Here is a 66,963-nt window from a genome sequence, read left to right as displayed (position 1 = left end):
GGATGCCGATCCGTTGCTTCAACCGGACCGGTTATATGACCGATTTATCAGTTTCTGGGTCGACCCGACGAGGTCGATCTGAGTTTAATAACAATGATATTACCTATTAATGTAAACGTCTACACACAAATTTTGCTCCTAATATAATCCGTATAATTCTTATTATGAATTATTAATTACAGAAAAAAGTAAATAATATAATATAAAGTAATATTTTATTTCACTTAACCACCTAAACTTTTGAATAGAATGGTTTGTTTACATAATATAAATAAGGGCAATGATTCTTAAAAAAATAGAGAAATCAAAACCAAGTCAAGATGATACGGATCAATCCCTCTTTTCTCATGCTACATGAGATAGTATTATCTTATGTAGAAACATAATTGGGTGGATCCCACGGTTAAAAGAAAAGAAAAAAGTAAAAGAAATGCTAGCTCAGATTACGATGTGTATGACATGAGATAAATTTTTTTATGTAACTTAAGAAAAACATTTCTCTATAAATAAAGGGCTCTTAGTGAGATTGCAATAATTAAATTGCCCATTTTTCAAACTTAAAATATATTAAGAAATAATATAATATAAAATAATAAATGTTATTGAAATAAATAATTTAGCTTAATTGTATCTTTACACAACTCGAACAATTTGACTGATTTCTTTATTATTTTCTAATTATTTATGGAATAAATAGAAACTCCACACTAAATTATATTATTATTGTGGCATGATGATAGGGGACGGATCAACCATGGAAGCATTGGTTTGACTTTGTTGGGTCCAAGAACTAACTCATTATCGTCCAATTTGCGATCTCGGCAACCGAGGTTCATCCAATGCAAGACCCATGCTGTTATGTTCTAAAATTGTATAAGCAAAATTAATTCTATCGAAAAGTTTAAAGTTTATGTTGTTGAACAAATGTCATATTAATGATTTCATTTATTATATTATATCACAATTCACAAGCATAGTTCCTCACTCTAACTGCATAAGCTTTTGGTTGAAAATTGAAATTCACGCACTCTCTAACAATTACGTCACAGCACTCAGCAGAAAGAATCAATTGTGAATCCACTCAGCTTAGGTTCAATGTACCTGGTCATATACCCAACCCCACATGAGAGTTAGACTCCATTTCACATTCTCAAGCTTTTCCAAAGGTACCTGTAACCTGTTCATTGCCCACTGTTCCGGTTCCACCCCAAATTTAATTTCTCATCTCTTTGTTGCCGCCATGTCCACCGTTTCCGCTGACAAGGACCCCGGTTTTGGTCAGAACCAGATGACGCAGCAGCAACCTCTGCAGGTTCACCCTTTTGAGATCTCTGCACATATAATTTGCTATTGCTTCCACTTTCTCAGATCTTTTTGTTATTATTATTAGTTTGGATGCCAGAGGGTTTTATAAAGTTTATTTCTTTTTTGCATGTAAATTACGATAGTTTGTAGCTTTTCTTAGCTTTTATTTTTTAAATTTAATGCATTTTTGCTGAAAATCTTGCTTTTTATTGCCAAATCAAATGTGTTTCTATCGGATACATAGTATCTGTTTTCTGAGATTGTATCCTATTAAAATTCACTATTTCTTTTGTAGTCTTATCTTGGTTCAGTGTGTCTTCATACGTGGGAAGGGACACATTCACACACAATCGATTACCCTTGTTTTCTTTTGTTTTATTGCTATTATTATTTCCTTCTGAATTAATTATTAGCTTGCTGAAGGGGGAGTATTAGTTATAATTCTTCGGAGATGCTAGTCTGTTTAACTTTGTAGAGTTTTTTCCATAGCTGGGGGAAGCACCTAAGATAAAATCTTTCATTAGAAACAGGGAAGACTTTTGGATAGAGAAGAGTTAGGTTCCATTGTGTATATCCTATAGATGGACCAAAAAAATTCCATAAGAGGGGAAAATAAGAAATGAACTTCATTGTCATCATTTGTTTACATTGCTTCTTGTTGATTATCATACGTTTGTTAGGTTGCAAAGCGCTTAGAGATGTTCAAAACAACAATCTTCACCCAAATGAGTATGCTTGCTGCTCAATATGGAGCCATAAACCTTGGTCAAGGCTTTCCTAACTTTGATGGTCCAGAATTTGTAAAGGAAGCAGCAATTCAGGCCATTAGGGATGGAAAAAATCAGTATGCTCGGGGTTATGGAGTTCCAGACCTGAACTCTGCCATTGCTGATAGATTTAAGAAAGATACTGGGCTTGTGGTAGACCCTGAAAAGGAAATTACTGTTACATCTGGATGCACTGAAGCAATTGCTGCAACTATGTTAGGATTAATAAATCCTGGTGAGGAGGTCATCCTGTTTGCTCCTTATTATGATTCTTATCCAGCCACTCTATCTATGGCTGGTGCAAAAGTAAAAAGCATCACTTTGCACCCTCCAAAATTTTCTGTCCCCATTGAAGAATTGAAGTCCACCGTCTCAAAGAATACTCGTGCCATTCTTATAAATACTCCTCACAACCCTACGGGAAAGATTTTCACTCTAGAAGAACTGAATTCAATTGCTTCTATTTGCATTGAGAATGATGTTCTGGTTTTCTCTGATGAGGTTTATGACAAGTTGGCTTATGATATGGATCACGTTTCAATAGCTTCTCTGCCTGGAATGTTTGAAAGGACAGTTACAATGAACTCTCTAGGGAAGACATTCTCCTTAACAGGATGGAAGATTGGATGGGCCATAGCGCCTTCGCACTTAACATGGGGAGTGAGACAGGCACATGCTTTCCTCACCTTTTCTTCCACCACTCCTATGCAATGTGCAGCTGCAGCAGCTCTAAGAGCACCGGATTCTTACTTTGTGGAGCTAAAGAGGGATTATATGGAAAAGAGGGCTATTTTGGTGGAAGGATTGAAGGCTGTTGGCTTCAAGGTATTCCCACCCAGTGGAACCTACTTTGTGATTGTAGATCACACACCTTTTGGACTTGAAAATGATGTTGCATTTTGTGAATATCTAATTAAGGAGGTGGGAGTGGCGGCAATCCCTACTAGTGTATTTTATTTGAATCCAGATGAGGGAAAGAATCTAGTTAGATTTACTTTCTGTAAGGATGAGGAAACTCTAAGGGCTGCAGTTGAAAGGATGAATGAGAAGCTTAAAAGAAAATGATCTGATGAGGTTTGTAACCTGATCAAGTAATTGGATTATCTATTTATATTATAGTATATAAAATATTGCATTGAGGACATTTTCCTTTCTAGAAACCCAATAGTAGGATGGTAACTCCTGCATGATTGAAATGGAGAGCAATGGATGACCAGCATATAGTCATTACCATGTGTGTATCGTAAGCACTCAAATCTTGTTCACAGAGACTATTATTTTTCTTTGCGATTTTCCAATTTTTTATGGTTTTTGATTTCTGATTACCTGAAATCCTGATTATGAGTTAGTCACTCATGGTTTTCAGATTTCAGGATTTCATTGACTTTTTTAGTTGTGGATGTACGTTGTTTACATTATCATGTTTTTGTTGATTCTCATCCCCTGCTCCCCGAGCCTGTCTTTCCCCTTCGTTTTAGATGTATGGAATAAACCTCTCAGGAGTGTTGTAAGAGTAAGTTATTTCTCTGGGCATAGACCTCTTATGGATCCCAATTGTAAAGCAGCATTTATATGACTTTATCTCTCAGGAGTAGGAATCTAGAATAAACACCTATTCAGAAGGTTTTCTTAACTTATTCAATTGTTCAGTACAATAAATAAAGGGTTTTATAAGAGTTATGTTGTAGGAAAAGTGATTGTGTAATGTTATAGAGATTCGTTTTGCGTGCTGTGATTTCTTTTTTTTCTTTTGTCTTCAAAAAGTGTAGACCCCACAAAATGTTGTGTGTGTAGGAAAATTTATTGTGTCATGTTAAATGACAAATATAAATCCCATAAATAAATCAACATAGAGGAGATGAGGTCAATGGCAAGTAGTACTAATGCCATCACACATTTGCATTTGAGCTATTGATCTGTGCGTTAGCATAATTACTAGCGTTCATCAAGCAGTAATTTTTATGTGTTTCAGGTGTATTATACCAATGATTCTTATTATAATCAGTGTATGATGCAATTGATATGTATCTGAAACACTTCCTCAATAAAGAGGTGTGTGTCATTTTTGGCGACCATGGATGTGCATAGCTAAGACTACTCCAGACATGAATAATTACTCAATATTTAATGAGCTAACTGGACTATATAATCTTGTCAATAGTGTTCCTATTACAAGACCTTAGTAGTAGTTTTTGTTGACATCGAACATTTAGTAAGGCTAAATGATCATTTTTTAGACTGGTGCAAAATCAAATTCGTGCATCTATCATATTTACCTTCTGAGATATTAGTCTGTAGAATTATTTTTCCCTTCGTTTATGGACCCTAAAGAAAATTTTTCTCTTTTGTTGCTTAAAATAGTTGTCAAGAAGTTGTTCAATCGTTGTCTTTTTTGTGTTCTCGAACGTTAAATGTTATTTACCACATGATTTGTGCAGCAAACTCAACACACAGGTTTGTCTAGTTGTCTACAATTCATGTATTTAACTTTGTTAAAATTAAATTTTTAAATTAAATTTGTTAAACAATTTAGGGTTGAGTAAGTTTAGGGTTGAGTGTACACTTGATCATGGGAAGTGCTTCAAATTTTGTTTTACATAAACTTTATTGGTTTCGAGATCATAATTCATAGCCTTTTTTTTTTTATAACAATAATTCATAGCCTTTAAAAATCGACAAAGTATGACTGACATAGCGAAGTGTGTTCGATTATACACTTATCTTGGTGGGTTCGAATTGTAGGAGGATGCGAATGTGGCTAAAAATGTTAATTTTAGTCTCTTGAAAGAATGAATGGCAGCGTTGAATTTTCATTTTGTTCTGAAAAAAATCATCGAACTTCCATTTTATTTTTTGGGAAAAAATGTTTGGGAGAGGTTATAGTTATTACCTCTTTTTTGATTTCCGCTAATCTAACCGTTATAATTTATTGGAAATTAATAATTAATTAATGAGTATGATCCAATAAATTACAACCGTTAAATTGACGGAAATCAATAGTTAAAATTTACTGGGAACAGGTAGCACGAAGAAGAGGCAGTAAGTATAACCTCCCAAAAATATTTTCCGCGAGAGAAGCCTAAAGCCCTAAACTAATTTCAAGACCAAACAAGCCTAAACTTCCATTTTTTTCCTCAAAATATCGTGTTGTTTAATCAATATTAGGCTTTAGGCCCACAAATATAAATCTCATCATGAGGTATATCCATTTGCGGCCTGGAGATGGCCTACTGTTACGTTCTGTAAAGAACTTTGAGATATACCACCTCAAAAGCTAGCTCAAAGGGTAGAAGTGCCAAGACCTTATAAAGGCTATATTAGTTGCCCATCTAATCAATGTGGGACTTTTTATCTCAACACGCCCCCTCACGCAAGAGCCCTTTGGGCTAGAAGCGTGGAATTGCACAGACCCATTTTTGGTTTACCTTTTTGTGTTTTTTTTTTTTTTAATTCCACTTTTTAAAGCGAGGGACGGTGAGACTCTGATACCATGTAAAGAACTTTGAGATACACGTTCGGTTTACGCTTTTCAAATTAAGATTTTAGAGAAGAGTTTGTGTTTTTCATTGGTTTGGGAGGAGTTTAGTATGATGATAATCATCGTGAGTTTTAACCATTGTTGATAGTTGGTAAGATATTTTGAAATCATTTTCCTAATATAGTTGCCGACATGATTTATTTGTTTTAGTTTGGGTTGACAAAGTGATACACTTGATACTCACCGAAAATTAGGATATGGAATATTTATTTGTTAGTTTCGAATTCATCGTGTAAATAAATGAGTTGTAAGGAATTCACAAAAAAAAAATGATAGGAAAAAAAAAACATGTTTGCTAAAGAACTAAATCGCCCCATGCTCGACATTAATTAAAAAAAAAAAAATTTGCATGCCAAAAACTATTTGAAATATTATAGATAAGTCTAAAGTTCTTAAATCTTGGAAGGGTTTGGTTAATGGAGGAGACAAGCATACAAAAAATGGGTGCTTTAGTTGAAGAGAATGTTATAAGTGAATAATTTTGGAGAAAGGTGAAAAATATACTTAAATCACAATTCTCATTTATTTGTTGATCCTCTGAATTATCAATTTCAGTTAGGAGCGTTTGGTACAAAGTATTTTGTAGGATTTTTAAGAAATTAATTTTTTTTAAATTTTTAATTTTTAGATATTATTGTAAACAGAATATTTTTATCATATTTTTAAAAATCAAAATTTTCAGATAATTTTTTTTTTCCCCTACCAAATGTCCCGTTAAAATTTATTCCATTCCGGGTGATCCGCATAGACTTCAAAATTAGAGTCCAGAGAGATTGCAATCACTAGTCCCTGGTCCCTAGTCCCTACAACAAAATCGGAATTTCAAGGCAGCTTTTTATGTTTTTTTTAGGACATGGGCAGCTTTTTATGTTTGACGGTGGTTTAAACCGCAACTTTAAAAAGTCAACGGCGATTTTCACACTGCCCGAAAAAATAGTGCCGCTAAAACCTTCGCAATGATTTTGGAGGAATAATCATCAGCAAGATTTTTCTATTTTTATTTTCAAATATAGAGGAGGTTATAAATGCCGTATTTTTTAAAAATGAAATAATTTAGCTGCTAAAAAAATTAAATTTCATTTAAAATGTTAATTGCTGCCAAAAGAGTTTTGAAAAAATAGTAAATTCAAAATATTTCTTTTAAAATAAATGTTGAGCTCCATTATGCAACACAGATAAATAAATATTTCATTTTTCAATTTTGCAAAGAAAACAAAGTTCTTTAACAATCATGCAAAAATTTGTAGACTACTACTGCATTGTATAACAGAAGTAAACAATTGTTACGGGTTGATGATATGTTAAAATAAACACTCGTGCATTTTTCTAACCGAAAGAGAAGAAAATATCTTGAATGTGATCTATAATTTATGCATTTTTTTTTCTGACAACCTGAAAAGGATTATGTCCTAGCATTCTCCAGTTAGACTAATCAATTATTAAAACATCTCAATGACCAAATATGTTTAAAAAAATGTCTTAAATAGGACCTACTTATCAATCACAATACTTGAACCTTGGCCCATAAATTTGTGTTTTACTCGATGAGCATCTAGCCTGAACCTGAACATCACATATGATAATATGAATAATAATATACCCAGTTGTGAAAAGGGGTGGGTTTTATCAACAATAATAAAGTAATACTAATATGTCAGTAGCCTAAATTAATAAAGATGGAGTTATTTACCTTATTGTTTCCTGTTATTTAGTATATTAATATAGAAAATTGTACAATCGTTCTATAGCTTGATAGCAAAAGTCACTCTAGATGCAATTTTAAATACAATCTTCAATTCATCTGAAGTTATATCACTGTCGTATTTTCACCTCTTTCGTTCATTGCCGTTCCAAGATTTGTACATAATGAGGCATGATCTTGAGATAATGTATTATGTATAGGCAATCGTTGAGTGGTGACCCAGTTTTAAGTAGGGTAATATCTGAATGCCAGGCAACAAGGAGGATTCTAATAAATAATTGAGAAGAAGGCAGGATGGGTGATATATGTAAGTGAAAATATTTTTTAGTTTGAGTATATATATGAGAATATGTAATTGTGTTATATTTTGGCAAGGAGTTTTGTCGCTTCATGGTTCTACCCGAGTTGAATTGGACTAGTTGAATAATTAATGAATCGATGGATATTATAAAAATAATAATTTAATTTATTTATTTTTGGTACATTTTCCCTATCTATTAATAAGTTTTTTTTTTAATTTTATTTTCATTCTCAAGAGGGTTGAGACGGAAGTTTAAATCTTCGTGACAATAAATAAAATTTTAATTTAATTTAAAAATATATTTTTAATTTAATTTAAAAAGATATCATAGTTTTAGCCTATTAAATTTATAAATAAATATTTTTAACTATTAATTTTAAAAAAAATTATTTAAAAAATTATTTGAGAAAAAGGACATTTACTAATCTTGCTTTTCAAATTTGGTTGCTGCTTAAGGAGATTACTTTCTATATGAAATTATTATGACATTCACAACGTAAGTATTGTTATAAATATAATTAATAGATAATAAATCATCGTTAATTTACCGTACGAATTAATATTCTTTAAAAAAAAAAAAAAACAAGTAATTTTCATCCTTTCGTGATTCACGTGCAAAACCTTTTTGTTCAATCATAAAAACTGTCACGTAAGAACAAATTCACTTCCTCACAAGCTAGCATTTGATTTCCTACCTTTAGTTTCAAACGTTCGTAGCATGCACTTGCTATCTATAATGTACGGACACCGATACGAGATACGACACGACACGTCGACACGTTAATTCTAAAAAATGGTATATTTTGACATGTTGGAACATGTTTTGATATTAAATAATATTTTTAATATATATAATATAATTTATATTTAATAGATATAACAGTCCATAATAAGTCATATAATCAATCAAATATTCAAATTTTATAACATAAATATAAACATAAGTAATTTTTCGTACCTTGTTAATTTTTCATGTCAAATTTCATAACAGAAAAAAATAGATTTATAAATATTTTTTTTATTTTTAGTTAATAAAATAAAATTAAGACTAAAAAAAAAAGTGTCTGAGCATTGACCACGTGTCAAAAAAAATTGACTGCGTATCAAAAATATGTGTCAGAGCGTGTCAGAAAATTGACCACATATCCTAAAATATTAACCGCGTGTCAAAACGTGTTTAAAACGTGCACACTTCAGAAAAAATGACGAGTGCGTGTTTGAGAGCTTGCTATCGCTATCACATAAAAGTTAAGAGGCAGAAGATCATTCACTTTATAAAAACTTTTCCAACTAATTTTTTTTTTCAGCCAACTTTCTTTGTGTTCGTCATATACAATATTGGCCGGCATCATCAAATGTCAAAATCCTCCTCACCGGTCCAAAGGAAATTATGTACCATGTATTGCTTCAATGCTCCATTTTGTGTATCATACGCTACTATTGTAACCTAATATATATTTTATTTTTTTTCGGTAAATGGGGAGGGCAAAAAGCCCAAGAAAACCTAATAATTTTTATTTCATAATAGATTCGGATTTATTCATAAACATGATATAAATGAATAAATTAATTCAGAGGATAGTCCCATATAAGATTTTATGATAATATACAATGCCAATAATCGTTTCTTATAAAATTTATAAAAAAATGTACAAATTTTTAAATTTTAATGAAAAACTCCTTTCCTATTCGAGAAGATAATTCCATGTTATTTGTTAATGGTTGCAGCAAAAAGATAACCCAATTTCCCGTATTCAACATCATGCCAATTGAAGAAAACTCCAACATTCAACTTGTTTACTTGACGTGAATTGATTAACACTGATTTAATTAATTAAATAATAGATAGTAACTTCACCATCTCAGATGTCGGAGACTACAATAGACAAGAGGGATCAAATTAACAAGCCAACAGCTGATTAAAAATAATTAGGCATGTTCAATGTACACATCCATGCTGCTGGGGTTCAGCTATAGCTTTCTGCCATTACCTTTGTTGAATACTACAGTAGCAAAAAGAAATTAGTGGCAACAAACAAATTTCAAAATAGATGACCATGACCAATTGTATAAATATATTAAATAAATAAATACAGGTAATTTGGTATCTGTCTTATATTTCCTTGTGTTTCATAATATTATTTATGTACTAGATATGCTAATTTTTCGTGCAAAGTTGTTATAATTATTTTTTGTATTAGAAAAAAAAAATGCTTGATGATAACATCATAAAGATCCAGAGAATAAACTCCAACCAAGGAAAGCGACTTGCTCCTTCCTCCTCACTTTCGAAGAATATGAGAAAGAAGAAAATTAAATCAGCCACACAATATTAAGCATTAAACACGCCCAATATCTTGTACCAAAAAAAAAAAAAACGCCCAATATACTTACAAGTTACACCTATGCGCCTACGTTCACGCGAAACTACTTCTTATTTAAAAATATATAATCTTATCCAAGTTTAAAATAAAAGGAGAAAATGAATAGGCCACACGAGTTATACACATATTTAGGAGATAAATGTTACATATACGATAAAATAAGATCATTTCTCCGGCCGCTTGATGTCCAGCAATGACAGGTGTATAATTATGATTCTCCATATTTAATGATGTCACCTATATATATGGTAAATAATTGACTGGACGCCAAGCGGCCGGAGAAATGTAAACTCATATATAGGAGGAAGATATTTTTACATCGGTGTAAGAATAAGAAGTCTTACATCAAATCTTGATCATTGATTTGCTTTCATCTAACGGCTCAAATATCTAATCAATCAAAACCTTAGATATAAATAGGATCAACAATCAAAATTGAGAGTATAACTTGTACTGGTGTAAAATGTATATTCTTTGAATGTACTAATAATTGTATGAATTTAGTTTTAACTTATTATTAACAATTTTTAAAATACTATTTAATCCTGAAATATTATATTATTAAAATACTTTAAATATGATAATGAGACTAAAATATTTTAATGATGTAATTATACTTAATTCGATGAAAGTATATTTTTTATCAAAAATAAATTAAAATTAAACTTGATTGGCCCAAATGATATTGGGCTGACATTTGAGATTGAAGGATGTTGATGAAGAGAATGAGAGATGATAAGAAAAATTGTCGAGAAGTTGAGTAGTTTGGCGAGATGGTTGATATGCACTTTGCGTATCTAGGCAGTTTGGATGTGATTAGAGGGTATCTGCAAGACACTCTGATGCTTAAGTCAGTTCAATAGTCAATATTGTTCAATTATTCAAAGAGAGATATCATATCTTGGTTGAATGCCTTTGTAATTATAGTGCATGTATGCCTTGCTTCATACCGCCTTTCATAGAGTGGCGTTCACGTTCAATGGTGGAGAAGGGTGGCCTTTCATAGGCTATTCCTTGGTCCAAAAGCCTAGAGTTAGCCTAGTTTCAATATGTGTGGCGGCAAGCTGATGCTGCCATTCATTCATTGAGTTCATGTGGCGGTCAAGTTGTCTGAGCTACTAATCTCACTATGATGTAACCTTAACCGTTATGTCATTCCTGGCTTGCTAGCCAAATAGTCGAGATGCAGACGTTCTAGACGCGGATATGATTCCTTCATGGTTCAGTATAAGGTTCATTGTGCCTTTATTGGATTGGGACTCCATCTCGCATATGTGAGGTCCGGATCATAATTCCCCTAGCTTGCTGCTTATGCTGCTGGCATGAGGAGCGAGATGTATATTCATTCGAGATATTTGTTCACTTGTGGCGAGATGTTGCCACGTATGCACTGTGTTTCACACTTGCATCGATTTGGTAATCCATCATTTCGCTGCTTAAGAAATAGTTGATGTGACTTTAATCGGCCAGTGGCATTAAATGCCACCTTCATTATGTGTGGGTTATATGTATTAACCCTTGAGTTTCTTGTTGACACGTGCCCCATTATTTTCATTCATTGTTTCACCTTTGGTGTGCTTTGAATATAACTAACTTAAAATTATATAAGCAATTAAATTTTTTTTTTACTGCAATTGAGATTTTATATATGTTGTCATTCTTGGTGTCTATAGGATCTAATTTATAGGAGAGAATTCTTAAGACATATTTGACATAAGAGTTTTTTTACACTGCATGTGATAGGACAACTATATGGCATTTTATTTGCATTAAATATATTAAATGTAATTAAAATGGGGGACATGATATTCTACTTACCTTTTTTTCATGTCTACCTTACCTACCAATTTCCCACACCGTTGAATCATAATCTTAAGAGGAGAGATAAATGATAAATGTTAGTTGAGATTCTGATCTAACAGTGTTGGAGAGTGATAAGCAATGTAGACCCGAAGAGGAGGTAGGTAAAGTAACTATCCCTCGAAATAGATGATAGTAACGAACTTAGTAAACAACGCGACAAACATTCAATTAGACATATAAAAGATATCTTACACTGAGTGAATTTAAGGATTTCTCTTTATATGATGGGAGAGTATGAGTTATTGGTGACATAAAAGACCTGTTTGGCGGACAGGATAAGGAAAATAGGATAGAATATGTTATTATATCCTATTTTTATTCATTGTTTTGTGAACCAATATGATATGATAAACTTATCATGTTGGCTTATTTTATCATGTTCTCAATAGGATAAGCTATCTTAAAGGGGAACTCGGGTTAGAAATGGACAGAACAAGATACCAAATGCTTTATCCCTCTTATCCCAAATATAACCCTATGATCTTTCCCTATGAACATTGTTGGGCACGTGAGGATCACTGTTGCTCTCCGACAAGTATACCGATCGCACAAGTAATATAATGATAAGTCAAGTATCGTCTCCACAGGGATTGTGATCGTATATCAAATAATCGTTCCTTTTAAGATTGAAGAGTTCAAATGGTTGTGACGAAATGTTTTGGATTTAAATAACAATAAGAACTAAAAATAAGAACTTGTTTTTGGCTTTTTGTTTATGAGAAATAAAACAGAAATTGATTTTGTAAAATGAGAAAGCATTGTAGCTAGAGTACACTCACCGAGTGATTCTCACTTCTTACTTTGGATTGATTTACAATACTTATTTATATAATTACTCAGATAAATTATTATCTAAAAATATTTAATAGTTAACCCTCAATTCCTTGCAAGGTTAACCCTTTAACCCCAATTGGAACCCCAATTCCTTGCAATGTTCCTCATGGCATTAAGCAATGAACTCAATAATTTAAGCATCTGCAATTAAATATACATTTATTCCTAGCAAGCATATAAATTGTTATCCTACCTCCTTTTAAGGTCAAAACCCCAATATTCATATCTAGAGTTCTAACCCTCAAATTATCATCAACTATTAGATTGATCAGTTCTAATAAAGAAAATATAAAATATGCACAGGGTAGAGATAAAGATAATTTATATAAACGAGTAAATATAAACCAATCCGTCGTAACAAGGGTTCACATAGGGTTTGTGACCCTAACTACAATAAAAAGAACTAGCCAACCATTATCATGGCTAAATATTCAATATTTATAAACATGGTAAATTAAAAGAAGATGAAATAGAACCCTCTCTGAGCACCGCCGTCGTCTCTCTTCAATAGAATAGGATTTGATCCCTAATTCTGTAAAAGGCATCCTATTTATACGCCTATTTTCTTTCTTCCAAAAATACCCTCGGACAGACGGTGTAATTTTCCTGTGAACCGGCGCAAGTTGGCGCCGTTTTGGCGCCGCTCCGAAGCACCGGTGTGGAATTCGCTAAGTGGCGCGAGTTGGCGCCATAGTGGCGCCACTCTGCGCCACAGAAATGATGCACCTTCACGAACCGACGCCACCTTGCGCCATTTTGGGCGCCACTTTGCACCGCTTTGTGAGTTCCGTTGTAATCCTCGCAACTCGGCGCCGGTTTGTGCCATTTTGGCGCTAGTACGCGCCAACTCTCTGCCATTTGGCCCACGGACTTTTATGCATCATTGAAATTCCATCCGAGTTGACTAGATCATAAGGCTTTCTGTAATTTCCATATTTTCTTCTTCTACCTATATAAACACAACAAAAAGGTGAGAAGTATTATTGACATGGAAAAGTCAATATAATAAACAAATATGTATATAAATTGCTCTTTTATGACTTAATCCTTATCAATTTCATCTTAGAAAACTACCTCTGCCAGAGGCATATCAAACCATTTCCAGATTTAAACGTTGTTGTCCCCAGCAATGTACAAGACTCAATCTATGAAACATTCAATTACTCCCACATAAAAATCCATAGACACTCTCAGACACAATATGCCATGCATGCCTGACCCAATATCATAAACTCCAACAATGTCATAAGCTTCTTAAAGATACAAGTCTACATTGATTACCCCTCACACAGATAATAATGTCCACTCAACACTCAGTGTTTAAGGGTATCATGAGCACTCAATCAATCACAGCTATAACACTACCATAGGCTTGATCATATTCTCAAAAATTCTTAAAAATGAAGAATCAAACACATGCATCAATTGATCAAAAGGACTTAACAGGTTGTAACTTGGTCGGGGTTAAAGGGTAGGAATATATGGACAGTAGCTCAACAACAATGAGATTGAAAAACTGATATTCTTTTACTTTAGCACATTTAACTCAATGGTTTTGCTCCACTAAGATTCCCACAGAATTTCGGGAATTAATTCCTGTCAACCACCTTTTATGCACATTCACCCTTTTTCTTTTTCTTTTTTTTCTCCTTTTGTTTTAAGGGCACAGATGAAATTTACATCCCCTAATTATTTGACCTTTGTGGAGCTTACCTCAATTTCTTTATTTTATTTTCAACACAACAGTAATTCAATCTCAATCAAGGTAAGTCAAATGGATATAGGCTAAGCCATCAATTAGGCAACAGGTCATTCTTCAACAAAATAAGTTCAGGCTCAAGGGGCTAGCAATGGAAAAATTCATACAGGTGGGCTATTTTGGCCATAAGCTAACAAGAATAAAATGCCTTTATCATTTCAAACAATGCATGCATAACAGAGAAACAGATCAAGTTCTAGAGTGTTACAGCAGTGGGGTCTCTCAACAAGAAAATTCAGTGTTTAAGCTTAAACCTCATAGCTATGGTATCAATATAGACTCAAGAAAATTAACCTTAGACATTATTAGAATTTCACAACATTAGTTCAGACAAACGAGCAATCATGTAATCCAATTATACCTATGCAATGTTATGCCAGAGTGTCATACAATATACTTCCAAGAATTCAGTCAAGCACATTAACTAGATAAGCACATTTAAACCTGAGAATTGCTTGAAAAACATATCAATATATTTTTTTTTTAAAATAAAAAGCAACACAAAATAACTAACTAAAGTAACTAAGAAAAATTAAAAGAGTTTAGAATATCTCCCTTGATAAAAGAACTGCAGTTCCAAAATGCTTTCCTAAAGCCTACAATTCCCAGGTTTAAAGAATTGTTGTCCCCAGCAATAATCAAACCAAATGATAAATGATAAACCTGCATCATGGAACAAACTGTGGCCTATAGGATAAACTATAATGCGCACAATAAAGCATAAGAATATTTGGGAAATAAACCAACTTAAAACAACAAAGTACTAAAAAGAAAAATAAACTAATATACACTAAATCTCCGACAGCAAGGAGATTTAATCAATCCTCCATGTCATCCCCCTCAGCAGCATGGGATGACTCAGCAAGTGGAGGATCTGGTGGTACTGGATGCCTTGGTGTATGAGACCACCATTCCCAGATTTGGTTCAAACCATGAAGCCATGTAAGGAACTCTTTGAAGTATTGATTTTTCTGAGAGATAGAGTCTCGGTGTCTCTTGTCAAAGATTCTCCTTTTTGTGGCCTTCAACCTCCGGTGATCCGCATACATCCTCCAACCAGTATAAAAGAGTTTCACCACTTCCTTTCTCATTACCTTCTTCATTGTAAGATGATGCCTCCCTTGAGGTTTCCTCACATTTTTGTCATCATCCTTATTAAGAATTTTGTGGGTACGGGAAGAGGGATCTTTATCTTTTAAATCAGAAATAGACCACCTTATGGCAGTCTCATGTTCCTTCAATACTTCAATCAACGCCTCCTTATTACCCAAGAAGGTATATTGCAGAGTTTCAGGAAGCTCCTTCAACTCTATTTTTGGGGCACCATCTTCTTTGTCAGAATCATTCTTTTCCTCAAGAACTTCAAACACTACATTCTTTCCTTCCTTAACAGGAACACTCTCATGCACCTCAAGTTCTTCATCAATCTCTTGACTAGAATATTTTTCTTCTTCCCCACTTGCTCTAAAACATCAAGTTTAAAACAATCGCCTTTGTCAGAAGATTGTTTCATAGAGTCAAAGACGTTGATGGTAATTGTCTCATCATTCATCCTTAATTTAAGCTTTCCATTTTCAACATCAATCATGGCCCGAGCAGTGGCCAAGAAAGGTCTACCCAGCGAAAGAGGCATCTCAGTTCCCCCTTCCATGTCCAACACTACAAAATCTGCCGGAAAGATGAACTTGTCCACTTTCACAAGAACATCTTCAATTATACCACTAGGTTTCCTTAAGGATTTGTCAGCGAGTTGCAAGGAAACCATAGTAGGTTTAAGCTCAGATATCCCCAACGATTTATACACGGACAAGGGCATCAAATTTATACTTGCCCCAAGATCACACAAGGCTTTGCCGACATCAGTATTACCAATAGCAATTGGGATGTTGAAGCTCCCTGGATCATGACACTTAGGCGGGAACTTCTTTGTAATAATAGCACTACACTCCTCAGTGAGTGTCACTGTTTGGCATTCCTGCAACTTGTGTTTTCTTGACAAAAGGTCCTTCATAAACTTGGCATAATTGGGCATATTAGCCAAGGCTTCCGCAAATGATATATTAATGTGAAGCTTTCTGAATATATCCAGGAACCTTTCATAATGTTGCTTCTGGGCATCTTTCTTGAATCTTTCCAGATAAGGTGCCATGGCTCTCATGTACTCAGGTTTCAACTCATGCTTCTCTTTTGCTTTTTCTTTTTCAGCTGGCTTCACCATTTCAGCAGGTTTCTTAATTTCTTTTTCAGGTTTGCCTGCAGGATCCAGCTTCTCTTCAACTTCCGGAGATGGCAGTACTTTACCACTTCTGGTTGTGATGACCATACAATCTTCCCTCGAATTAGTAATTGTGTTACTAGGGAAGGTACCTGGAGTTCTATCAGCAATTTGCTTAGCCAGTTGGCCAATCTGATTATCCAAATTTCTGATAAATGCATTTGTATTTTTGGTATTGGCCCTTGTCTCCTCCATGAAAGCACTAGAATGTTGAGCCATTTGTCCAACTAACCTCTCCAAATCAGAAGGTTCCATGGTTTGGATTGGTGGAGGTTGCAAGTAGTTGTTTGAATTAAAATCAAGACATGTGCCTTGAATCTTCCGTTGATAATTACTACCTCCAGCAGCAAAATTTTGACCTCTTTGAACATTTTGCTGTTGAGGTCTCTGATCATACCAAATGCCATTCACTTGCATTTGTTGAGGTGAATCAGAAGGCATCAAAGGACATTCATTAGACTCATGATTGTCTTGGCAATATTCACACACAACAGCAGCAGCTTTAGCCTGAACACCAGCAAGCTGCATCTTATCAAGCCTTGAGGTCAAGTTTGCTATCTGCTGATATAACAATTTGTTATCAGCCAGCACCACATCATTACCTTCCAGCTGAAGGATACCTTTCTTAGACTTGGATGACAAGCCTTCATTCTCATTCGCAGCCATCCTTTCGATCAACTCAAGAGTCTCATTTACTCTTAGGGATTTGATTGTGCCACCTGCTGCACCATTCAACACCATCCTCACCTCTGGTTTGCAACCATTGCAAAAGATTCTAACCTGATTACCAGCAGTCAAGTTATAGTGAGGACACCTCCTCAATAAATCCTTGAACCGGTTCCATGCTGCACACATTGATTCACCCTCAGATTGAGTGAAATTAGTGATATCATTCACCATCCGGTTGTACCTCTCCATCAAGAAGAACTCAGCAAAGAACTTCTGAGACAAATCATCCCATGTAGAAATGCTTGCTACAGGCTGCTGTTGCGTAAAATCGCTAAGTGCACCGATCGTACCAAGTAATAAAAAGTGAGTAAGAATATCGTCCCACGAGGATTGAGGCACCAAATTTAATTTAACTATTCTTTTCTTATTGGATTAACAAAAAGAGGTTTTTGAAATAATTGTGTTGTGACAATTGTGAACTATTCAATATTTCGTGAACAATTCAAAAAGAAGTTTGAAAACTTAAAGTAAAAGGTTGAGATTGAGAAAAATATATAAAAAGATATTGCAGTAAAGGACTCCAACACCTTTCTGATCCCCACTTTGTAATATTGATTAATGTTTATATTTAATTACCCAATTGATCAAACAATTCATCATCTAATAATTAATTAGTTAAGCCGTAATCCCTTAGTGATCTTAACTTTATTAACCCTATTAGAATCCTAATCCCTTAGAAATCCTTTTTCAAGTTAATCTTTTTACCCCAGTGAATTTTCCACGTTTGCAGTTCATGTAGTCTATCCCTAGTGCATACATGAACAATTTTTTTACTCTTTGCCAGGAGTTAGAATCCCAATATTCCTATTGAAAACCCTAACCCTCGCAATCCTAATAAAGTGGCCAATTCTAAAAGAATTATAGATGAAGAACAGAGTAAAATAAATTCAATTGAAATAATTAACTAAAAACTTAACCAAAATACAAGGGGTTCACATCAAGGGTTGTGACCCTTACCACAATATAAAAAGACTAGCCAGACATATTCATGTCTGACAAATTAAAGTATTGAAAAGAATGCATAAAACAAATAATAACCGGGAAATTGAGAGAAGAAGAAAGCTTCAATCTTCGCTCCAAACGCTTGCTTCGATCTCTGCCTCCGTGTTCTTCTCTGTGTAAAAATGTCTTTTTCCTTAGGTCTCTAACTCTTTTTATATCCCCAGACTAAATCAGGTCACAATCTCTTCAAAAGATTTGATTTTAATTTCAATTTCCGTCGAAATCTGCCCACTGAAAACGCAGGGCCCATTGCCGCGCGATTAGCGCCAGATCCACGCTAATCGCGCGGTGATGCAGAAGAAAACCTTCTTTCCTGGCGCGGTTAGCGTGGGCACCGCGCCATCAGCGCGGATCACAATGGGTTTTTCCCTTCCTTCCTGGATTGTGGCGCGATTAGCGTGGTCTTCATGCTATCAGCGCGAGTCACTTGTCTGAAACCTGACTTCCTTTCATGCTTTTCTCCTGTAAAAACATATAAATAGCGTGAAAGCTTGTCTGAAGGAAAATTATCAAGGATTCGTTAGAAATACAGCTTTTTATCAATGAATTACTGTTAAATCCTTGTTCTTTTTGCTCTGAAAAACCTATATGCTGAAGGCATATCAGCTGCCTTTCCAACCAACTAAGAGCCTTTCGCTTAAGAGAAAAAGGGAACAACCTCAACCGAATTGTGTCATTAGACACCTGAGGGTGTTCTGTTGAGTCACAGATCCTCAAGAATCTGTCAATAAATCTGTGAGGATCTTCACTTTCCTCTCCTCCAAACTGAGCTCTCTCCACCAATTGAATATGGGAAGACTTGAGCTCCTAATTGTTGTTGGCAACATTAGGCTGAACAATACTCGCATTGGGCCTGTTGAACGATGGAATCAGAATAGTATCTATGAGTGGATTATCTTCTTCATTGTTCCCTACCATGGTGTGTGTTTCTTCAGACAGAATTCTTAACTCGTTGAATGGAAGCTTTTTCCGAGCAAGTTTTCTGTATCTCTTTTTAGTCTATGTAATCTCCAAATCAAGTGGAAATTCTGGCTTTTTATCTCGCACACAACTCAGAAAAGAGATTAGTAACACTGTTCAAATATCACAAAGAAATCAAAAATAAAAATAAAATCCAATATTAAAGATCAAAAGTAATTGATATAAGAAACGCCAATCCCCGGCAACGGCACCAAAAACTTGTTGCTCTCCGGTAAGTATACCGATCGCACAAGTAATATAATGATAAGTCAAGTATCGCCTCCACAGGAATTGTGATCGTATATCAAATAATCGTTCCTTTTAAGATTGAAGAGTTCAAATGGTTATGACGAAATGCTTTGGATTTGAGTAACAATAAAAACTAAAAATAAGAACTTGTTTTTGGCTTTTTGTTTATGAGAAATAAAACAGAAATTGATTTTGTAAAATAAGAAAGCATTTTAGCTAGAGTACACTCACCGAATGATTACCACTTCTTACTTTGGATTGATTTACAATACTTATTTATATAATTACTCAGATAAATTATTATCTAAAAATATTTAATAGTTAACCCTCAATTCCTTGTAAGGTTAACCCTTTAACCCCAATTCCTTGCAATGTTTCTCATGGCATTAAGCAATGAACTCAATAATTTAAGCATCTGCAATTAAATATACATCTATTCCTAGCATGCATATAAATTGTTATCCTTCCCCCTTTCAAGGTCAAAACCTCAATATTCCTATCTAGAGTTCTAACCCTTCAATTATCATCAACTATTAGATTGATCAGTTCTAATAAAGAAAATATAAAATACGCACAGGGTAGAGATAAAGATAATTTATATAAATGAGTAAATGTAAACCAATCTGTCGTAACAAGGGTTCACATAGGGTTTGTGACCCTAACTACAATAAAAAGAACTAGCCAACCATTATCATGGCTAAATATTCAATATTCATAAACCTGGTAAATTAAAAGAAGAAGAAGAAGATGAAATAGAACCCTCTCTGAGCACCGCCGTCGTCTCTCTTCAATAGAATAGGATTCGATCCCTAATTCCGTAAAAGGCATCCTATTTATACGCCTCTTTTCCTTCTTCCAAAAATACACTCGGACAGCACGGTGTAATTTTTCCGCGAACCGGCGCAAGTTGGCGCTGTTTTGGCGCCGCTAGGCGCCGCTCCGAAGCACCGGTGTGGAATTTGCTAAGTGGCGCGAGTTGGCGCCATAGTGGCGCCACTCTGCGCCAAGTCCCTGGAGAAATGATGCACCTTCACGAACCGGCGCCACCTTGCGCCATTTTGGGCGCCATTTCGTGCCATTTTGGGCACTATTTCGCCCCATTTTGGGCGAAACTTTGTGCCGCTTTGTGAGTTCCGTTGTAATCCTCGCAACCCGGCGCCGGTTTGCGGCATTTTGGCGCTAGTACGCCCCAACTCTCTGCCATTAGGCCCACGGACTTTTATGCATCATTGAAATTCCATCCGAGTTGAGTAGATCATAAGGCTTTTCGTAATTTCCATATTTTCTTCTTCTTCTACCTATATAAACACAACAAAAAGGTGAGAAGTATTATTGACATGGAAAAGTCAATATAATAAGCATATATGTATATAAATTGCTCTTTTATGACTTAATCCTTATCAATTTCATCTTAGAAAACTACCTCTGCCAGAGGCATATCAATCACTCATTGCCATTAACTAGATGTCGCCACGACCATTGGCCACCTTTATCACTTACTACCACCACTATCACCATGAGCTACTAGCCACCACCATTGTCACCAACTACAACCACCACTAATCATTAGGCACCAACCACTTGCCACCACTAACCAGCCCCCCACTAACCACCACCACTATCGCTACCACCCTTAACTACCAAGCACCACATCATCGCCACCACCCCTAACCACCAAGCATAAATAATCATCGCAACCACTATCATCATCCACCGTCATCAATCTACCACCATAATTGCCAACAGTGGAGCTGCCGCCACCACCAACTATCCTTACCTACCACCATGCACCAACAATTATCACCATCGTTGTCGTTCCTATGGCTACGGCACCCCTAACCACCAGGCACCAACCATCAATCAATCACCCCTAGTGTCACTGATTATTTATGGCGCCATCATCACCACTATTGCCACTTGCCCCCACAACTAATACCACCACCAATTCAATCAGTCACCCACCCACCACTCTCACTAGGTACCGGCTACTAATATTAACAATCAATTCAAAAATTAATTTTTAAAAATTTATTTGGTGAAGATATAATTTTTAATATTTTAAAAGTTTTTAAAAGTTATTTATGTATTTTAATATATGTTTATTTCAATTTTTTTAATAATTTAAATTAAGAAATAATGCGTAAATAATTAAAAAAAAGTAATTTAAAAGTTAATTTTAAAAATCATATGAAATTCTATTAAAGGGGTATTTCTGTCTATTTATATCATATCATAACATTGTATGGTTCGCCTCAAATACCGATTAGGATAATATTCTCCTATTAGACTTCTTATCTAGTGCACATCAAACACATGATAGGATATGAGTTTATAAGGTGCATATTTTATCCTTCTCTTATCTAGCCCTCCTATCTTATCTATCCTATCTTATTCTATCCACCAAACGAATCCAAAATATTGGTTATTATTGACATAAAAATTAGTAATTATTAAGTGTAAAATAAGTTATTATGAGTTAGGGGCATAAATAGATTATTCTAGTTGGAGTAATTAAAAACAAAGAAATCATTAATCATGAATATAATATAAAATTTTCTTTTTTTAAGAAAAAACTTTCTTGTAATATAAGAGAAATAAAGAAAATAAAACGGGAGAGATAATTTGGTGCGCAAAATTGGGTTTTAGTAGTAGAATAGACTCCAATAAGTTCATTGAATAATAAAATTATATGAATTTGTTGTAACTTACTTTCATTAAACAAGAATGTATATATTAATTACTCAAAAAACATAGATATGGGTGAATAGTCATCCTTGAATAAGAGATGAGTCACTGATAAAGCAGAAATATGCTGGATTAGTCTTTATTAAACTCCATAAATGCATACAAGGTTAAAAGTTATTCAAATTATTTTGTGTTTATTATTTGAGTTTTTTTTATAAAAATTACATTTGCATACAAGGTAATAAATGTATGTGCAATTTAAACAATTAAAAAACTGTAATGAGCGAAATTTATTATCCATTAACTTGGACCGGAAGAAAAAATTATATCCATCGGTACCCAAAAAAAGAAAGACTAAAAGAATTTTACCCAAAAAGAACGTTTGCCGTTTTGCTTGCTATCCCACTTCAATTCAAAATCTAGACAGTTCCAACTCATCCAAAATGATCTCCAAAATAAGAAGCATAATAAATTAAGTAAAATATTACTCTTCTTTTACATAAGAGAACTTTTTTTATGTTTTTTTACTTCGATTTTCGTATCTCACCTTTTTTTTTTCCTTATAATGATGAGACCCACCCATTTTATCTCTATAACATAAGATAACTATCTTATATAGAAGGAGACTAATAAAGCCCATAAATTAAAGCAAAAAGTATGTGTTATTTTTATTTTTTGGGTTAAATAAAAGTATGTGTTATTTTAATTGATATAATTTATGTTATTTCACAAATATAAAGAAGTGTAAATTTTATTTGGGAAAAAAAATATGAGTCTCACATCTTTATATTTACGAAATGAAATAACTTTGTCATTTCAAATGACAAACACTTTTTTTTAAGAGGATGATTGTATTGAGAAATTTTTTTTATCCGAAAACCACGATTTTCAAAAATTTGATAGAAAAATGAGTTTACTGAAAATATTATCAAAAAGTTATTTGATATGTCAAAATATTCCTAAGAATATTGAGTTAATTTTCTTGTTGCTATATTTAGTTGTGTTAAATTTTTTCTTTCTATAGAAATCTTAAAATACAATTCCATGGATGATATTCTTGAAAGATATTTTCAAAAAAACTTACAAATAAAATAAAATCTCAAAAAAATTAAATTTATAGAAAAATTTTAAAATCTCGTACCAAACATAAATAAATAAGATTACCATCTTCAATTTTTCAAAATTTAAATATGGATGGTGGGAAAAGAATTTCTTTTAAAAATTGAATTTTCAAATTTAAATCGAACAATTATATGACCATTTGTGGTGGCAGACATAAAAGAATAATTAATAAATAAATATGGTTTTGAAACTTGAAATTTTATTTGGATAATCAGATGTTTTAATTGCTTTTTATGTTGGAATTGGTCGTCTGATCTGAAATTTGAAATTTGAAATGGTTTAAAATTTTAAATTTAAATATGGATGGTGGGAAAGGTTTTTTAGAGTCAAAGGTTTTTTTATTGTAATTCTGAATTATTCATCTGCCTAAACTATATAATTCCCTTCAATAATTTTTTCTTTTCCAAATATTGTTTATATATTGTTTATGATTCATTTCAAACAGCAGCAAATACCAATAGTGCATGGCGGACGATATTTTACAACTGTTGTGAGTATCTGTTGGGCATATTTCTTATTATATTACTGTCAACATGACATTTATATTTTTTTAATGAAGATTTTGCTGTCAACTATGGAATTTACTGGGTTTAAATTATTATATTCTTTTTCTTGTTCCTACCTTAAAAGTTACACGTTTATGTCATACGAACAAACCGATTTTTTTATTAATTCGTTTACGGGACAAACAAACCGATTTTTTTTTCTCCGTGCTTCGCACGGGTAATCAACTAGTCTTCTATATATATATATAAAGGAGAGTTCACTGCTGGAAAGTTTTGCCAAGTGTCACTCCCTCGTTAATTCTACAATTTGGTTATATACAAACTTTTAAAAATTGAATTTTAATTTTTAAATCGAATAATAGTTGCAGACAAGGCATTGAATGTCCTACTGCCCATCACATTGGTATCCAAAAAAAAATCAGCTGTTTTAATTGCTTTTTATGTTGGAATTGGTCATCTCATCTAAGATTAGAAATTTGAAATAGTTTAAAATTTTGAATTTAAATATGGATGGTGGGAAAAGAATTTCTTTTAAAAATCGAATTTTAATTTTGTAATTGAATAATTAAATGACCGTTTGAGGTGGAAGACATAAAAGAATAATTAATTAATAAATATGGTTTTGAAATTCGAAATTTTAATTGGATAATCAAGTGTTTCAATTGCTTTTTATGTTGGAATTGGTCGTCTGATCTGAAATTCGAAATTTGAAAAGGTTTAATATTTTGAATTTAAATATGGATGGTGGGAAAATAAATTCTTTTAAAAATTAAATTTTAATCTTTAAATCAAATAATTAAATGACCATTTGTGGTGGCAGACAAGACATTGAATGTCCCACTTCCAATCACATTGGTATCCAAAAAGAAATCAGCTGATTTAATTGCTTTTTATGTTGGAATGCGTCATCTGATCTAAAATTCAAAATTTGAATTGGTTTAAAATTTTGAATTTAAATATGGATGGTGGGCAAAAGAATTTCTTTTAAAAATCGAATTTTAATTTTGTAATTGAAGAATTAAATGACCGTTTGTGGCGGCAGACATAAAAGAATAATTAATTAATAAATATGGTTTTGAAATTAAAAATTTTAATTGGATAATCAAGTGTTTTAATTGCTTTTTAAGTTGGAATTGGTCGTCTGATCTGAAATTCAAATTTGAAAATGGTTTAAAATTTTGAATTTAAATATGAATTGTGGGAAAAGATATTCTTTTAAAAATTGAATTTTAATCTTTAAATCGAAAAATTAAATGACCATTTATCGTGGCAGACAAGACATTGAATGTCCCACTGCCCATCACATTAGTATCCAAAAAGAAACCAGCTGATGTAATTGCTTTTTATGTTGGAATGCGTCATCTCATCTAAAATTCGAAATTTGAAATAGTTTAAAATTTTGAATTTAAATATGGATGGTGGGAAAAGAATTTCTTTTAAAAATCGAATTTTAATTTTGTAATTGAATAATTAAATGACCGTTTGTGGTGGAAGACATAAAAGAATAATTAATTAAAAAATATGGTTCTGATTTTCGAAATTTTAATTGGATAATCAAGTGTTTCAATTGCTTTTTATGTTGGAATTGGTCGTCTGATCTGAAATTCGAAATTTGAAAAGGTTTAAAATTTTGAATTTAAATATGGATGGTGGGAAAAGAAATTCTTTTAAAAATCGAATTTTAATCTTTAAATCGAATAATTAAATGACCATTTGTGGTGGCAGACAAGACATTGAATGTCCCACTCCCAATCACATTGGTATCCAAAAAGAAATCAGCTGATTTAATTGCTTTTTATGTTGGAATGCGTCATCTGATCTAAAATTAAAATTTTGAAATGGTTTAAAATTTTGAATTTAAATATGGATGGTGGGAAAAGAATTTCTTTTAAAAATCGAATTTTAATTTTGTAATTGAATAATTAAATGACCGTTTGTGGTAGCAGTAATAAAAGAATAATAAATTAATAAATATGGTTTTGAAATTTGAAATTTTAATTGGATAATCAGATGTTTTAATTGCTTTTTATGTTGGAATTAGTCGTCTGATCTGAAATTCGAAATTTGAAATGGTTTAAAATTTTGAATTTAAATATGGATGGTGGGAAAAGAAATTCTTTTAAAAATCGAATTTTAATCTTTAAATCGAATAATTAAATGACCATTTGTGGTGGCAGACAAGACATTTAATGACTCACTGCCCATCACATATAACATTGGTATCCAAAAAGAAATCAGCTGATTTAATTGCTTTTTATGTTGGAATGCATCATCGGATCTAAAATTCAAAATTTGAGATGGTTTAAAATTTTGAATTTAAATATGGATGGTGGGAAAAAAATTTCTTTTAAAAATCAGATTTTAAATTTGTATTTGAATAATTAAATGACCGTTTATGGTGGCAGACATAAAAGAATAATTAATTAATAAATATGGTTTTGAATTTCCAAATTTTAATTTGATAATCAAGTGTTTTAATTGTTTTGTATGTTGGAATTGGTCGTCTGATCTGAAATTAAAAATTTGAAATGGTTTAAAATTTTGAATTTAAATATGGATGGTGGGAAAAGAATTTCTTTTAAAAATCGAATTTTAATCTTTAAATCGAATAATTAAATGACCATTTGTGGTGGCAGACAAGACATTGAATGTCCCACTGCCCATCACGTTGGTATCCAAAAAGAAATTAGCTGATTTAATTGCTTTTTATGTTGGAATGCGTAATCTGATCTAAAATTCGAAATTGAAATGGTTTAAAATTGTGAATTTAAATATGGATGGTGGGAGAATAATTTCTTTTAAAAATCGAATTTTAATTTTGTAATTGAATAATTAAATAACCGTTTGTGGTGGGAGACATAAAAGAATAATTAATTAATAAATATGGTTTTGAAATTCGAAATTTTAATTGGATAATCAAGTGTTTTAATTGCTTTTTATGTTGGAATTGCTCGTCTGATCTGAAATTCAAAATTTGAAATGGTTTAAAATTTTGAATTTAAATATGGATGGTGGGAAAAGAAATTCTTTTAAAAATCGAATTTTAATTGTTAAATCGAATAATTAAATTACCATTTGTGGTGGCAGACAAGACATTGAATGTCGCACTGTCCATCACATTGGTATCCAAAAAGAAATCAGCTGATTTAATTGCTTTTTATGTTGGAATGCGTCTTCTGATCTAAAATTCGAAATTGAAATGGTTTAAAATTTTGAATTTAAATATGGATGGTGGGAAAAGAATTTCTTTTAAAAATCGAATTTTAATTTTGTAATTGAATAATTAAATGACCGTTTGTGGTGGCAGACATAAAAGAATAATTAATTAATAAATATGGTTTTGAAATTCGAAATTTTAATTGGATAATCAAGTGTTTTAATTGCTTTTTATGTTGAAATTGGTCGTCTGATCTGAAATTCGAAATTCGAAATGTTTTAAATTTTTTAATTTAAATATGGATGGTGGGAAAGAAATTCTTTTAAAAATCGAATTTTAATCGTTAAATCGAAAAATTAAATGACCATTTGTGGTGGCAGACAAGACATTGAACGTCCCACTGCCCATCACATTGGTATCCAAAAAGAAATCAGTTGATTTAATTGGTTTTTATGTTGGAATGCGTCATCTGATCTAAAATTCGAAATTGAAATGGTTTAAAATTTTGAATTTAAATATGGATGGTGGGAAAAGAATTTCTTTTAAAAATCGAATTTTAATTTTGTAATTGAATAATTAAATGACCGTTTGTGGTGGCAGACATAAAAGAATAATTAATTGATAAATATGGTTTAAATTCGAAATTTTAATTGGATAATCAAGTGTTTTAATTGCTTTTTATGTTGGAATTGGTCGTCTGATCTGAAATTCGAAATTTGAAATGGTTTAAAATTTTTAATTTAAATATGGATGGTGGGAAAGAAATTCTTTTAAAAATCGAATTTTAATCGTTAAATCGAATAATTAAATGACCATTTGTGGTGGCAGACAAGACATTGAATGTCCCACTGCCCATCACATTGGTATCCAAAAAGAAACTAGCTGATTTAATTGCTTTTTATGTTGGAATGCGTCATATGATCTAAAATTCGAAATTTGAAATGGTTTAAAATTTTGAATTTAAATATGGATGGTGGGAAAAGAATTTCTTTTAAAAATCGAATTTTAATTTTGTAATTGAATTATTAAATGACCGTTTGTGGTGGCAGACATAAAAGAATAATTAATTAGTAAATATGGCTTGGAAATTCGAAATTTTAATTGGATAATCAAGAGTTTTAATTGCTTTTTATGTTGGAATTGGTCATCTGATCTGAAATTCAAAATTTGAAATGGTTTAAAATTTTGAATTTAAATATGGATGGTGGGAAAAGAAATTCTTTTAAAAATCAAATTTTAATCTTTAAATCGAATAATTAAATGGGCGTTTGTGGTGGCAGACATAAAAGAATAATTAATTAATAAATATGGTTTTCAAATTCGAAATTTTAATTGGATAATCAAGTGTTTTAATTGCTTTTTATGTTGGTTTTGGTCGTTTGATCTGAAATTCAAAATTTGAAATGGTTTAAATTTTTGAATTTAAATATTGATGGTGGAAAAAGAATTTCTTTTAAAAAATGAGTTTTAATTTTTAAATCAAATAACTAAATGACCATTTGTGGTGGCAGACAAGACATTGAATCTCCCCATGCCCATCACATTGGTATCCAAAAAGAAATCAGCTGAATTAATTGCTTTTTATGTTGGAATGCGTCATCTGATCTAAAATTCGAAATTTGAAATGATTTAAAATTTTGAATTTAAATATGGATGGTGGGAAAGAATTTCTTTTAAAAATTGAATTTTAATTTTGTAATTGAATAATTAAATGACCGTTTGTGGTGGCAGAAATAAAAGAAAAATTAATTAATAAATATGGTTTTGAATTTCGAAATTTTAATTGGATATTCAAGTGTTTTACTTGCTTTTTATGTTGGAATTGGTCGTCTTATCTGAAATTCGAAATTTAAAATGGTTTAAAATTTTGAATTTAAATATGGATGGTGGGAAAATAAATTCTTTTAAAAATCGAATTTTAATCTTTAAATCGAATAATTAAATGACCATTTGTGGTTGCAGACAAGACATTGAATGTCCCACTACCCATCACATTGGTATCCAAAAAGAAATTAGCTGATTTAATTACTTTTTATGTTGGAAAGCGTCATCTGATCTAAAATTCGAAATTTAAAATGGTTTAAAATTTTGATAAATAAGGATGATGGGAAAAGAATTTCTTTTAAAAATCGAATTTTAATTTGGTAATTGAATAATTAAATGACCGTTTGTGGTGGCAGTAATAAAAGAATAAATAATTAATAAATATGGTTTTGAAATTCGAAATTTTAATTGGATAATCAATTGTTTTAATTTCTTTTTATGTTGGAATTGGTCGTCTGATCTGAAATTCGAAATTTGTAATGGATTAAAATTTTGAATTTAAATATCGATGGTGGGAAAAGAATTTCTTTTAAAAATTGAATTTTAATTTTGTAATTGAATAATTAAATGACCGTTTGTGGTGGCAGAAATAAAAGAATAATTAATTAATAAATATGGTTTGAAATTCGAAATTTTAATTGGATAATTAGGTGTTTTAATTTCTTTTTATGTTAGAATCGGTCGTCTGATCTGAAATTTGAAATGGTTTCAAATTTTGAATTTAAATATGGATGGTGGGAAAAGAATTTCTTTTAAAAAACGAATTTTAATTTTTTAATTGAATAATTAAATGACCGTTTGTGGTAGCAGTAATAAAAGAATAATAAATTAATAAATATGGTTTTGAAATTCGAAATTTTAATTGGATAATCAGGTGCTTTAATTGCTTTTTATGTTAGAATTGGTCGTCTAATCTGAAATTTGAAATTTGAAATGGTTTAAAATTTTGAATTTAAATATGGATGGTGGGAAAAGAATTTCTTTTAAAATCGAATTTTAATTTTGTAATTGAATAATTAAATGACCGTTTGTGGTAGCAGACATAAAAGAATAATTAATTAATAAATATGGTTTTCAAATTCGAAATTTTAATTGGATAATCAAGTGTTTTAATTGCTTTTTATGTTGGAATTGGTCGCCTTATCTGAAATTTGAAATTTGAAATGATTTAAAATTTTGAATTTAAATATGGATGGTGGGAAAAGAAATTCTTTTAAAAATCGAATTTTAATCTTTAAATCAAATAATTAAATGACCATTTGTGGTGGCAGACACTGCCTATCACATTGGTATCCAAAAAAAAATCAGCTGATTTAATTGATTTTTATGTTGGAATGCGTCATTTGATCTAAAATTCGAAATATGAAATGGTTAAAAATTTTGAATTTAAATATGGATGGTGGGAAAAGAAATTATTTTAAAAATCGAATTTTAATTTTGTAATCGAATAATTAAATGACCATTTGTGGTGGCACACATAAAAGAATAATTAATTAATAAATATAGTTTGGAAATTCGAAATTTTAATTGGATTATCAAGTGTTTTAATTGCTTTTTATGTCTGAATTGGTCGTTTGAACTGAAATTCGAAATTTGAAATCGTTTAAAATTTTGACATTCAAATATGGATGGTGGGAAAAGAAATTCTTTTAAAAATCGAATTTTAATCTTTAAATCAAATAATTAAATGACCATTTGTGGTGGCAGACAAGACATTGAATGTCCCACTGCCCATCACATTGGTATCCAAAAAGAAATCAGCTGATTTAATTGCTTTTTATGTTGGAATGCGTCATCTGATATAAAATTTGAAATTTGAAATAGTTTAAAATTTTGAATTTAAATATGGATAGTGGGAAAATAATTTCTTTTAAAAATCAAATTTTAATTTTGTAAATGAATAATTAAATGGTCGTTTGTGGTGGCAGACATAAAAGAATAATTAATTAATAAATATGGTTTTGAAATTCGAAATTTTAATTGGATAATCAAGTTTTTTAATTGCTTTTTATGTTGGATTTGGTCGTGTGATCTGAAATTCAAAATTTGAAATGGTTTAAAATTTTGAATTTAAATATCGATGGTGGAAAAAGAATTTCTTTTAAAAAATGAATTTTAATTTTTAAATCGAATAATTAAATGACCATTTGTGGTGGACAAGACATTGAATGTCCCACTGCCCATCCATTGGTATCCAAAAAGAAATCAGCTGCTTTAATTGCTTTTTATGTTGGAATATGTAATCTGATCTAAAATTCGAAATTTGAAATGGTTTAAAATTTTGAATTTAAATATGGATGGTGGGAAAAGAATTTATTTTAAAAATCAAATATTAATTTTGAAATTGAATAATTAAATGACCGTTTGTGGTGGCAGACATAAAAGAATAATAGTTAATAAATATGGTTTTGAAATTTGAAATTTTAATTGGATAATCAAGTGTTTTAATTGCTTTTTATGTTGGAATTTGTCGTCTGATCTGAAATTCGAAATTTGAGATGGTTTAAAATTTTGAATTTAAATATGGATGGTGGGAAAAGAAATTCTTTTAAAAATCAAATTTTAATCTTTAAATCGAATAATTAAATGACCATTTGTGGTGGCAGACAAGACATTGAATGTCCCACTACCCATCACATTGGTATCTAAAAAGGAATCAGCTGATTTAATTGCTTTTTATGTTGGAATGCGTCATCTGATCTAAAATTCGAAATTTGAAATAGTGTAAAATTTTGAATTTAAATATGGATAGTGGGAAAAGAATTTCTTTTAAAAATAGAATTTTAATTTTGTAATTGAATAATTAAATGACCGTTTGTGGTGACAGTAATAAAAGAATAATTAATTAATAAATATGGTTTTGAAATTCGAAATTTTAATTGGATAATCAAGTGTTTTAGTTGCTTTTTATGTTGGAATTGGTCGTCTGATCTGAAATTCAAAATTTGAAATGGTTTAAAATTTTGAATTTAAATATTGATGGTGGGAACATAATTTCTTTTAAAAATTGAATTTTAATTTTGTAATTGAATAATTAAATAACCGTTTGTGGAGGCAGTAATAAAAGAATAATTAATTAATAAATATGGTTTTGAAATTCGAAATTTTAATTGGATAATCAGGTGTTTTAATTGCTTTTTATGTTGGAATTAGTCGTCTGATCTGAAATTCAAAATTTGAAATGGTTTAAAATTTTGAATTTAAATATGGATGGTGGGAAAAGAATTGCTTTTAAAAATCGAATTTTAATTTTGTAATCGAATAATTAAATTACCGTTTGTGGTGGCAGACATAAAAGAATAATTAATTAATAAATATGGTTTTGAAATTCGAAATTTTAATTGGATAATCAAGTGTTTTAATTGCTTTTTATGTTGGAATTGGTCGTCTGATCTGAAATTCGAAATTTGAAATGGTTTAAAATTTTGAATTTAAATATGGATGGTGGGAAAATAAATTGTTTTAAAAATCGAATTTTAATCTTTAAATCGAATAATTAAATGACCATTTGTGGTGGCAGACAAGACATTGAATGTCCCACTGCCCATCACATTGGTATCAAAAAAGAAATCAGCTGATTTAATTGCTTTTTATGTTGGAATGTGTCATCTGATCTAAAATTCGAAATTTGAAATGGTTTAAAATTTTGAATTTAAATATGGATGGTGGGAAAAGAATTTATTTTGAAAATCGAATTTTAATTTTATAATTGAATAATTAAATGACCGTTTGTGGTGGCAGACATAAAAGAATAATTAAATTACCGAATAAGTATTTAAACTTTATATTTTTACGAATAAGTAATTTTGTAAATTTTAAATTTTTATTACCCAAAATTATAAAGTGAAAGCGCACATGTTCTGACCATCAATTTTAAATTTTAAATGACTTCTTTCTTAATGACGTTTGTCAAATGTTTCTTAATTTCACCCTGCAATTCGAATACGGCACTGTCATTTCCGCACACTGAGTTTTTTTGTCATCTGTTATCTTTGACCAAGAACATGCGTCTCAATTCTGGAAGTAGCACTAATAATATGTTGGAAATAAAAGAATTTTCTGAGTGGCTGCTTAAAATAGGAGATGGTGATCTTGTGGATGATGTTGATGGAGAATCTATTATAACAATTCCAGATGAATTGTTGATCAAAGGTTCAGAAGATCCACTTTCAGATATTGTTGATTTTGTTTACCCGAATTTGATGGATAATATATTAGATCCTACTTTCTTTAAAGAACGTGCTCTTCTGACTCCTAAATTGTCCGATGTTGCCATGTTAAACAAGCACCTAATGGCTGTGATTCCGGGTGAAGAAAGGACATTATTGAGTTCAGATAAGGTTTTGAAACAAGACGGTAATTCATCTCTTGAGGATGGCGAAATCTCCCCTGATATCTTAAATACATTCTCATGTTCGGGGATTCCTGATCATAAATTAACTTTGAAGGTTAAAGTACCGGTGATGCTATTGAGAAATATTGATCAATCAAGAGGTTTATGCAACGGTACGAGATTACTTATTACAAAGTTGGGGAATCATGTTGTTGAGGCAATTGTTCTTACAGGAAACAATATAGGAGATACTGTGTTAATCCCTAGAATGACGATCAGCCCATCGGGTCATACATTTCCAGTAAACTTCCAAAGAAGACAATTCCCCTTGGTAGTTTCGTTTGCGATGACTATCAACAAAAGTCAAGGACAGTCGCTGTCTCATGTTGGCATTTATCTTCCTAGGTCTGTCTTCACTCATGGGCAATTATATGTGGCACTATCTAGAGTAAAGAGCAGACATGAATTGAAGATGTTGATACTTGATGAAAATGGTTGCGTTACAAATACTACCTTTAAAATCGTCTACAAGGAAGTATTTCAAAGTTTAGTGTAGTATACTTGGTTATTTCTACAAAGAGATAACATTGTTATTTGGTATCAGGTAAGATCTCAATTTTTTATCAGAAAATATTTTTTAATCTTCTTTGTTGATTTCCTTTAGTTGTTATGCCTATTTTTCTGCTAATTTTTTATTGTTATGCAGATTCAGTATTCGAGGCACAATCAGTATATTATTCCCTTGTCATTTTTCAGAGTCAAAGGTTTTTCATTGTAATTCTGAATTATTCATCTGCCTAAACTATATAATTCTCTTCAATAATTTTTTCTTTTCCAAATATTATTTATATATTGTTTATGATTCATTTCAAACAGCAGCAAATACCAATAGTGTATGGAGGACGATATTTTACGACTGTTGTGAGTATCGGTTGGGCATATTTCTTATTATATTGCTGTCAACATGACATTTATATTTTTTTAATGGAGATTTTGCTGTCAACCATGAAATTTAGTGTGTTTAAATTATTATATTCTTTTTTTTGTTCCTACCTTTAAAGTTACACGTTTATGTCATACGAACAAATCGATTTTCTTATTAATTCATTTACGGGACAAACAAACCGATTTTTTTTTTCTCCGTGCATCGCACAGGTAATCAACTAGTAAATACCTTATGCGAAACGCTCCTGAATTAAAACCCCTATGAGATCAGGAATCTCCATGACGATGATCAGTGGTGAGTAGCCATGCGGCTAAAATTAAATCTAACTGTTCGAGTCACGCGGTATGATATTTCCTATCTAAACTAAATTTGAAAAAAAAAATAATAATCATAAAAAAAAAAAAGGTGTGCTGATCCGTATCTTCCCGTCAACACCACGACCACTTCTCCACAATCGCACGGCCAAAAACCCCTAATCAACATTCACCGTGTGATCTTCATCAAACGGTCCATAATGATTCCTACTACAATTCGTCACCTCTCAATTCTCCGTGTATATATATACTATACAAACACTCAAGGCTCAAATCAAAAGCTGCATCGTAACCTGCGAACTCTGGTTTTGTTTCTCTCTCACTTTGAATTCGAACGAAGAACACAAAATCAGTTAAAGTAAAAAAAAGAGAAAACGAAAACAAAAACCTTCGACGTTTCCTAGTGTTCCCACTGGTTTGTGCTGTGCGCCACCGTGCGTGGCCTGAGATGTTGCCGGCGCCACCGGGAACAACAACCGTCGTGGTGAGAATCTCACGCTACCGGTGATTGAATTGAAGACTCTCTGTGTGGGTCCCATAAAAAAAAACAACAACAATGGAAGCTCCGAAGAAGAAGAGCCAAACCAAGCTCACCCGAACCCAATCCTCGCTTCTTCGCTGTTCTTCTCCGACAACCCGATCCTCCGTTCACAGCCTCTCTTCGGTCAACGAAGACGATTTTCACGACGAAGAGGAAGGCGAGAAGAACAGGTACAAGAAGAGGAAGAACAAGACCAATAAACCCGGTTCGACCCGGTTCGTCGCTGCCGCTCCGGTTCTTGGCTTCTTCAGCGCCTGCTCGCTTTTCTTCTACCTCGTCTACTTCTTCTATCTGGGAACCCAAGCGGTGGCACTATCCACTACGGAGAACGTGTTGCTTGTGCTGATTTTTGTCGCCGTGGCGCTCTACTTAGTGAACAGAAACAAGGTCTTGATCCAAAGAAGCGTTTCGGTTCTGAAACATTCCTGGGACGGGAACCTGAAAAGGCTCGGTTTTTCTTCAAAGGGTAGCGCGAAACCGGTTCAGTGGTTCATCGGGGAAACCGGTTCAACGACTGGGGTGGGAAAGGACTCAAATGAGAAGAAGGGGATTGCAAAGGAAGGGGTGGAGTTTTATAGCAATGGGGATTTTTACGAGGGTGAGTTTCACGGAGGGAAGTGTAATGGGAGTGGGGTTTATCATTACTTTGTGAGTGGTAGATACGAGGGTGATTGGGTTGAAGGAAGGTATGATGGATATGGAATTGAGAGCTGGGCCAGGGGTAGCCGCTACAAGGGTCATTATAGGCAAGGTTTGAGGCATGGTTATGGGGTTTATAAGTTCTATACTGGAGACTCTTATGCTGGTGAATGGTTTAATGGACAGAGTCATGGTGTGGGAGTTCAGTCCTGTTCTGATGGAAGCTCTTATGTTGGTGAGTTTAAGTATGGCGTCAAGCATGGACTCGGATGTTATCATTTTAGGTGAGTTTTTCTGATCCATGTTCATCGATGAAATAGGGTGTTTAGTTTTCAAAATTCAATTAGATTTCATTGTTAATTTTTGGATTGATTTTCTGATGTTGCGTGATTGAATCTTTTCCTGTTTTGTCCCCCATGATTGTCTTTCTTTAGATTTGTAAACGAGGCTTTGTTGGAGTACCAAGTTGCAGTTATATCCTCCTATGCGTTTGTGTGTCAATGAAATTAATTGTGTATTGAAGACTTTGGATGTCTAAGTTGCTGAATTTTCTTATATTTCAAACATTGATCCATGTCTCTTGTTCAACAATACTTTGTTTGACAAAAATTAAATCATAAATTGGTATCTTTTCAAGTCCTTGTTAATGTCCATTGACTATTCGCTATAGTATAGTTTATTGGGAAAAGCTATAATAGACTATAGACGGTTCTGGTTTTTTGGTTACTTTTACCAAATAAGCCCACTTTATGCTATATTTTTCTGTAGAAATGGAGATAGATATACTGGAGAGTATTTTGGAGACAAAATACATGGATTTGGGGTCTATCACTTTGCCAATGGCCACTGTTACGAGGGAGCATGGCATGAAGGTCGTAGGCAAGGTTATGGTGTGTATACTTTTCGAAACGGTGACCGAAGATGTGGTGAATGGGATGCTGGCAACCTCAAGCACTCTCTACCACCAACTGATGCTATCCTTGGAGCAGTTCAGGTATTTTGTGATTAACATTCACTTTTTTTGGCCTTAATTAACATTTAATATGACATGTTATTGTTGCCTTTCTTCCTATAATTATAATCCCTTTAGAAATGATAGTGCTGTTTCTCACACATGTTTTCTTTTTGGGGGGTCAAATTGTAGGCTGCTAGGAAAACAGCAGAAAATGCCATAAACCTTCAGCGGAAGGATGACCAGGTGAACAAAGCAGTAATCGCTGCAAACAGGGCTGCCACTGCTGCTAGAGTTGCTGCAGTGAAAGCTGTTCAGAACAGAATGGGTGGTAAATTTTGCGATAGTGTCTAAGAGTTTAGATGTTAGCTTTTGTTTGCAATTGTAAATTTTACTAATTGTAAGTACTTGAAAGATGCCACCCCGATGAACAAAAGCTTATCGGAGGTTGAGGAGTATGTTTCCCAATGTAATTTGTATATAAACCATATATATCGAAGAAAGATGAATTTTCTTAGAGCTGAGTGTTTTTTTTATTATTATTAATTCAAATATTAAATACTCAAATGTTTATATTGATAGTTTATTTATAGATTTTATATAATTAAATATCTTACTAAGTTATTTTTATTTGAAGTTAGAATAAAATAATTTAACATTGAATAAAGTCTTTAATCCAAAACATTATTTGTGAAATTAAAAGCTTTACACAAATAACAAAAGCTAAATAGTTCAATTTACGTAAAAGGGACTTCAATGGAATGAGGTTGGGGAATCAAAGGAGATTCACAAACTTGCATGCTTGATCCGACGAAACAAAGGCTATTTTCATCCCACCTTACCTTTTTGGTCTTGAGAATGTTTCTATCCGATATGAGTTGTCATCCCAAATTTGATAAGCTCAAGGACTGGCTCTTCTTTTTGGTAATTAGTCACTGATTTGTGTAAAGGAATCCATGTTACTGTGTTAGGACTATAATAAGTTTTTCTTTTCAACCCACGTAAGATTACGATAACTGGCCCCAGAGAGAAATTGAAGATTCGTACATAACTTTTCATTGTTAAACAAAGAGGGAAATTGAGCTTTTTTAGATTATGTGAAAAAGAAGATGCTGGTGTAAGCTTGGCTTGACCCTTAGTGGCTATGCCCATGCTCGCATTACACCCAAATTATTGACAGGATCAAATACAGAATTTGATGAGTCCCGGCACCATGAGACTCAATTTGATCAACTCCCAATAAAGGGTCAATGCTACCCACCCATCACTAAAAGTCCTGTCTGCTTGTTTTCATGTAAGAAGGTTGCATGTTGTTCAAGATTTTATTATGAGACAAACCGCCATCACTTAGATCGAATAGGAATCACAAGATATGAACAACATAAATATATGTTGTGTTTCTAAATAGAAATTTCATGCTTTCGACATTGTATGGGACAATGGACAAGCAAACGATGGATCATTTGACTTGGAGTTCCATATTGGTTGTATGGGTAATTAATGTGAAGTGTATGAGGCCTTGAACACTCATACCTTTTAAGCTAGTTTTTTGGGTGGTACATCCAACGGTTCTTATCAAATGATATCAAAATCTTCCACTATGTCTTCCATTGCAATCGAGCGGCATAACTGATATTGCAAAAGAATCCATTCGATCGCAACTTAAATTATAAGTCTTAAATTATAAGTCTGGCTTGACCTATATTTAAAAAATAAAAGCCTTGGTCTATGCCTGTTAGCCTGATTAAGCATATTAAACATTTAACAATTAAAAGAATAACTAAAATGATATTACTTAATTATTTAAAATAAATAAAATCATTATTTTATTTATTTTATTTAAAATAAATAATATGATATGAGCCGACCTGTAGGCTTATAGGCCTGACATGTACAAAAAAGTCTATGGCCTATTTTCTAAATAGATTTTTTTTAAAAGTCTAGGCGTATTCTATTTTACTATTTGTAATAGGCCAAGTCTGACCTAATATATACTAGGCTGTAGACCCCTGTAGGCCGGCCTAGCCTATTTACACCCCTAATTACAGGACCTGTAGCCTGACTTATGTCAAACCGGATATTTAATAAAATAGCCAAGTTTGGACTTTTAAAAAGGTGGAACCTATATTGTATCATATATTTTAATTAAAATAAAAGAAATAATTATTAAAATACTTTTAATTAATAAAATAAAAATTTTATTTTTAAAATTATTGGTGAATATTGATGGCTTGATAAACTTAAATAAGGTTGTTATGAACCCATACGATGGGCCCATTAAGTAACAAGCCCAACAAGGGGCAATCCAAAAGCTGATGAGTCAGCACAGCTATCCACTTGATGTGTCAGCATAGCTACCCACTTGATGTGTCAGCATAGCTATCCAAGCTATCTGCAGGTAACCTCTATAAATACCAGGGCAAATCCTAAAAGGTACACACATTCTCTCTCTAATTGTTATGCTGTCACTGTGCACACACACCCCATTGGCTAACGCCATCATTGTATCCTGTGCACAATGATCTTCCCGACTCAAGGGTATCTCTCTCATAGATACCTTGGAGAGGACATCAGATCCGATACCAACGTACTAGCCTAACTGGGCTAGACATGTCTGTCCCAAGGAAAGAACAAAGGTAATAGGTCTTAGTCAGTCTCTTGAATTTTTAAATACAGAAAAGATTAAGTCTATAATTTAGCCTATACCACATTATAAGCCAACCAAAATCAAAATATTTGATGTAAATCTAATCAATTTAAAATTTTAAACTAAAACTTAATTTGGCTTAGCCCATTTAGCCCGTATTTGAAAATAATTGCCTAGTTTACCAAAAATAAAATAAAATAATTGCCTCACTCCCCATATATGGGGTAAAACACAAGTAAAATTCAGTTATTTCTTTTAGAAAAAAAATAAATTTTTGGTGTAATAATTGCACTGTGATTTAGTCGGTTGTATTGAATCTCAATATAAGTGTTGCACCAAAAATTTATTCTTAGAAAATTGTACACTTGTGTCAATATTGACCCTACACAGCTCTTACAACTGTTCCTTTAAAAATTCAAACCTTCTAAACATTTTTACAACAAATTCAGTATTGTTGCCTGGCACCTTTATAAGCGGCTCTGTATAACATTCCTTCAATAAGATAGTACCAAAATCAATATTATCAATGACAGTGCAAGTATTGTCAAAAGTTAATATAACATCGACACTATATTAACAAAAAATTTGCTTTTGATAATTTTATATGATTACATTTGGGAAATTTCCTTTCAAATAATTAAGGTGATTTCAGTATCGTTCCATGTCACCAACATTAATATTATTGACTCGTGTCATTTTTCTATTTTTGACACTTCCTAACAAAGTTTTTTTTTTTTGGGTAGTCACACTTCTAAACAACTTCAGTACTACCATAGTACCATGTATCGCAAATCTCAGATATTTTCCACATATCGCACCTAATATTTATTTTTAAATTATGATAGCATTTTATATGTAATAAGAATCCATGTGATGCTCTCTCCACACTTCAATCATGTAGGACAATAAAGGGAATTATCTTTCCATTTCTATTTTTATTTTTGATTAAGTAGAACGCATGTGATCCTGTAGTGGGTGAGATCTTTATCATTTTTATCAAATAATAAAACGAAAATGAGTCATGACTTTTCAGCCATCTACAATCATCTATAATTGAGGTTCAACCATTTTAAAAAAAAAGAAGCAATACGAGTTACTTTTTTTTTTTTTTTCTTTTACTACTATATTTTTAAGACGTGTAAGATTCTTTTTCCTGAAGTAATTTCATTCATATAGTCTTTGATTCAAATCTATCCTTGTTTTAACTTTCCTCTTCAACAACTCCGCAAGCATCTCAGAAAAAGGGGTTGCTCTGTAGGTTATGTAGGATGGGGGTACCAAACTACCAATACTCTAATGAAAAATAACTTTAACTATCTTTTTACTAACACTTTAGGTATCTTGGATGGCTCCAATAATCACAAGAGATAGAGACACTATCTCTGGAGCCCCTAGCTAGAGACTCTTTACCCTTTCAAATAATGCTTAACAAACAAGGAAAAGAAGGACAGAGGGCAAAAATATAAAATAAAAAATTAAATCGTAATAATCACAACATAACATCTTGGCACGACAACACTGTGTAGGACTATAATTACGTTCAAATTGGTTGTTATCATTGGTTAGATTCTGGTTCAAATTGCTAATTACACTGGATTGGTCGCCGTGGTAGGGTTCAATTTCTGAACAGTATGAATGCGCTAATTAATAAATAAGATGTTATGGTTTTGATTTCTTCCTTACTAATCTAAATCTTTTCTGCCGGTCAAAGTTTCTTGAAGAATTCCCATAAAAATATTTCTACTGAGAAGGAAGCGGTGCTGCCAATGTTGCAGAAAGCTAACACGAAACGAGGCAATGAACGGAGAAATATTTAATTTACACAACAACAAAATATAAAAATGATACATTAACTAACTATTAAAAATGGGCATAGGGTTTAGTGTATCTTTCGTGAGTTTAAATCGACATCGATTTGAGTTGAGAAAAAAAGTATTTTTATAATTTTAATTTATTTCGTAGTTATAATAATTTTTATCATTTTATTTTTTAATTTTGCAATTCTTATATAACATCGTTTTGAGTTTATTAGAGATAATTTTATCTCCAGTTACTCGAAAAATATTTTTCCTAGGTTTTTTTTGCCACTTTTTTCTTACTACCTCTTATAATCAATTTTATATTGTTAGATCAAATTTAAATTAATGAATCCTACTTCATGCTATTTTGTAACTAATGACTTAATTTTGATCCAACGATAACAAAATTAATAGTAAGATATGATAAGAAAAAAGGATGATGAGTATAACCTCCTTAAAAATAATGTATATTTTGGTCATTTATTTGTAATATTTTGGTATAACATCCACTTGAGAAATTAAATAATGTAAAAACCGTGACAATGTTTTATTAGATGAGCGCATAAAAAAGTAAAATTAAGTTTATTTTTCGAAAGTAATATTATTGGGTAAAGGATTTCTCAAGTCAATGGAGATAAATTATCTCCGGTGAGCCCAAAACAACGTCGTTTTGTAGCGAAAATCAAGGTATTTTTGTAATTTTAATTTATTACAGGGTTATATTAGTCTTTATTATTATAATTTTTTAATCTTAAAACCCAAAATGACGTCGTTTTGGGCTCACTGGAGATAACTTTATCTCCGGCTTGGAAAAATACTTTTCCCATGAACTCGGTTCCCTCAAACTCCGCTAAGCAGCCTTTTCGCGGAAGTCAATCAACAAGTTCCTAGATCTCGGATCTCGGCAATTACCTTGACCTGAACTTCACCAGGTCAGGCAGCGCAGCGGAAAACAAAAACACAAACAGGAGAGAGAGAAAGAGAACACAAACATATTTTACGTGGAAAAAACCTTCACAAATGAAGAAGTAAAAACTCACAGACCTAGTCCAGATCAAACGTCCACTATGAAAATAATGGATACAAATAATCAAAATACACCAATGTGGTGGTTAACACAACCTCTCCAACAATGGTGATAATCAAACTACTCCGGAAATGTTTCACTCAAACTCTCTCTAGAGATCTCTCAAATAAAAAGCTTAAAGTTTTGCTCTCAAATCTTTCAAATAATTTTCTCTCAAATTTTTCTCTCTAACCTAGCCTCCACCAAGGGAGGACCTACATGGGGGGCGTGCATGAGCGACCGCCCCCCTCTAAAATCTGAAAAAAAAATGTCAACATCCCCAAAAAAATACATAGTATATTTCATTTTTCATAACTGGTGGGTTACTTTACAAAACTAGTATTGTGTGCCTTTTGGATCTGAAATGAGTTGCATTGATTTCATCTTGTTGATGATCGGTACTGTCTTTTTGTTCAAAGCTTTCGACTTCACTTTTTGAGTCTCCTTCTTTTGCTTCATTAGATACCCAAAATCTGTTAGCATGAGAAAGAAGCTTGATACCCATTTTCCTGTTGTGAGTATTTTCACTTTCTCTTTGTAAAGTTTTGATCTTTTTGTAGTTTCATGCTGTTCGAATGCTCAAAAACCAACATAAGTATATGGGTCTGTAGTGATGTGGGCATTATGGAACTTTATGATGTTAGTTTTAGGTTGGGTTCTACGAGCTTCCCCCTCTTTTCAGATTTATTTTAGTTATGTGATTATATTTGTTATTAAAATTATTTAATGGGTGCATCTCTTGAGACCGTTGTACATGTTTTTTGGTTTAAGATTGTGATTCTCCTACTTTTCATTGTTGACATGGCACATGGCAATGAAGTAATTTGTGTTAAATTCGTCAATTTAGTATACTTGTTAAATTATATTTTATTTAAAATTCTATAAGTTGAATTTATTAAATTTTCGCCCCCCTTCATATAATTTTCTGGGTCCGCCACTGGCCTCCACCCCAACTAATGAATATATAGACGAGGTGATATCTAGAGTTTAGGGATTTTAGAAAATTCCTCAATGGACTTGGGCTTAGCATTGAAGGAGGAAGCCCAACTTTTTGTTACATTAAGATTTACCTAAATCTTTCTGGTTACATTCTATTTAGCTTCGTATAGATTTTAGTTGAGAATTATTATCTCAAATAACTCATCACATTTTTTTTTTAACTTTCTCTGGATCAAGCCTCGAATTTTCAAAATATTTGGAGACCAATTCCAAGTCTTTGAGATTAATCTAACAATTATTGCACTTTTTTAGCGACATTTGAACTAAGTTATGTTCAAAATGTATATTTTCATAGATGAAATTGGAATTTGTCTTGGATGAGATTATTTTTATAATTTCCGTTTGTGTATATGCTGGTTTACATCCCGACATCCCAATTTCTTCCAACAAATCTAAAGTGTACTTCCTTTGAGATAATGAAATGGCTTTTTTGTTCTTGCAACTTCCATACCAAGAAAGTAAATACATAAGTTAGGAACCTTTTTAAACTTTCATAAACCATTCTCTAGTGATTACAATATCATCTACATAAATAATCAAGATAGTTACATTTTTGTGTGGTCCAAACTTTACAAATATGATATGACCATATTTGACATTGCTAGCATCCTTGTGTTTTGACAATCGAAGTGAATTTGTCAAACCAAACTCTAGGAGATGGCTTCAAGCCATACAAGGACTTGAGAATCTTTCACACCTTCTTAAGACCCTTGATATTTTTAACCTCGTGAGAATTCCCAATAAAGATTTCCTTTTCTAAGTCTCCATCCAAAAAGGTATTTTTGACATGCAATCGGGACTAATCTTGTCATACTGCTAAAGAGAGTAACATTTTAACAGTTATGAATTGGGTCACAAGTGCAAAGGTCTCTTGAATATAAATTTATTGGGTTTGGTTAAACCATTTTGCTACTAATCTGGCCTTGTAACAGTTGATGCTTCCATCTTCATTATATTTAGTTGTAAAGGTCCACTTCCATCTCACAAATGTCTTTCCAGGAGGTCCACATTGTCCCAAATTTGGTTTTTCTCGACATCCTTTAATTCTTCATTAATAGCATTATGTCACTCCTTTTTTGTGTATCTTATGAAATGAAGTGAGGATTTTTTTTTTCCATGCGTAACATTGTTATCAAAAGCCTGCAACAACTTTAGAGATAATTTGTCATAGGAAACAAAACTACACATTGCATTACCCCTTTTCGCCAAGCAATAGATATATATTCAACTCATCTTCAAAATATAGAATGGGGGAAATGGTTTGACGTTGCATAGGATATATGTTGTCTTTAGGTCGTGATCCGAATATGGTCTTCATTGGTTTTGGATTAAGGCCTGATTAAGCTTTGGAATAATGATTTGACTGGGCTTTCAAGCTATGTTGCACCGACACAGAACACGGGATACGACGCTTTAATTTTAAAAAATGTTGAATTTTGACACGTTAGGACACGTTTTGATATTAATTAATATTTTTTATATATGTAATATATATTATATTTAATATTCAATAATTTAACAAAAAAAATGAAGCTAAACTTATATTACCCATCAATTTTACAAAAAAACATAAGATATCCGAGATATTTATATTAAACACAATAAAATGATAATCGTACTCCAACGAATTTAATAATTGAAACTAAAAAAGCAACGCAATCTTTGAACCTTTTTTTAGTCTGTGCAACACGTGTTAGAATATCAGGAAATATTAAAGTGTCAGGGAGTATCAGAAAATGTTGGACACAACACATCAAATTTTCTTGAAGTGTCCGTGTATAGGGGTGAAAGTGGACTGGGCTGGGCCAAGCTTTGCCCTGAAAAGCCCAAGCCTACGTCAAAAAATTTCAATTTGGCCTGGCCCAAGCTTAGTATGAGTGTAACTGTTAGCCTGGCTTGGCCCATTTATAAAAAAACATATGGCCTGGCTTGGCCCGTTAGCCTGTTAATTTTTAACTTCCAAGCAGAACCATGAATCAACTTTACAAAGTACTCAAATTCTGTTGCTACACCAAAAATCATAATTTCAACGTCCAAACAGAATAATGAATCATAACAAAAACTCATACAATATGCATTTAAGTCAGTTTCAAAAGCAAAATGCTCAAACTAAATAACATATATTTCATCAGATTCAACAAACAAATCCATACTATGTAAATTAAAATAACTACATGAATCGAACAAATGCATCATGATGCTTGTAGTAAGCATAACCTCTCCCAATTTTTTTTTAATATATTCATATAAACAATCTAACATGTTGAGATGTTGGTTCCTCCTATATAAGAAATAAAGTAAGATTTTTATTAAAATATAATCAAATATAATTAAGTTATAAATAATTGTAATTGATTAAATTTATATCTTTTATTTTTTCTTCAAGGCATACTTACTCTTTTATTTTATTTAAAATAAATAGTACAATATAGGCCGACATGTAGGCTTATAGGCCCGGCCTTTTGAAAGTGGGCCTATGGCCTTTTTATTAAACATGCTTTTTTAAAGCTCAAGCCCGACCTATTATACAAAATATACTTAGTCAGGTATAGCCTGATGTAGGCCGAGCCGTAAGCCCCTGTAGGCCGGCCCGGCCCAGTTTCACCCCTATCCGTGTATCATAGCTTCCAAGTACAAGAACCTTGTACTCGAATAACTCACTCAAATAAGTGTCAAAACAAGGGCAAATTGGTATATAGTTTGGGAAGGAGAGAAAAATGGTATTTTTTTAAAAGAGAGAGAGGACAAAGTAAAATTAATTAGCCCCCCTTTTTTTGGCATTTTTACAAATTGATTAGTAATATTTGTTCTCAATTTTAAAATGATTTTTCCCCGGGGTAAATGTCCCATTTATAAATTCTACCGCTTTATCTCTTCATTTTTTTTAAGAAATAATAGCATTGGAGAAACGAATTATTTAAAAAATAAAGAATAATAATGGCATTTTTTAGGGTTTGGTTAAGTACTTAATGATGTACGTTAAAGAATCAAGGAAACAAATTAATCAATTTTTTAAATATATTTAGTTTATTTTAAATATTTAAAGTAAATAGTATATTATATTTTTAATCTTTAATTTATGCTTAAGGGATGAATAACAAAAATTATATTTAATGCATAAAACATACAAAATTTATGCATATATTTGAATATGGGGACTTTGACAGCACTGCTATGATTGGTTCCCAAAAAAAAAAAATTATTGGAATATCATGATGTCGATTTTTTTTTTCAAACCGCCACGACGTCAAATTTGTTGTCCATAGCAACGAGTTTCAAATATCACATGACACAGTAGGACAAACTTGTTATCAGTGAGAACGAGTATATTGGTCAAAAGAACTTATTTTTAGTCATACCTTTTGGCACAAGTGTCTGAATCGGATTTTTCTTTATTCTATATAACTTTTTGAGATCTGTGCGTTGGAAGAATTATTTTTTAATGTTAGAAAGTGAAAATAAGAATAAGAATTAAATAACAGTATTTATAGAGATAAAATATGTCAAATGAGATGCAGAGAAACATGATTCGAACACCCAAACCAAAAATTATAGTCTTCTAAAATTTTACAATAAAATTTTCAAAATTTTATGCTACGTGTCACGAAATGATAGGCCACCAAAGTTGTTGTCAAGCAAATTTAGATGACGACTTTGGTAGCCTCAAGAAACGTGTCACGTGGCAAACCATACCTGTTAATTAGAGAAGGTATTAAATTTAATTTTTACAATAAATAATGTACATGCACACTAATCAAATATAATTAATATGTATGGAAACTCATCAAAATATTTGTATATATAAAAGAAGTATTGTAGCAAGACTCTTTTTATTTCATCTAAATATTTATTATTTAAATAATGAGTTTTTCTTATTTTATTTATCTTTTTAAAAAATTAAGAAGACTATTATTTTTAATTTATTTTTATTAGAAAAATAAGAAATAATATTCTAAGAGTTTATGGTTTAGTCAGATATAATTAATATAACGTTTGTAATGAAAGCTATTTAAAACTTTTATCAATCTTTATATAATTATCTTAACTACCATATACTTTGAAAGAAAGAGAATAGTAATTACCAATAACCAAACCGTTTGAAAATATCCCCCACTTTGCTTGCCATTTAATCAAAAACAATGATCATAATGTGGAGACAGGACTATGGTTTTACAAAAAGATATATTAATAATGTAGTGGCCGAATGGTGTAGCTTGGTTCCTCTATTAGGTAAGGATGGTCAATTGATTGGTTTCTGAGTTCCAAATCAACCATATAATGTTTTGAATTGATTTTAATCTCCTTGGCGTTGTAGAGAGTATATGGCATATGCAAATACACAGCTACAAGTTCAGTACCAGTACTATTTCTGTGGACTACCAAAGGCCATTTCTTCAAAGAGATTATGCTGAATTGTATTGTCCTAAAGGAAGAACTGATAACTTTTAATCAAGGATGCGTTTGGGGGCCCAATTTTGGAGTCTATATATTTTGAGCACTTTTGCATGTGAAGGATTCTCTTGTCCTTGACTTGTTAATTTCTTGTGTTCTTTCTATTATTCCGATTACATTTCGCAGGCACTTGCATTTTTGTTTGTTTCATTCCAACTAGGAGAAAGTGTAGGGTTGCTTTTGAAGTCACCGAATAACATTTTTAAGGAATTTATTAAATTAACATTGAATATGTATATATTTCTGTTTATATATCAAGGCGAAGCCACTCTGAAACTACCCAACGTACGCCTTTCTTCTGCATCAGCGAATTGCACTGTTAATGCGGAAAAAAAATAAAGTGGTTCCTGTTTATTTGGTTCGGGAATTTATATTTTGATATGGACTCATACATGTGTATGCACAAAATTATATGCACATGATATATGATTCTTTTTCATTTTTAAGGAATGTGTGGTGACCCCTTTATATGCTTTCAGAGTTTGGATATCTATTTTCCCAACAATTATTTGGATGAATAAATTACGCGTCCTACAATAATTGTTAATTTCAATCATAATGCATTTGGAAATGTGATGCATATATGAGTTGTCTTTTTAGATGGTACCTACCTATCAACCAAAAAAGAGAAGAATAAAAAAGGGAGAAGGTTTAGTTCAAATTATTGAATTCGCATACTCCAATTAAGGAACTTACATTTTCTTCTGATATTAGTTCTCAAAATGCACTGAGGAAAAGACAGCATCTCTAGTCCAATTCAAATTCTAAAGAGTGCTGTAGGTGTTGCTTAGCTTTCAATGCGAATGACATTTATGCTGGATAAGGATAATGTGGCGGTGACACAAAATAAATAGTCTCATATTCAAAGATAAACAAATAACAAAAAAAGCGTATATATGATTATGTTTATGCTTTTCATGAGCAGATTTTACCTGCAATGTAAAAGTTCGAAATTCACCTTAAACATCTTGTAATCAAGGTTGAATTGCAAGATGGAAATATTAATTAATTAGTTCCACGCCTAAATTAAGATGTTAAAATAAAATGAAATTGCATATTGGCGTTTAATTAAACCTTTGAGACATTAAAAAGAACGAAGTCTCGTCCTTATTAGAATCTTCGAAGTAGTCGCGCGGGATAAGAAAACTAAGATGTAAACTCGTGACCTTAAAGTCGTGATGCTGTGAACCTTTTGCTATGGCTTATCACCCATTTAAAATTTGGGTCATATTAGTAGTTGCAATGATTCATCATCAGTCATTAATGTTGTAAAAGTATGAACCACTTGTGAGTTGTGAATGTGAGGGTCAACTCACCTAATTTAATCGTCTTTCTTGACTTTCATGCACGCAGATAAACATATATATATATATATATATATATATATATATATATATATATATATATATTCTAAATGATGTCATTAGGTTTAGTTAATGTGGTTCGCAAATAAATTAAAGTACCAATTACATCAAGAAAACCTTGCTTTTGACCATAAAGAAAAAGCTTTCTTAGTTTCATTCATTACTAAATACGTACGTGTTCGGTGCTACACCAAACTTGTACATTACGAAAACCAAGCATTCATCGTCCACTTCTTTTTCAGTTTATTTATTCTTCATCTTTTGACTGTAATCCTTTTTATTACCGATGATTATATAGCAGCGTGCAACATTGGATGATCATGATTCAACCCCAAAACGCATCAATTAAATTCCGCTCTTCACATTATATACCTGTTTACTATTATTTAATAGCTTAATTGTTTGTTAGATAGGATGATAATATATATCATGTAAACACACATGAAAAATAATTATATTTCCTAATACTAAATAACATTTTGGATTTGTTACATTGCATCGTATTTGTATGAATAGAAAATAATTAGAGTTGAAATTAATTTTTAATATTAGCATGATTTTTATCAAAATAAAATTTAAAGCAATGTATGCCAATTTCGCAATTTAAAATAGAAAAAAGTGTATAAAAAAGAGAGAGAAAGCCTACGTGCAAGCTATTGTGGTGTAGATGACCACCTAATATTTACAAGCTCATTTAATTGCTGACTGATCTGGATAAAATATGATAGGCCTATCAAGGGCCCAAACATATAGAACGAGGCCCAAACCCACAAGGTCCAAAATGAGGCGTGATGGCTTCCATTGCGCATAACTGAGCGCGATGCCACCATCGCGCATAAAATCTTCCTTTAACATAACTTCAGACAAGGAAGCGATCACAGGAACTAATAAAGATCCACCACGCCATTGAGCAACTAAACAGATGACAGCACCAGCTTGCCACCACTCCACCAGAATAGCCTGACATAAAGATATAAGGCTATGGAGGCATCAGCTAAACTTGCAGCCCTTGAACAACCAATCAAAGGCCTTACTGCCTTCCTAAGGCAGCATCAGAACTACTATATAAATAGAGGGTACATGCCCAGGTATAATCATCTAATTCAAAAAGAATACACCTAAACCTGTTATTGATACTGACTTGAGCATCAGAGTGTCATTGCAGGTAGGGGTGTTAACGGGCCAAGCCGAGCCGAGCTTTGGTCTTAAAAGGCTAAGCCTGTGTTTGAATGTGTCAGCCTGACCAAGCCTGTTACCTGTTATGAATATAATTTCAGCCTGTGACCTGTCTTATTTACAAAAAATAAAAGCCTGATTTAGCCTGTTAGCCTGTTTAAAACAAAATAAGACAACAAAAGTTTATCCAAATAAAATATACAGTCAACAGCACTAGTAATTCCATAAATATTCATAAATTTAATGTATATCCAAACAGTATAATATAAAATAAAAACATTTAAAAAGTCTGTTTAATTAATAAAATGGGTTGAAATGGATTGAGGAGAGAGAGAGGGCTATCACAAATAGTATAAAAAATATAAAATAAAAATAAAAATTAATATATTAGACCAGCCTGAGAGGCTCTAAGGCTGAGCTTTTAAATTGGAGCCTGAGGCTTTTTATTAAATGAGCTTTTATACAAGTTCAAGCCTGGTCCAACAATAAATTGTAGACATAAAAGCTCAGGCCTTCACGAGCCAAGCCAAAAGCCCCTGTAAGGCCCCTGGTTCGTTTAGCACCCCTAATTGCAGGTACCCCCAGTCAGGATCATCGCGCTAAAGAAGAACCCAAGTCATCCTATCATCATCAACAACCCCCAGCTCAGAAAACAGATAGTCCAACTCAAATACTTCTAGCTTCAACCGTTTGTGGTTTGCCCCGATACACTTTGGCCAGCCCATATTGTATTAGTCTGATCACTAACTAAGTCAGTCCAACCCATTTATGGATGGTCCATCATAGATCGGGTTAATTCTAATACTAACAAACATAAAATAATATATTTATCGTGCCTATATATGATATTAAAATTTTATCATACCTTATACAATCATCTTTTATATAAACTATCACTTTATCTTATCATACATATTATATAGGCCTTAAATATATGTGAAATACCATTAGATTAAAAGTTGTTAACATATACCAAAAAACTGGTTATTATTATTAAATCAAGTTCCATAGAGTCAACAAAAAAAGAAAAAAAAAATGATCTAATTAATTAAAAGGACGGTTGGCAACAATAATGTTTAGTGATTATGGTGAGGACTAAATAAATTTGTTGGTTACATTTGACAGAATATCAACTGACATTGTTGGTGAGTTTCATATGTGATTCACACATCCATTTTTAAGACGATTGGCTTTAGGTCATAGTATGCAGACATGACGATCAGTTAGAACATGGTGGTTTAGTATTGCGTTTCTAAATGTGTTGAAATTTGATTTGACACCATGGCAAAGGGAGAAAAAAGAGAGAGTCTATTTGTTACCTATAAGGGTCTGTTTGGTGTGATGTATAAGGCCTGATAGTATAAGCTTATACTATACGTTATGATATTTTCAGTTGTTTGATGTGACTATTGTATAGTATAAGCTTATACAGCAGGACCCCTTTATACATCAAAATGATGTATAACTTAATCCGGCCTAGAAGTAGTGGATTAGGCTTGATAAGAGGTTGATGTATTAATATTACTTACAAGTACAATTCCCAAGAACTAATATATCATTTCAATATTTATATATTAAAATAAATTTTTTAATATATTATATTTTAAAATATTGGAGGATATTATCTTATACAATATTATACTAAACGCTGGATAGTATTAAAATTTAATCAGATCTTATACTATCAGGTCTTATACTATCAGGTCTTATCATATACTATGCACCAAACATGCTCCGAGTAGTAATAGGATCGCATTTTCCAACTTGAAATACGCACAATCCATTTTCACCTCGGACGATAGGGGAGAACGAAACAAATTTTGTTTTTGGGTCTTTGCGATTAAAGGATACATGTCAGATCCATCGCGATTATGTTCCCAAAGTTGGGTTGGAAACTTTTTTCAACAATAACAGCACCCTTTCGGCTCACTACATGCACTGGGCCCATATTCTTGGGCTAAGTTGAGTTAAAATCCAATGAAGTCCATTTCAAAAGGTTTTCACTTTCTATCTAAACTTACTTTTTAAACAAAAGTGCAAGGAAACGTCCTATTGGCCTACCTCATCCTGTGGATACTTTGTTTTTACTATTGGGTTCCATAATTTTTGGGATAACAAATTGGTGAGAGGCGATATCATCCGACCGTATTGAGATTTTTAAAATTTGCTGTAGGATTTGATAGATGATGAATTATGAAGAAATCTATGTAATAAGATATAAAAATCTTAAAATATTAAATTTTATGTAATTAATTGATGATGTAAATCCTAATTTTGCCTTGAATTGCGTTATTTAAAGGTTTAAAAATTAGAAAAGAAAGGCAGAAATTCATTTTTAATCAAAATAATTTTTTTTTTCAAGATACAAACTTTAATTTAAAAAAAAATAAGATTTAATGTTAGAATTTAGGGGTTTCTTTAGGCTTTGTTTGGGAGTTGCTTTTAGGAGGGGAAAGAAAGGAAATGGAGGGTTTTAGAAAGTCCTTCTCTTGTTTGTGAGTTTAAAAAAATTAAGGGAAGGAATTGGAGATTTTTACTAAACCCTCCAAAATCCCCATTTCTCTTAAAATTAAAGTTCCCCCAATTTGAGGGGTTTGAAGGGGAAAATATTAGAAATTACTTATCTACGCTTAATAATAAAATGTGAAAACTACATAAATGTGAATCATTTTTAAATGTGACATTATTAGAAAAGTCTCAAATACTGAGAGTATTTATCGACAAAAAATATATTGTCAAAAATAATGATGAAATTTTTGATGAAAATCATATACGTCAAAAAATTTCCGTCAAAACTAAAGACGAAATTAGAGACGGAACCAGATTTTGCCATAATCAATGACATAAATTTTTTACGGAAAAAAATTCAGTTAAAATTATTGATAGAATCTAAATTCCGTCAAAACTTTCAACGAAAATATTTTTTTCCAAAATTTTGACGAAACATATTTTCATCGAAAAGTTTCGACGTAAAACAATTATGTCGAAATTTTTTAAGGAAAACATTTCCATCAAAATTTTCTGCAAACATTTTCGGCGAAAAATATTTCCTTCAAAATTTGTGACAAAATATTTCTGAAAAAAAAATTGACGAAATATTTTTTTTCAAAATTCTTTATGGAATCTAAATTTCATCAAAATATTTTACAAAAAAACATATTCATCAAAAATTTTGACGGAAAATATTTCCATCAAAATTTTCCACGAAAAACATTTCCATCGAAAAAATTTTACGGAAAAAAATTTCATCAAAATTCTTTGCAGAAATTAATTTTTGTCGAAATTTTTTGACAGAAATATTTTCGTTAAACTTTTTGACAATAAAAATTTCTATCTAAAATTTTCGTTGGAACACCTTTCTGTCAAAAGATTTTGATAGAAAAAATTTTCGTAAAAAATTTTGACGAAAAATATTTCGATAAAAAAATTTGACGGAAAAAATATTCTGTCAAAATTCTTTACAGAATCTAAATTTCGTCGAAAGTTTCGAATGAAACATTTCCATCAGAATTTTTAACAAAACAATTTCTGCCAAAATTTTTGTCAGAACACATTTCCATCAAAATTTTGAACGGAAAATATTCCGTCAAAATTTTTGACGGAATTCTCTTTTCGTTTAAAACATTTGATGGAGGAAATCATTTTCGTTAAAATTTTTGACGAAAACTAAATTTCGTTGAAAATTTTGATAGAAAATTTATTTTTGTGAAAATTTTAATTAAGAAAAAATTTCATTGCTTTTCGATGAAAAGTATTCTGACGAAAAAATAATTTTGTGAAGATTAATCTTCGTCGAAAATATGATCTTTTTTGGTATTGTGAAAAGTACATAAATAATTTTGTCAGAAATTTTAAATTTAATTTAATTTTTAAAATATAATAATTATATTTATTTTAAAAATGGGATAAAATGGTAAAAATATCTCATTAATCCTCTATTTTCCTCCTTACCATTTTTTTAACTCCCAAATAAGGGAAGGGAATACCCTTCATATTCCTTCCCTTCCTTCTCCTCCCTCTCCCTTGGATCCCCTTTCTTCCCTTCCCCTCCAAACTCCCAAACAAAGCCTTAGGGGTGTTCACGGTCTGGATTGAATCGGTTTTGGAAGCAAAAATCACCTTATCCAATCCCTTCGGTTTGAAATTGTTTTCAAATCTGATCCGATCCAATCCAATTTTTTCGGTTTGAATTGTATTGGTTTTCATTTTTTGAAAATCCTAAAATTTCTTTAATGATTATTGTGCAAATAACATCTTTTGTATATATTGACTTTGTAATTTAATTATTTTTAAATACAAAAGCATCATAAACGATAATATACTTTTTTTTTTGGACAATGAGATATGAAGCTCTACACAGATTAAACTTTGTTAATGAGATGTGACAAGATTTTTTATTGGGTTTAGTTGATGGGTTAATGGGTCTTTGGTTTAGAAATTTTTGGATTATGATTGTGGAAAAACCCAAGTAGGTAGAGAGAAATTAATATATTGGATCAGCTTGGATTGGATCGATTTTCATTAACCACTCCGAAAACCGATCCAATCTAATTAAGATTTGCAGTTTTTTTCGGTTTTCGATTTATTCGGTTATTGGTTTTTCGGTTCGTTTACCGCGGTTTGAATCGGTTTGGATCGGTTGATGAATACTCCTAGTTTTCTTCGTAACAAGTTTTGAGACAAAAGTTTATAAATACCAATTGTGCCTATTTACTTAGGAAAAAATGCATATCATTTTGAAGGATACAAAGTTATGTCATTTTAAATGAGAGAAAGAGATAAATCATGAAAGAGAGAGTTGGGGCAAAAAGTTTTAAAGATGTGGGCCCCACCTCTATATGAGAGTGAAAGGATGTAAGGTGTGTCATTTAAATTGACACACCTTTTTCCCATTTACTTATTTATTAGAAAATGGAGGCTTAAAGCAAATCTTATGGTTTTTTTTATTTGAGTTATAACTATGGGGTTTACGTCCGTCTTGTTACAGGATTAATTTTGAATTTCCTGCAGAAACAACTTTTACGTGGAACCCACTATTTTAAGAAGAAGAAAAAAACAAAAAATGTGACACGTCTTTCAATGGGTCAGTAGGATAGAGTTTTATCTTTCATGCAACATAATAGTTGCATTACCCTATAACTATTGTTAAGGTTCACATGACAATATGAAAGCAATTGTTGAGTGATAATTGAGATTTAGAATCAATCCTGAGTATAGTGGCTATTGTTGAAATTTGATACTAAATTTTAATCGTATAATTTTCGCTAATCAAATTCATTGATTAATTATTAATTCTCAATAAATAATTTAAAAAACAACAATTTTAAGAAAGAAATGCGGTGTCAAACTTTTTAAAGATCCCAATAAATAACTTAGAAAACAACAATTTTAAGAAATAAACGAGGTGTCAAGTTTTTAAAGATCCTACCATTGTTTAAAAATAATTGGTCCGACCATCGTTTCTTTCTTAAGTTGTTGTTTTCCAAGTGATTAAAAATAATAAGTATATATGTATAGTCTCTCCTCTTGGGACAGTGACCAAAGTGCCACGCTTGGACAAAAAAATTACCAGACTGTCACGCCAACAGTAAATTTTGCCAAAATGCCACGCGGCATAATTCGCTACACAGTGTAGCGAAATATGCCACGTCAGAATGCACAGAACCAAAAATGCCACATGTCAAATTTTGAGAAATTCGCTACATAGGGTAGTGAATTTCTAAAAAATTTGACATGTGGCGTTTTTGGTTCTGACGTGGCATATTTCCCTACACTGTGTAGCGAATTATGCCGCGTTGCATTTTAGCAAAATTTACTGTTGGCATGGCAGTCTGATAATTTTTTTATCCAAACGTGGCAAAATGGTCAGTGTTCCCTCTCCTATTTCACTTATCCAAGTGATTAAAAATAATTGCTTCTACCGTCGTTTCTTTCTTAAAGTAACATGTTTCCTTTTGGTTCAGTCCCTTTTCTTTGTGCTTGATGTGGCGGGAGTGCGTGGACAACATCAACTTGCAAATTTAACTAGACACACCATTACTTAACGAACAAGTAGCCAAAAGAAAAGAAAAAAGGATAAAATTTGAGATGATCAAAAGTAATGATACCACACAAACAAGTAAAAGAATGAATTGAACCCATTCTTGTATAGTAAATGGCTAAAGTCTTTGACATAGTCTAACTCAGATTTTTTAGTCCTCACAAACTCTGAAAGTCATGCCAGCGAACCGTGGCCAAGGCCAGCCCACAAGGTGGTACCAGCTATGCTTTGTTCCCACTAATGCAGATAGTTCAGATGATTCAGACACAGAATCTGTAGTCCTGGCTCCTAATACTCCAACTCCTACTAGCACATGACAAGTTTCTCAATCAGAAACACCACCACAACCACGACCTCCAAACCCAGAATCTCAAATTGACTGGCATTTTCCACCGCCACCGTCACCGTCACCGCCACCGCTACTGCCGCTTTATCTGGATGCCACAGATAAAGCATTTGGTAGTGAATCACAGGATGATATATATGAAACTCTTTGTCCCAGTGATGCATTTTTGGATTATAATAATACTCCAACTCCTACTAGTACATGGCAAGTTTCTCGATCAGAAACACCATCACCATCACAACCACAACCGCCACTTTATCTGGATACCACAGATGAAGCATTTGGCAGAGAATCACAGGATGTCACAGATGAAGCATTTGGCAGCGAATCACAGGATGATATATATGAAACTCCTTGTCCCATTGATGCATTTTTGGATCATAATCCACTGGATCCCTCTTCTCTGATTGAGTAAGGATGGCCTGAAACTGATGAAAGAAACTACCCTCAGGTTCCAGATGGTATCATCAATTCCATTCTCAGGGAGAGGATCTCAGAGTATGATAGAGATAAACTGTCTCTTTGTCCCATTTGCATGGAAGAGCTTAAAGTGGGTTACCAAGCATGCAAGTTGCCCTGTAACCATACTTACTGTTTTGATTGCATTCTTCTTTGGCTCAACAACAACAAAACCTGTCCTCTTTGTAGGGTTCGATTGGATGGTGGGGAAGGTCAAAGGTGGTTCTTATAGCAGAGGTAACAATAGTTTGGAGACTTAATCACCTGTAATTCATACTCAATCAACCTGGGAATTTTTTTTCCATCTCCTCCAGATTCACAGAGTTATTATGGAGAATAGTGATGGTGATAACTAAGATGAAACTGACTATGATAGTGCATGTGAGAAGCTAGGTGATTCTCATGAAGATGAAGACATAGCATTGTCCTTCTCAGAATGATCGGGGTTAACAAATATATCGATCGATGGTTGTAAATTTATAGCTATAATGAACTTCTAGAATAGTAATATTCATGGCTTGTCTTGCAACTTAGGTTTTTGTTAATTTGCTTGGATAGCATACATCTCTGTTTGGTTTTGACCTTTGGAAATGCCCTACTTTTGATGACGAGAATGCTCAATGATGGAGCGAATCAATGAGGTATACAACAAAAATTTAGTTTAAATGCAATGTTCTTATTAAGAATTTGACAGACTTCAACCTGGTTAACTAAACTGCATAAATATGAAAGAAAGGATATTAGCCTTAAACCAAAAAAAAAAAAAAAAACAAATCACATATATTAACCTGCGTATGTCTATCTAATATTTCTACTATATTTCATTTATGTTTTAATTGAATATAACAGGAAAATTAGCTTCAGAACTAATTATAAGGATGACCATTATACTTCCGGAAATCAAATGATCCTTGGCGAGTCTAAAAAGTTATGCTTCGATTACGATATCTCAACAAAGAAAATAAGAACTTTCACTAAATGACGTGACATCATTATAGGACAAGATTGAACATAAATTCCGCAAACAAAGAGAATAAGGACATTTCATTAATCAAATTTCCTGTATATATGTTCAATCAATACATGGTACGATCATAAAAGAAAAATTAAACTTTAAGTTTTGCTCCATATTTTACGATCATGCCAGTGAATCTCAAATAATTATGATCTTCACAAATGTCTGCGTTGAGAGTGAGTACCAGCATGGAACCCTTCTGTGTATGCTTTGTTCTTAAATATCATCTGCAGTAAGATCATCTAGTTATCAGGACCACAGTTTTTTAGATGATAAAGGCTTATCAACAAAGGGGGGAAAGTTGAATAACATCATCAGATACTTACAGAAAGGTTTTTCATATCTGAGCAGAGAGCTTTCCGTAGATTCTCAGACACTCTAGTGCCCAGATGCTCCCCATGTTTCTGTATAGTGTCTTCATTGATCTGTGTAATCAATATTTTTCAGCTTGATGCAGAAAGTATAGAAGTATTTTGAAATTGAAAGGAAGCCTACAGTTTTCCTTACCTCTGAAAGCAATAACTCTGATGTTTTATGTAATATTTCTTCAACAAATAGGTCAACATCTGCAAAGGATCTTGATGAATTAATATATTAGGTAGAGATTCTAAGGCCCGAGCTTTTAAATTGGAGCTTGAGGCTTTTTTATTAAACGAGCTTTAATACAAGTCAAAGTCTGGTCTAACAATAAATTTTAGACATAAAAGCTCAGGCCTTCACGAGCCAAGCCACCCCTAATTGCAGGTACCCTCAGTCAGGATCATCGCGCTAAAGAAGAACCCAAGTCATCCCATCATCATCAATAACCCCCAGCTCAGAAAACAGATAGCCCAACTCAAATACTTCTAACTTCAACCGTTTGTAATTTGCCCCGATACATTTTGGTCAGCCCATATTGTATTAGTCTGATCACTAACTAAGTCAGTCCAACCCATTTATGGATGGTCCATCATAGATCGGGTTAATTCTAATACTCACAAACATAAAATAATATATTTATCGAGCCTATATATGATATTAAAATTTTATCATACCTTATACAATCATCTTTTATATAAACTATCACTTTATCTTATCATACATATTATATAGGCCTTAAATATATGTGAAATACCAGTAGATTAAAAGTTGTTAACATATACCAAAAAACTGGTTATTATTATTAAATCAAGTTCAATAGAGTCAACAAAAAAAGAAAAATATGATCTAATTAATTAAAAGGACGGTTGGCAACAATAATGTTTAGTGATTATGGTGAGGACTAAATAAATTTGTTGGTTACATTTGAAAGAATATCAACTGACATTATTGGTGAGTTTCATATGTGATTCACACATCCATTTTTAAGACGATTGGCTTTAGGTCATAGTATGCAGACATGACGACAAGTTAGAACATGGTGATTTAGTATTCCGTTTCTAAGTGTGTTGAAATTTGATTTGACACCATGGTAAGGGGAGAAAAAAGAGAGAGTCTATTTGTTATCTATAAGTAGTAATAGGATCGCATTTTCCAACTTGAAATACGCACAATCCATTTTCACCTCGGACGATAGGGGAGAACGAAACAAATTTTGTTTTTGGGTCTTTGCGATTAAAGGATACATGTCAGATCCATCGCGATTATGTTCCCAAAGTTGGGTTGGAAACTTTTTTCAACAATAACAGCACCCTTTCGGCTCACTACATGCACTGGGCCCATATTCTTGGGCTAAGTTGAGTTAAAATCCAATGAAGTCCATTTCAAAAGGTTTTCACTTTCTATCTAAACTTACTTTTTAAACAATAGTGCAAGTTTTCAAGTCCATATTCTTGGGCTAAGTTGAGTTAAAGAAAGATTTGTTTTGTAAAAATAATTTTAAAAATTATAATTTTTTTAATTTTTATAATCAAATCTAGAAAATATGTCTGACTTACTTTTGTTTTATGTTTTGATTTTTAACTTTTAAAAAAATACAAAAAATATCTATTTTATTAATTATTTTACTAAACAGTTTTAAAAAAAAAAAACAAAAAATAATCAAACAGGGCAAAACCAACCCTGCATATCAGTGCGCGGTCTAGGAGCAATAATAGGATCGGGTATCGCTCGAACCGATTCCCGCTGTCGTCCTAGTCCACGCCCCTCCTGCCGGGCACCTAAATGGTCAACATCGGCTCCTCAACAGTCTGCGTAGGTGGAGCCTCTGGCCCTGGCTCCTCTACTCGTGCCGACTCTCTGAATATGGCAATAATGCGACCAATCTCGTCATGGACCCACTCTAAGCCAAAGGCGGGGAACTGATCCGCAGTAGTCGCAAAATATAGCATCTCCAACCCATCAATCTATAAAGAAATGAAACAACATGATATAACTAAAAATTTATTAACACATAATCATATTCATAATTGAAGTGTCAAAACTTACTGCTCGTCCAACCCTGGCAGCTTTCCTGGCGACAAACTGTTTCCCTCGCTGTCTGTACCAGTGTAGGTACTCATGGTTCGGGGACATCAACCCGACCAGTGCAGGGGGAATACGTATGGACGTATCCCTGATCGTCCATCGATGTATGAAGGGCTTCAACTTACGCTCCCAATTATCATCCTTCTTCCCTCGCAGAGTTAGATCATGAACACCCTTAAGCTTTCTTGGTCTCCACGGTATGGGCTGATCAAAACCAAATTGTCGCATACATCGATCCGGTTGAGCGTACTCAACTGTGTGGAAGCAAATGATAGGAGTAATGGCCAACCATAAGTACCGCTCATGATCAGATACATCCAATGTTGTATGGTACTCTCCGTATGGCTGCCACACAACCTACATATAAAAAAATTAGTAATTCAGAAAACACAATTACCACCAACTATAATATGTAAATAAATAAAAAACAATTAATAATAGATATCACAAACCTCGTCTCTATAAAGCGTGTCAAGGTTTGCCCGATACCAAGACTGCTCATGTGGCTTAAAGGGAGTTAGGGAATTAAACCTGTAATGGAATGTGTAAACCATTATCATACTCATTCGACAAATGAACATGTAATAAATTAGTCAATATGAGTTAATAAAATATACCTGTGACCAAAATGCCACTCCAGGTGGGTAGGCTGCGGGATAGGTGGTGCAATGGGGGGGGGATCTAATCCAAGCCCATATCTGCAGTAATACATGACAACCACCCAGATTTATAGTGCGCGGGTTTGTTGCCACACATAAATGTCTAAAGAGATGGGCGAGAATCGCAGACCCCCAACTGTATCTGCCAATGTCCGTAATGTCCCCTGCAAGCAGTGGAACGTAACGACAAGCAATTTTGCTGCCACCTGATCTGTCACACACTAACCATGAGCCTAATAGCCGCAAAATGTGTGCCTTGGTGTAACGCCTCACCTCCTCTAGATTGTGTGCTACTGTAAACCAATCAGCATATATCTTGTCTAAGTAAGAAATACGTAGATCGCCTCCGTGAATGTCTGTGCCCGCAACTGGGGCAGTCCCAAAAACCTGCTCACACATAGCAATCCAATCCAACGCTGTAGATCCGGTAACTGCCTGCCCGTCAGTAGGCAAATTAAGTATACCAGCCACGTCCTGTAATGTAACGGTCATCTCTCCCTGTGTCATGTGAAATGTATGTGTCTCCGGTCTCCAACGCTCAACCAAAGCAGAGATCAAGGGGTATCGATCTGAAGGAAAAACAACAATTATACAAAGTCCACATACGGTAATTTAATTAAGCTATTTAAACATTACATACCTGAACATGACTCATACGTGCCACGTGTATGAACCCAGCCTGTGTCAAATAGTCAGCGACAACGTCTGGTATATCATCGTGATGGGGTCCCCCCTGAAGTTTCCCTCGCCTCGTCTTTAACCCCCTAACCGTATCCTCGTTCCACACAACTTGTGAAACGTGACTGCGCTGTGTCCTCTTACGGAGTACCTCCCACCTATATGGACCAGGAAGTACATGCGTACAAGGATCGGATGGCTCAAGATCACCATCAGATCCAGAGCGCGAGGACTCTGATGAAGACGAATGGGCCATAATAGAATACTACTACAGATGAAAAAGATGTACCCAAATTACTATTGATATTATATTAATTTACACTAAATAAAATTTAATTGCACTTAATTAAGTAGCATTTAACTAATAACTTCAATTGTTATATTAATTTCAATTAAATTAACATCATTGACAATTAATTCATTTAACATTACATTATTCTATCAATATATTTCAATACAAATATTAATTCAAATTCAATTTAAATTAATATTGCATACGTTATTCATTCGTCTTTAACCCTAATTATAATGTGGTTAATTGAAAGGTCAATATGTTTGCAAGTGTCATTCATAAAAAAATATTAATTGTCACAAACTAATTTCTAAGTGTGTAAATAAGTCATAAAACCAACATATACCAATTTAGAAGTAACTAATTAATTTGTAAGTCCATATAATATATAAGTCACATCACAATTCTCTTACATAGGTCACTAATATTTTTCTAACCCCCTAACAATTAAATAAAGTCACAAATATTTTTCTAACCCCCTAACAATTATCTAAGTCGCTAATAACTATCATATATTAATTGCTGTTAATAAAAAAAATAAACAATAAATAGGGACTTACATGAGTGAGAGACCGCAAAACCCTCCAAAAGAAATTTAGAGAGAAGGAGGAGGAGGAGGAGGTTTAGAGAGAGGATGGGAGGGTGGAAATGAGGTAAAAAGTGAAAAACAGATTTATATACACCGCGGAGAACACGCCCTATCGTGGGCGTGTCTTTCTCCTAGAACACGCCCTACTTTGGCCGTGTCTTGTTCAGAAGCTCACGCCCCACATGGGCGTGTCTCTCTCCTGCCGCACACGCCCTAACTTGGGCGTGTTTCCTTCACAAGCTCACGCCCCACATGTGCGTGTCTCTCTCCATCAGAACACGCCCCATGTGGGCGTGTTTGAGTGCTATAGATTCGTAATTTTTTGCAAAACGACAATTTATTCGTAATTTTTTATTTAAAAAGTAATAAATTAATTTTTTTGCCAATCAAACAGGCCAAGCTTCCATGAAAGTTATTTGCCATGTACCATAATAATTTTTCTCTTCCATCTCTGTTATCTCATCCAGAATAAATTGACATTAAATTATCATTAATTAAAAATTGACATTAAAATAATATTGAATTCAAAAATTAATAATAAATTAATTAAATCAAATATTAATTAACAATATAAATAATTCTTAATTTCTTATTCATTTAACACAAACTTTTTAAATCACCCAAATTCAAAAATGCCAAATTTAATATGAATTTCCAAACAAATAATTATATATAAATAGTTATTTTGATAATATGACATTATGGGTCATAGATGTGAATATTGACATTAGGGGACTAATCTCCTGCATAATATCTCTTCAGAATATATGTGATGCTACTTCTTGTTAAAAATATTGGAAAAATATATTTCATTTTTAACTAAAAATATTTTTAATCAATATTATAATAATGTATTGAAATTAGAGTGAGAAATCGAAAATACGTTTATAATGAAATATTTTATTTAGGAATATATATTTAGAATATTAATAAATATGTTTTTGAAACTTATTTTTTTTAATAAACCGATCCAAGATGTTCTAATAATCGGAAGGATTAAAAAATATCACCCTTATAAGTTGAAAATTTTACAGTCAAAGTGCTCTACAATACTTTTATTTATAAGTTTTTTCATCATTATTTTCCAATTTTTAATTGGAATTTTTTTTAAATATCATAACAAATATTTTTATCAGATGTATTATTTTTTTGGAAAATAAAAAAAAGAAATTTTTAATATCAAATTACCATCATTGACAACAAATTTGATGTTTTTCAATTTGTTAAAATTTCAAAAAAATAGATCAGACAAATGAAAATTATTTAATTAAATTATTTTGATATTATTTTATAATTTAATGCTAAATAATAATATAGTTTCTAAACCATAGTATTTGGGGAGTGAAAGAATGGATCAGACAAACTGATAAGACGATGTCACTTGACAACATCCTAATAGTTTTGCTATTATTCGAAAATTTCTTCAATACTCCCGTCCCGTTAAGTTTTCAATGCATCCCTCAATAAAAAATCAAGAACAGTAATATGTCAGAAGAAAAATAGTGTTAAATTCAAGTGTTTGATTATAAATGGAGGGAGTATATACGATGAGAGTATTAAAATTGAGTTCCTATTATCCACCATAAAAGACTGACATAGTGCTGTCATGTAATACTATAATCTCGCTACCAGGACCAATAAATTGAATTGTATCATACTAAGAAATAATTTCCACGGAATAAAAATCCGGAGCCAATACATTATATATCTATTAAGCTTACCTTAGACTTTTAGTGCTAAGCTTAGATTGATATATAGTGTTTTAAAACTCTTCCTTTCAACTTACTAAGAGAGTCAATGAATCTCTAGTTAAAGTGTACATGGTTGAATAAATATATAAATATTAAAATAACAAAATTATAAAAATTTGTGCCTAAAGTTGGCGTGCAAGTCCGATCATCCAAAACAATTTCATAACATAAATTTCGTGCTTAAAGTTTTTGGTCTTAATTCTATTAGCTTTGTATATTACCGTTGTATGTATATATATCCCATCTGTAGAATGATGTACATGACAATTATTATGTTTTTTTATCATTGTTTCTAAAAAAAAAATAAAAAAATTTATTTCTGTATCTTGGATCAATTTATGAGGAAAAAATTTGTATTTGATAACCTGTTCAATTTTTATTTTGAGAATGAGAATTGTGTTTGATAACATAACAAATAATAGAATAAAAAATCATTCATATAACTACCAAAAAAAAAAAATCATTCATGTTAAGCATAAAAAAATTTCGATTCATCACTTTTCGTTTCATATGGTGTGGCAGTGGTGGTTGTGGCATGGCGGCGGCGATGGCAGTGTGGTGGTGGTGGTAGAGGTGGCGTGGTGATGGTGGTGACGGCAATGACTGCGGCGATGGTGGTAGTGGTGATGACAGTGGCTGCGTCAATGGTAGTTGTAATGGTGGTGGTGGTGAAAGCAGTGGCTGCGATGGTGGTGGTGGTGACAGCGATGGCAGTGGTGTCGGTTGCAATGGTGGCGGTGGTAGTGGCCTAGTGATTGTATTGGCTACAATGATGGTGGCATCGTGGTGAAGGTAGTGGTGGAGAGTGATTGAAATAGACAAATTTTTGTCATTTTGTGCCCGAGATTAAAAAACAGAAATTTTTTTATTCTTTTTTCTGTTCCCTAGCTCAAAAATTGAACCGGTTCATTATCGGGAATAAAAAATTAAACCGATCTTGTCAAACACTATTTGTATCCATTTTTGTGCCCCAAAACGAAAATTGAAAAAAACTAATTATGAGAAGGTTGTCGTGCACATCCGAAGCATAACACTTTAGTTGATATGTTTCCTGAAGAGAGACAAAAAAATTAATATTATAATTATCTATTTCTCAGAATATATTATTTGTAATTTCATTTTGAACTACCATCGTACCCCGTGCTTCGTATGATGATAGTACTGAAGATGTTCCAAAAAATGAAAAAAAAAAACAGTTTGTGATAACTAGTAGTATAGGCTAACTAAGGCTGTGCATGGGTCAGGTCGGGTCAGGTTTTTGTCCGACTCTACCCAACTTGGTTTTTATAGGTCAGGTATTTTGACCCGACCCGCTTTAATTTGATCCAAGTCAGGTTTGACTTGGTTTGGATTTTGTTGAACTAGTTCAGAACTGGATCAGATCTGACCTGACTTGGTTTCTGAAGTGGGTCAAATCTGACCTGGCCGGTTTTTGACTTGGTTTCCTCACAAAATTTTGTCGAAATTTTTACGTTGCAAATGACAAAAATTTCGTCACAAATTTTTTTTTCGTCGGAATACTTTTTGTTGAAAAGCGACGAAATATTTTCTCTAATGAAAATTTTACAAAAATAAATTTTCTATCGTAATATAGTTTCCGTCAAAAGTTTTGACGAAAATAATTTCTTCCATCAAATGTTTTATACAAAAAAAATTTCTGTTAAAAATTTTGACGGAATGTTTTTCGTTCAAAATTTCGATGGGAATATGTTCTGACGAAAATTTCGACAGAAGTTGTTTCGAGGGAAATGTTTGATTTGAAACTTTCGACAAAATTTAGATTCTCTAAAGAATTTTGACAGAATATTTTTTTCGTCAAAATTTTTTATCGAAATATTTTTGGTTAAAAATTTTTACGAATTTTTTTTACAGAAATGTGTTCCGTTGAAAATTTTGATGGAAATATTTTTTATCAAAAAACTTGACGAAAATATTTAATTGAAAATTTTTGATGGAAATGTGTTTCGCTAAAAATCTTGATGAATTTTTTTTTTGTCCAAAATTTTAACGAAATTTTTTCCGTCGGAAACTTTCACCGAAATTTGAAATTTGTAAAGAATTTTGATGAAATTTTTTTCAGTCAAATTTTTTTGATGGAAATGTGTTTCGTCGAAATTTTCGATGGAAATTGTGTTGAGGGAAATGTTTCATTCGAACTTTCGACGAAATTTAGATTCTCTAAAGAATTTTGAGAGAATATTTTTTCCGTCAAATTTTTTTATCGAAATATTTTTTGTCAAAAATTTTTACGAATTTTTTTTACAGAAATGTGTTTGATTGAAAATTTTGATGGAAATATTTTTTAGAGTAAACACCCTTTTTAGTCCCTGGATATATCTACGAAGTCCTTTTCAGTCCCTGACAATAAAAAAGGACCAAATTGGTCCCTGAAAGTACAAGAAAGGGCCACTCTACATATTTGGGAGTTGACATAAGGACTAACATGGCCCCTTTTTTTGTAATTTCAGGGACTAATTTGGTCCTTTTTTATTGCCAGGG

General features: G+C 32.4%; 3 protein-coding genes across 3 annotated transcripts; all 3 read left to right on the top strand.

Moving 5' to 3' along the window:
• Positions 1 to 1,096: 1,096 nt before the first annotated feature.
• On the top strand, positions 1,097 to 3,732 carry LOC133288214 (uncharacterized). The gene is made up of 2 exons (XM_061485929.1): positions 1,097 to 1,312; positions 1,986 to 3,732. The coding sequence occupies exons 1-2, from the start codon at positions 1,124 to 1,126 to the stop codon at positions 3,135 to 3,137; spliced, it is 1,341 nt and encodes a 446-aa protein (XP_061341913.1). The 5' UTR covers positions 1,097 to 1,123; the 3' UTR covers positions 3,138 to 3,732.
• A 29,234-nt stretch (positions 3,733 to 32,966) lies between these two features.
• On the top strand, positions 32,967 to 34,073 carry LOC133288239 (uncharacterized). The gene is made up of 2 exons (XM_061485956.1): positions 32,967 to 33,830; positions 34,002 to 34,073. Exons 1-2 carry the CDS (start codon positions 32,967 to 32,969, stop codon positions 34,071 to 34,073), a joined length of 936 nt encoding a protein of 311 aa, XP_061341940.1.
• Positions 34,074 to 34,847: 774 nt separating this feature from the next.
• On the top strand, positions 34,848 to 37,189 carry LOC133288245 (uncharacterized). The gene is made up of 3 exons (XM_061485962.1): positions 34,848 to 36,019; positions 36,504 to 36,729; positions 36,880 to 37,189. The coding sequence occupies exons 1-3, from the start codon at positions 35,112 to 35,114 to the stop codon at positions 37,039 to 37,041; spliced, it is 1,296 nt and encodes a 431-aa protein (XP_061341946.1). The 5' UTR covers positions 34,848 to 35,111; the 3' UTR covers positions 37,042 to 37,189.
• The last annotated feature ends 29,774 nt before the right edge of the window (positions 37,190 to 66,963 follow it).

This window comes from Gastrolobium bilobum, unplaced genomic scaffold, assembly GCF_033153095.1.
Source record: "Gastrolobium bilobum isolate Gb01-03AN ecotype WA unplaced genomic scaffold, APGP_CSIRO_Gbil_v1 utg776, whole genome shotgun sequence".
NCBI lineage: Eukaryota > Viridiplantae > Streptophyta > Magnoliopsida > Fabales > Fabaceae > Gastrolobium > Gastrolobium bilobum.
The sequence above is the reverse complement of the archived record's forward strand: the minus strand, read 5'-3'. Positions and strand labels throughout refer to the sequence as shown.

Coding starts and splice junctions, on each gene's coding strand:
- LOC133288214 (XM_061485929.1), top strand. CDS start 1,124: ATGAGAGTTAGACTCCATTTCACATTCTCAAGCTTTTCCAAAGGTACC. Junction 1,313..1,985: donor CGCAGCAGCAACCTCTGCAG/GTTCACCCTTTT, acceptor TACGTTTGTTAG/GTTGCAAAGCGCTTAGAGAT.
- LOC133288239 (XM_061485956.1), top strand. CDS start 32,967: ATGCGTCTCAATTCTGGAAGTAGCACTAATAATATGTTGGAAATAAAA. Junction 33,831..34,001: donor TTAAAATCGTCTACAAGGAA/GTATTTCAAAGT, acceptor ATTGTTATGCAG/ATTCAGTATTCGAGGCACAA.
- LOC133288245 (XM_061485962.1), top strand. CDS start 35,112: ATGGAAGCTCCGAAGAAGAAGAGCCAAACCAAGCTCACCCGAACCCAA. Junction 36,020..36,503: donor CTCGGATGTTATCATTTTAG/GTGAGTTTTTCT, acceptor ATTTTTCTGTAG/AAATGGAGATAGATATACTG. Junction 36,730..36,879: donor CTATCCTTGGAGCAGTTCAG/GTATTTTGTGAT, acceptor GTCAAATTGTAG/GCTGCTAGGAAAACAGCAGA.